Source organism: Aptenodytes forsteri, unplaced genomic scaffold (assembly GCF_000699145.1).
Source record: "Aptenodytes forsteri isolate BGI_AS27 unplaced genomic scaffold, ASM69914v1 Scaffold86, whole genome shotgun sequence".
NCBI lineage: Eukaryota > Metazoa > Chordata > Aves > Sphenisciformes > Spheniscidae > Aptenodytes > Aptenodytes forsteri.
Genome location: NW_008795715.1, coordinates 1,758,921 through 1,817,759, shown reverse-complemented (window position 1 = coordinate 1,817,759; position 58,839 = coordinate 1,758,921). Strand labels below are relative to the sequence as shown.

The following is a 58,839-nucleotide window of genomic DNA, read 5'->3' as shown; positions in this document are numbered from 1 at the left end:
CCTGGAGCACCTCCTCCCCCTCCTTCTTCACTGACCTTGGTGTCTGCAGAGTTGTTTCTCTCCCATATTCTCATTCCTCTCTCCTGCTGCAATTGCTGTGTCTGCAGCAGCTTTTTCCCCTTCTTAAATACGTTATCCCAGAGGTGCTACCACTGTCGCTGGTTGGCTCGGCCTTGGCCAGCGGTGGGTCTGTCTTGGAGCCGGCTGGCATTGGCTCCCTCGGACATTGGGGAAGCTTCTAGCAGCTTCTCACAGAAGCCATCCCTGTAGCCCCCCGCACCCCAAAGCCTTGCCACACAAATCCAATACAGTGCTAAAGCTGGTGATCGTGTGTTCAAACCTAACCCAGCCTGACGTTCATAAAAATGGCACAGTTATTGCACTGTCAACAAATACTCTCAAACAGTAATGACAGTGCCCTAAAGCACTAAATTTCCTTCTAATGTTCCTTGAGATGATGACAATGACTCGTAAAAGCTAGAAGCTTCCAGTTTCTTTGGCCGGGTGGGATGTCCTGCTGATGCTCTGAGGGTCGCGCACTTGGGTGAGACTTTGTGTCCCATCAACCCAAAGGATGAACAAGTGGGTGGTGTCTGGGCTAGGCTGAGGAAAAGAGGCAAGGGACTAGCAGAGACCAAGAATAGAAGTATATATAGAACTAGATCTATATCATCATATAGCAGTGGGATGAGTTCTGGATTTTGCAAGCAAAAGGCATATTCCTCTCTTCATAATTTTTGCATAGACTTTTTTTTTTTAATTTTCATTTTATGGCATTTCTGGAGACAGCAGTGCAGGAATACACAGTCTTGTCACTGAGGAGAGGGCGGCAGGCTGCCACATCCTTTCCCCAGTTTTCTACCAGGATAGCACTGGGCAGATTCCCCAGCGATGAGACAAGTACAGTGATGCACACGTGTCTGTTGGGTGGTTTAAGTTCTCAGTAGCTCTGCTGGAGCATGACTAACAGGTGAGCCGAAGAGAAAGGTGCAAGAGAGGTACTGCACGAACACTGAATAAAGGAGAGTCTCCTTGCCAAAAAATGTGCAGCCTGATGAGACGGGGAGAGGGCAGGCAGTGAGGAGCAGCGTAACCCAATCCCGTACCCTTCCCACTGACTCTCTTCAAGGAGGCCCATCCAGTGCCCTTGAACCACTATGGACAATAGTGTCACCTGTAGACGTTTCTCCGTATGAATTTATGAACGTGAAGCATCAGTAGTACATCACCCAAGACAATTCCTTGAGGCAGCCGGTCACATCAGGCAGTCTCTCTACTGTCACAAATCAAGTTATTACATGCCGCATCCAACGTGACTCCGGTGTTACTCACCATGTTTACTTTCCATCCAGCTCACTGCTTCTGCAGCGCAGAACCAGTCATGCCAGCTAACAAATGCCATCTAAACGGTGTGGAATGGACTTCTTATGTGCTAGATATGTTAGGTCATGTAAGTCCTTCCCAAGGGGTATAATTAGAGATTGCCCCACCCGCCTTACACACGTTGAGCTTGACAAGGCTTGTTGGGCTGCGAACCCCCCAGTAGCACAAGTAAACAGCTTGCAATGAAGTCTGCCCAGAGGGCTGGCTGTTCCATCGCTGCAGTGCATCGCCCGGTGCCAAATTCATGGGCTGGAGACGCCTGCCCGTGGGTTTTCACGTAACAGTCATGGCAGCCAGCTGGGCGATGCTCTCCGCTCACAGCCCATTCCCATTTGCTCGCTGCTTACACGTTGCAACCAACACGGGCTTGGAGGTGACTTGTAGGGCTCTGCTATGAAATGTTACTAGAGGGAAAATACCCTTCTCTTTGCACAACTAGTTTGGCCATGAATATTTTCTGTTAAAAAAATCAGTCTCTCCGAACTGAAGACATTTTGCTTTTTCCATTGCTGCAGCTTCCTCCCATTTTCCAGTAGCATAAAAAATAGAAATTGATTTTTTTTTTTTTTTTTTAGAGTCTTATTTTGTGAAAAGACAAAAAAAATTGCAAAGAGGTAAATGCATCTGGCAACCTTCACTTAATTTTTTTTTTTTTTTTTTAGAGTCTTATTTTGTGAAAAGACAAAAAAAATTGCAAAGAGGTAAATGCATCTGGCAAAACCTTCACTTATTAGGAAAAAAAAAAGTCATCCAGCTTGGAAGGACATTTCCAAGAGAATATGAGAAAATGTAACATCAGCTCTATTTGAAAAGGAATTGCCATCTTTAATTGACAAGTGGCAGAGAGAAAAACCGTTGTTCTTATTTAAATACAGCCGAAACCTGCAGCTTACAAACTTCCTGTTGATCTCAGGCTTGTGGTCCCTGTTTCTTTTTGCTTTTCATCTTCAAATCTGTTTTTTTTTTCCCTTTTATTGTCATGCCTGACTCCTTTTCTCTCTCATGTAGGAGGTCAGCTTTTCAAAACTGATCTTACATCCAGAGTCAGTGTCCTTGCATCAAACTATCCCAGCATCATTGGGGTATTTCAGCGCACAGAGGCTGCTGTTCATGAGCTGTTTATGCATCTTTCTCTGAAGTATCTGGTCCAGGCCACACAGGCACCTGGGCTGATGCGAGCTGGAATTACCCACGTTTCTAGGTCAAACATCTCAGAAGAACTCTGATCCTCCAGGCAGAAACCCCACAGCCTTCAAAAGGAGAGGAGGATGCCTCCAGTTAAGCTCTCAGGGAGGAAGAAAAAAAAAAAAATCCCGTTTTCCTTTTAAACTCTGCCCTTCCAAAAAAATAAAATAAAACAAAACCCAAGGCGCATGAAGGTATGAAACAGAGCAGGATGTTAAATACGCAACCTACGTCAGCAAGGAGCTTGCTCTTAATCAACCATCCACCTGAAATACCTGGGGGCAAGGAAGGAGGCTGTGGGAACATGTTGCAACAGACTGAAGCCATCTCAGAGGAGAGCTGCCACACAAACGGCGAGCCGGAAGGGTGGCTTCAGAAGCCACTTGTTAAACGTCTCCTGTTTGATCCCCGCGTAACAGCACACCAGAAGCGGGATGAAAATGTTAATTCCAAGAAAGTCCCCGTCCTCACTCCAGCAGGTTTATTATCCTAATTGACTTACGGTGCTCGGTTCTGAATTGGAAATGTAATCAGCAACAGTAATTTTCCACTTAATGACATACTTTATAATAAATAATTAAAAAAAAAATCATAACTACCAGTGGTATTAGATCACTGGCGCTCAGGAACTAGCCTTAGTTTAAAGTATGGTATGGAAAAGAGGGGTTTTTTTGATGATGCATCCTTAAAACCGTGTCTGTGTTACTTTTTTTGCTGTAATTAAATTATTGCTTATAAGAACTTTCGCTTGGTCAAAAAAAGAAAAAAAAACAATTATAATAATTCCATTTCAGTGTTTTCCATAAGCTCCTAGCCAAGTTGGCCAATACCTAAGGCAGAGAGCAGGGAAAAAAAAGGTATGTATTGTATACTCACTTAAAACTTGGCTAGAAATGACCTTTTATTGTCTAATTTTTTTTTCCATGCCCAACTTGGCTACTTGAGGCAAACTCATTGCCAAGTTTCTATAGTGTGTTATTTTCCTATGTGTTATGTGTTCAAAAACATTTTAAAAAGCTTCCCTCCAAGTGTCGTACAAAGGTTTTGCATGGACAAGGGCAGAGGAGCCTGGGTTTGATAGCATTGCCAGTGAAGATGCTGGTGTTAAAAACCTAGATATGTTTTGCTTGCCCTTTTTTTTTTTTTTTTTGCCTTCCCCCCCAACCCGGTTCCCCATGCAGCCCAACATGGCAAGATCTCCAAATGGGCTGTGCTAACAAATGCAGCTGAAGACAGCCATGTGATGTTAATATAAACCTCCTCTGTCAGCTTGGAGAGGCACCAGGAAATCGCCCCAGGAATGCTTTTTGCAGCGCCTGTCTCTGCTCGGTGCCACGCGGTGGCATTTGTCAGGCGCACTCAGCCGCGGCTCTCCGGAGGGCGCAGGACCTTTTTCCTCCGTCTGGGTCACTGTAACATGTATCGTGTTGTGTCTGAGCACATCCATGACTTTTTAATTTAAAAAACAAAAAAAAGGAAGTGATTCTGGGTTATAAAAACCAACCCCAAAACCAGTTCCTGTCATTCTGGCTCATCCATAAGGATCCGGCCATCGCATAAGGGATACTTGAGTCACGATAAAATAAGAACTGCAGCTCTCTCCACATTTCAAGGGTAATTTCTCTTTGAGTCCCTCATTAAAAACACCACATGGGAATAAATATAAAGACCAGGGTCTCAGGCATATTCTTATTTGGGATCATTTTGTTTTAGAAAGGAAGAAAGATGATTTTAAAGTTTGATGTTATTTTTTTGTGGTCGTGCAGTTTAAGTTTGCATTTCACTGCATTTGCCTCAGAGACATGTTTAATTTCTTTCTTTTTTTATATTTAAGTTCATTTTCTGTTTTTTATGAATGTTTTTTTTGTGGTGAGCTGCTATGGTGTTACCAACGCATCTGAAATATTACAGGCAGAAAGACAGCCACTTGAAAGCAATAATGAGGGCAAGTCTGTCCTAATTTCCATTTCCTATATATATTTTGTCCTATATAAAGTTGTACAAAAGCTTTTAGACATCCTGATCCTGCAACTGCTTATAAACATTTAATTTTATATTTTGTCCTATATAAAGTTGTACAAAGGGTAAAGCTTTTAGACATCCTGATCCTGCAACTGCTTATAAACATATTTAAGTTTATTATCCAGCAGCACAAGCTGAATACGTCTATAATACAGAGGTATAAGCTCTAGCTTTTGAACGTAATTTAGAAATCCAGCTACAGAAAAGGAAATAAAAGTGCAATTTTCAAATGTTGTACAAGTTTTCTCTCTGCAACTTGTGATACCAAACATCCTTTAAAACCCTACCCCAAACGCTTTAGGAGCAAAAGTCCCACTAACTGAGATAGGAGCCTAAATCAGTGAAATGTGGCAGAAGGTGATTATATTCCTAATGGGTCCTTTTCCACTTTATGGATCATCCTATTTTCACATGCTTATTTTTCACTCTGATGTAGGTAGACTCACTCTTCATTAGCATATTGGTAAGCGAGAGCATATATAGCTCTGCTATGTGCACTGGTGGCATTTGTTCGGTTACTTAAATGTAGGTCAAATCAGAGCGGACTTGGAAGAAAACTGATGGAGGCAAAATTGAGAGAGGAGAGGTCGTGTGCAGCACGATGCACACAGATGGCTGCTTATCGCTAGGACCATGTGGCAGAATCCAAACTCATCTGACAGTCTGTTTTCACGATAGAAAACTCTTTCAGGGACTGCTGAACCTCTGAAAGTATCTGGGTGCATTCTGCATGATGTTCACACTTCGCTGACCTTGCAGAAGCCTTGGAGTAGTTGCAGTTTCAAATCTAGTTTTGCAAACTAAGAGGTTTAGTGCAATGCTTGTGGTGGGATGGAGATCCAGCCAAATATTTTGGTGTCTGCCAGGTCTCTCAACCCAGACTCAGCAGGTTTCTGTAGGTTTCCAGAGAGCAGATGGACATTTTGTAGGTCGCACCTTGCCTGGCATCTCTGCAGGGGTGAAAGTGACTCAACAGAAGCTCTTCTCTGTGGATCAGTCCTTACCTTTCTCCTGCTCAAAGACTATGCAGAAAGCAAGAATCAAGCGACTGAAGGATTTATGTTGGAACTAGATCCCCATGGATCAGAACACGAATAACACCTTCATCCCCTCCCAAATCTTCCAGGCCTGACCTTTCACAATCTCCATTTCCTGACCAATGACTCCAAAGAAAATAGAGCTGCTAGTTGGTATTTAATGGAAATCTGCACAAAACTTGTCAAAATACACCACCATGCCTGTCAGATGCCTGGGACAAGACCTCTACAGTAGTTTCCAGAAACCCAGTGCAATTACTTACATTTTAAATTATCTTTAATTGTTGCATGTGAGCTACAGAAACATTTTTCCCCACTCTGAAGCAAGACCTCGCTATTAAGAGTCACCCCATAATTGCAGCTTTAATAGGGGGACCGCAGCAGGTCAGCCGTGAAGGTTAGCGCAGAGCGCAGCAAGGCGAGAGCGGCTGCTGAACGCCAGTAAGTGGAAGTGACACATCACAATAGTCCCATCAATTATGTAGGGGCAGTTTGGAGTGTAAACTTTTTAGTGAATCTAATTACCTCGCCAGATGTTTTAATCCAATCTCCTTGCCCCTCCTCTGCCATCAAATAGTACGTTGTTTTTTGAGTTCCTGATATGAAAAAGTCACCTTAACTATAGAATCTAGAATAAACTTGAGGTTTTTTTTGCAGGAACTGAGCATCCTTTTGCTAGCTGAGAGATTATTCAGGTTCATGTGTGACTCAGTACTTGTGGGATTGCACTGAATCGGAATGAACGCACTCATGAAAAATAAGGGTGTCATGAAGGGTGCAAGACTGATGAAAAATAGATGAGATGGTGTAAATGTGCTCAAAAGCTGAATGACAACTTGTTAGCCTGGCAATGCCGAATTTAAGCAGGCCCTGTCAATAGCATTAGAGATGCTGCACCAGATTTTCCAAGGCTGTTTGCAAATTGACCTAATGTTCCTGTCGACACAAAACCTTGAAAGCGCAGCTAAAAGCAGCATTGCTGAACTCTCCTGATTTGCTCACAGATTGCATGAAAGAATTTCGTGTGAGCATGAAAGAAAATACTTGCCTATGCATCCAGGAGAGGGGAAAATAGTGAATTAACTGTGCACACAGATGCATGATCTTACCTTCCAGAAACGTAGAGCAGGGAAGGAACCTACCAGCATCGGGAGGAGTTTCCTCGTTGTTCAGTTTTTTGGTTTGGTGGGAAATCTGGGTATGTGCATGCCACACATTGGCCAGTCTTCAGCCTGGACTGCAGTGCATGAAAAATCTCCGTCTATGACAACTTAAAACCCTAACATGAAAAAAAAACCCAACCCACATCAGAGGAGTCTCAAACTGTTCTTTGTCAGAACTCCAGCTGAACAATTTGATGGTCTTTATTTTCACCAGCTTATCACATTAATAGTTGCTTTCCTTCCCTTCTCGCCCCGTCCTGTTCCCCAGTGAGAGAACATTCAGACTTGTACCAGGCACAACGTTAGTCGCATGCTCTTGGGATGGAAACATGCAGAGCAAACAATGAAACAGGGCTGTTTATAAAGCCTTCAACACATTAGGCAGTGGAGAAGAGCCCAAGTTTCCACGTAAAGGCCTGAATGGACAAGAATGACGTGAAACACATGGAAAATATGGAAAATGTGGAATAAGTAATAAAATTATAAATAAAACAAATACAATAAATTGGGAATGCAGTTTTACTCATAATGATTTGTGTTCCTAGTAACCCAAGACTCCCTTACCTTTGGAAAATTGCATGTTTTTCCAATGGGGGAGCTGACTGCAGGTGACAGGCCTGACGGGTTGTGCGGTGGGTTGGATCATTTAATGGATCAAGCGTTCAGCAGGGAATCAGGGCTCCAGCAGCCTTGCATAAGCCCTTTCTCTGACAATGACTTGCATCATGATCTCAGCAAAAACCACTTAATCAAGTGGCAGTTAGTGTTAGTGCAGGAATTTTGGCGAGAAATGAATCTTGGCTTGTTCTGGGTAGAGAGTTTTGCCTGGCGGAGTCACCAGATGTGTTGCGTTGGGTTTGCTTTGTTCCCTGGGTTTTCTTGGTTATTAGTGACAGCACTTCATGTGCTTCCCTCCGTGAGTGTGCCAGAGATACCCCGTGGGTATACTGGTGGGATGGGGACTCCAGTTTCTCATTGACATGAAATTTGGCAGGTACTTCTGGATCTCATACCGCAGGGTCGCCTGCAAAATCTCTGCTTTCGTAGAACACTCGTACAGATGCTCTCTTTAACAACTTCAGTATCTTTTCAGCTCCAGAAAGGAATGCTCAAGAGCTGACTCTGAAAAAAAATAAAGTGCTTGTCTGCTTTAACCACTGCTGATGCTCTATCGTTAGATTAACAATAGCTAGAGTTATAGAATAAGCTTATCAAATACATGAAATAATGGCTTGTACTTGTAACTAGTCAAAGGTCTGTTGGAGCCCAGGGGCCAGCACGGTTAAGGGCACCTGTAGCAAAAGCCAATAGGACAGAAAGAGCGATGGAGCTGGACTCGGCTGCCTCTGACCCTTTGTCCCAATTAATTAGGTACCAATTTATGTGTAGTCTCTTGGGAATGGCTTTGGCACAAGCCAAGAATAAGGCTTAAATTCATGACTCAGCCGGAAGAATTTATATCCAAGTAGACCATCTAAAAGGGCAGCAGAAGCCCAGAGGAGTGAAGCAACTTGCCCAAAGTCATTATGAGAACCAAAGCGTGCACACAAAGCAAGTCAGGGCCCTGCTCTAGCAGACGCAGTGCCATTGGTCTGAGATGATTAAATGCTGAGTTATATGAGACTGTCCCTTTGCTGTATGTCAACAGCTTGGAAAAGTTTCCTTTGATACCACTGTGATGATGATTCGGTTTGCTGTGCTAGCAATAAAAGAAAAAAAAAAAAGGGGGAGGGGGGCGTATGAGCAGCATATGAATTGCAGCTATTCTTCAAGGTGAAAGATCTGAATTTCCATTTCCCTGTGCCATTAGGACTGATATGGGTCTCTGACTGGCCACTATATGGTGAAAAAGTCCCTCCGTGTGCCAGTATTGAAAACTGTTTGTGCATTAGTTGGAGTCTTTGCCAGTGAAATAATATCGTCCCCTTTGTTTATTATATTGAAACTCGATAAAAGAAAGCGTCAGAGGGGGGAAAAAAAATAAGTTTGCGGTGTGAAATGAATGTTCTCGTCTGGGCTCCAGGATGCAGCCGTGAGTAACGTCTGTGGCATCACCCGGCGTCCTACTGCAAAAACAAGTCATTGTGCTGCAGCTGTAATCTGGGGGTTCGCTGGGAGAGGGACAGTTTCATTGTGCTGCAGCTGTAATCTGGGGGTTCGCTGGGAGAGGGACAGTTCGTGCTTTGCCAAGGGACCCCCACACTCCATCAGTTATGGGGACTGTCCCCTTTCAGGGGCATTGCCTCCTGGGGTGATGACGATGGTATAGACTCTCTAAGTAATTCAAGTCCAGATCTAGATGCTCCACACTGTTATTCCCCAACAAGGCAGACCCATGCAAGCTTGTTTTGAGGCCCAGCATTGTTTCGGCGCCCCAGTATTCGGAATAGATTGCACCCCCCCACTCCCCACCCCCATTCTTTTGCTGAAAAAGCAACTGCGTATTGGAGCTATTTCTGGATCCAAAGCTGGCTTTGCTGCATTGCAAATTAGCCCATTTTCTGTTCAGAAAAGGCCCCAACCAAGTGAAGTGTCCTTTTCAAATGAGAAAGGTAGATCTGGGTGTTGTTGTCAATGTGCTTGCAAGTTGATGGAACCATTTTATAATATAGTGGCAAGAAATTACTTTAAATTACAAAATCAAAGCAAAGCCAAAACAAAGCCAAACACCCCCCCCGTGCAAGCCCACAAGGTCCCTGTACAAAAAAGGATATAAAAATCTCACATGGCTGAAGTGCGAGATCCCAAAAGTATTGAGCAACATCAGTTTGTAAGGGGGAGGAAAAGTATTAGTCAGATTGTAGATGCTTTGGGCCGGTCCTCACAATTCTATTTCACATCTGTAAGTGTTACCACTGAGGGCTCTTACTCTATGACAGGGGACCTAGGTGTTAATGCAATAGAAACTGCAGTAATAGCAACAACAACAACAACAACAGCAGCAGCAGAAATATTGGCATCCGTCTCGCCCAGCTCAGCGCACACATCACTGGGCTATCAGACTATATTGATTTTTACCTGGACAGCTATAACGTGCGAATGCATGGATGGATACAATAAAGCAGAAAGGCAACGGCAGCACAATACGGCATGGCTGGATTTCACTTTCCAGAGCCTGAGGTGACACAGCTCTGGGAGGGACCAGCCAGTCCCTGAGAAAGCTCTTGTATTTCTTTGGGTCCAGGACCAGTCCAGCACCTTCAATATTACCAGCACAGTCTTTCAAGAAATTGTTTTTCCAGAAGAAAGCCATTGGCTAAATGAATGAAAATAATAAAAGTTTATTTGAAAATGAGGATCCTGCATGTTTGGTTTTTAGATTTTAAAACTAGAGGGTTTTTCAGATGACAGTTTCTGGTATCTGTGTAACAAGAGCATTAGAAGCAGCTCAGGTTTAAGTGAAATTTGACATTCACATGACTCCAAAAGCTGCAGTTTTACAAAACAAGAAAACGAACATCCCTCTGCCCCAGCTTACATCATGGCAGTTTGAAATATAGAAATAATATTGCTTTCCTGAAATGCTGCAACTAGTCAAGCAGTCCCTTCTCTCCTATACTGCTCTGTAGAATAGGTGTCTATCCTTTCCCTCTTGAGATGAAGGCTGTGATAAAAGGATATGCCATCAATTTAATATAAAAAATAAGGAATACTAAAGAGAAAGAGCCCCTTCTGGCATTCGAGAGCTGGGCATCCTAAGGGTTAAAGGAAGAAATAATCTCCCTTTTAAGGGTGTGTGGGTGTGCATGCACAAGAGTCCAGGCTAGCATTTTGTCTTCACCAGCAAGCAACACACACACACACGTGTGTACACACACACTCACGTGTACACACACACACACACGTGCTCAGCATGATCCAAGTCACTCTGATTTCAGGAGACTTATTAGCTTTACAGTGTTAATGGAAACCAGTCTCCAATACGGGGTGGAGCGGTGAGGTGAACCGGCAGGCCGGGAGGGGGAATTTGCTCTCCGAGGTGTGAGTACTAAAAGCGGCAGCAACTTCTGACAGTTCCTAAGAACAGCCTTGTTGTGGCTCGCTTGGTTTCTGGGCAGAGACGCCTGTGAACAAAGCTAGAGAGCAGCCGCTAATGCTGCTGGAGGACCTTCCCTCTCGCGGCAGATGTCCTGGAGAGCGGCATTAAAAAGATCAGCTCACTGGCTTTTGCATGGAGAGGAAAGACAAACACGTTTCCACCCAGCCTTTGAAATGGGTTCACAGGGGGGTGTTCTTCTCCTAATGTACAGCCCCTTAACGTACAGTCCAAGATGCTACTCGGCGTGTTGGGGAAGCAATGGCTGCTCTGCAAAGAGAGCCCAGAGAGGACAGGTTAAGAGCTCTCTAGCTCGCTCTGCCTCCTAACCCGGGCAACCCCTGTGATTTTCCATGTTGGCATGTGTGACCTGGGATTGCTCCCCACCCTTTGCACCTGCGGCTGCTGCCAAGTCCCTCCGGGCAAACGCGCATCCCCGCTGTCTGCTTCCCTCTGCGGCTTTGGGTGCTGCAGCAGAGCTGCCCGAGCACGGCGAAACCAGGAGACTTGCCCCGGAGCGGTTGTTTAACGCCCCGTGCATTAATTGGGGGCAGTTATGGGGTAATGCTATGTGGCAAAATGCTCATCTGATATGCGGCGAGGTCTTTATGCTTTTAAGCCTTTTCTCTTTGCTCTGACACTCTCGCAATTAATAGGACCCCTGAGGTGTTGCCAGTGCCGTGTGCTGGCTAGTCCTTAACCACCACTAAAAGCTAAACCACCAGCCTAACTCCAGTAATCACAGAGAGATTTATAGTACTTATGCACATGAGACAAGGGGGTGTCCGGCATCATAAACAAAACAGAGAAGGGCATCATCCCTGCTTGCAGCTCTCCAGCGCACACGAGCAGCCGTGTATCCCAAAACCGCTGCTCCAGAGCTGAGCTCTGCAGACCCTGGCCTCCAGAAACACCTCCTGCCGCCGAGTCCCCTCCTTTGCCAGCATCCCCGGAAGGACGGCTCCAGCTTCTGGTAGGAGATCTCCAGCAGGGAATTAGCAGCCGGGGAATTGCCCTCCGCCGCAGCTGTGTGGGAGCTTGCGTAATGTTCTAGCACTATCAGTCACATCGCTCATATTTACTTCTTTTGGCCTGATTCTCTGCCTGCCGAATAAATTTGCAGCTGCAGAGGCTGAGCTCTAGTAGAAAGCTGAAGGATTTACTTCCAGCTATTGAAAGGTTTATAGCTGAGAAATGTGAAGTCGCACAGATTCTGCTGCTGGAGATACGTCCTCCTCCTTTTCCTCCCCCAGATGCTGCTGGGTTAAGGGGAATATTGCATCATGGACCACATTCAGCTGCTCCTCTCATCTGCAGAGACAAATTCCACTTTAATCATTGTTTGAAGGCAGTAATTCAGAGGCAGAACTTGTTGCTGGTGCTGGGAGCAGAGAGTGGTTTATCACTGTGTGCACGGCAGAGACACCTCATGGGCACTGTTTGAAGATGAGTTGGGATGAAAAATTCCTCCACGTGTTATTCCCAGCCGTCCCTGTTGTCTCTGCTCCGTTAACTCTGGGACTGGCCCAAACATCTTCACTACGAATGCGTGTGTCTGGGGGAAGGCTCACCACCACCCACTGCAGCGAGGCACTCTGGAGTGCTTTTATTTGACTAAAAAGGGTCATTCTGTACAACTTTCAAATTCACAAAAGGTAAATTATGAATGTGTTTGTCTGTGCTTGATTTATTATCAATAGGGAGAGACTGTGCTTTTGTGGGTGGCTGAACCAAACAGGACCAGGCCCTTGGATGAGATACTGCCTTCCCTGTGCCGTGGTATTTAGCACTGGGTACTTGTATTACTGCAACTGCTACAGACCCTGGTTCATTGAATTGCCTTGTTCGGCTCGATGCTACTCTGAAAAAAACCCCAACCACAAAAACCAGAGCAAGACAGTGGCACAGACAGCACAGAAACAGAATATAAAAAGTAGAGAGCTGGGGAGGGAAAAGGCATCCGAAGAGCAAAGCAGTTTGCCAAAAGAGAGGAAGAATATGTGGCTGAGCAGAACGAAGAACTCGGGTATCTTCACCCAAATCAGCCTCAGCATCACCACCTGCGAAGAAATGCCCCATAGTTTTGTCTATCTGGGAGACGTTAGGCAGGATGAAACGTACGTTTCTTACTCCTCAGTCTGTGTGCCTTCAGCTCTGTAGGGTTCCCGGTGTTGCTTTGTACCTGGGAAACCACAAGACAACTTCTAGTTTTAACCCCCACGGTTCAATGACATATGGCAGAGATTCACAATAACAGAAGTGAAATCCCTGAGACTGCTTGTCCCAAAATGCCCTCTTCACTGTCCTCCCCGCTGTCCCCTCCTGGCTATGGGACCCGGGGGTCCGGGGTCACTTGGAGCAAGCAGGGCTTGGAGGGTAGCTGCTCCCTTGGTTTCCTTTAAACCATGCTCAAGCCCAATGCCGTTGGATGCTCTCTCCATCCTTCAGGACGCCAGCCCTCACTCAAGCTGTCTTTATTTAAGCAGTTGGTGCTTCACAGATTACTTCCAGGCCCCTCGAGGGTAGAAAGTCTTTTACCTCCTCTGGCCCTGAGACTATTCCAACAGCTGTAACTATTTCATTTTTAATTTACTCGATACAACTTGTCTCTGCTTAATCCATCAGGACAACTTTGAGGGTTCCTGACCCATAAATCCAGAGTGGGGAGGGTGGTGGGGTTTGGCGGGGAGGGAAAAGAAGGGGGGAAAATAAAGGAAAAGAAAAAAATGCAAAGGATTTTGAAAAATTGTATCTAAATCATAGCCAAATGTATTTTCCTAGCTTACTGCAAAGTGCAAGACTAGACCCAGCAAAACAGCCAGGTCTCACCTTGGGGGTGAGGCAAGACCTTTGCTTTTGTCATGGTGACATACTCCACTACACTTAACTTCTTCAACAGCTTAAACCTCCTAAATTTGTCCGGAATGGACTTTAACTGTTTTTTCCTGCTAACAAGTTCCTTTTGTTTAACACAAACACTAAAGAGGAAAAACTGCTTTGCATCTTCTTTACATAAATATAAACAAATAGGTTTTACGTCATGAACTTTTAAAGGCAAAACATCCCCTCCTTCAGGTGCCACTTTCCCTCCATTGCCCTCCATCAAAGGCTCTGTGCTCTTTTTCGGGTGGGTGGTAGGACTGCTCTAAATCAATCAGTTGACATTAGGCTAATGTCTAATTAGCTATGGGTGGGCATGTGCTTTGATTATAGGAAGAACCTCGGGCAATGACTTGTGTTTTTAAGGCCCACTTCTACACGTATCAATCATCTTTTGACATGCAGAGCAGGAGGGAAGAAAAATAAGCTGCAATTAAAAAAAAAAGAATTCTAAAGAAAGAATTCTGAAATATTAATGTGTACATGAGGGTGTATAACCATATGGCTACACTGCAGTTACGGCTGAAATGCAGAACACACTCTTGTGCCTTGGCATTAATAACGAGAGTTTCTCTGGCTTAGGAAGAAGTCCAAGAAATAAATTTTTCCTTTACCATCCTCTGTGATTTTAAGCAAGGAGAGAGGTTTCCTTTTTAGGGAGAGAAAGGTGAGATGCCTCATCCCAGGGAGACTTGATACTACTAAGGCTATTTTAAGCAGAGCTAAACAGACATCTCCCGTCGGTGTAACTCCTTCTTTGGGAGATGTAAAATCACGCTGCATTACCTAGTCTGCTGCTGCTGTGTCTCATGGCCATGAGAAGCCATGGGTCTCTCTTTCTCCTGCTCTTTTCCAATAGCCTGGCTCTCATGAGACTGAGTTTCCTCTTGGGCTGCTGGGCATTTCCCCCCCCCCCCAAATCAGGTCTTATTTTGCCATTTCTCCGCTTTTTTCATTGCACATGACAATTTACCAAGGCTTTGCCATGTGTGTGTTCTCCACGTGTTTGCTGCTCTCTATAACTAGCTCCATCTTGCTTTCTTTGCAGTCACCCTTTGCCTCCAGAGGCTACCCAGGTGTGGACAGCAATGCTTGCGAAGACAAAACTGATGCTAAGTAAGTACATTTCAATTTGGAGAATTTTTCTGCCTCAAAAAAAAGAAAAAAGAAAAAAAAAAAACCCTCTTCAAAACCCAACGTCTCCATTTCTCACTTTAATTGTTTGACTTCAGTCTGTGTAACAATGCTTCAGTTTATTGGGAAAGACAAGAGGGATTTTTTTAGAATTACATGTAGATATAGAAACCATATAGGAAAGGTTCTAATTATAACTATTAAACGTGGAGAATAAAGGGATACAGTATTTCTGGCTAGCTCGGCGGTTAGGAGTTATGCAATACTTTCTGTGCTTTAAAATGTGTGGCAAACGATGTGATTCTTTTAAAGGAAGAATTATTTTTATTTTATTAAACTCGCCTTCAACATTGTTCTGCTTTGCTTGATTGACTTTGCCTCTTTCCTGAAACTTTCTATGCAGAACAGATGGGGAAGAGGTTTTTGGGAGACATGCCAGAGGTGTACTTTAAATAATAATAATAATGCTAGCAATGCTAATAATAATGAAAGTCCTCTGATGTGCAGACTCTGATTGCTTTACTCCTGGCTCCTCCTGTAATTTTCTGAGACCACATTTTAAAATTGCTGGGTGACAATTATCCAGGGATTAGGGATTAGCATGGTGGTTTGACTGCTTGTCAAAGCCTTAAAATAATACACAGATTAAAATAATTCAATTTTCTCATCAATTATGAATCAGATGATGTTAAAGCCCCTGTAAACTCTAATGGAAAAAACCTACACCAGGTAATGAGAAGGGACAGATTTTCTGAATGATCTCATGATATCTGTCTCAATCTTAGTTTGGTCTGATTTCTGCAGAGAGATTTAGTAATATCTATAGCAGTCAATTAAATTTCAGAAGCTCATTAGGCTGGCAATCTCATGTAGTATGCACATATACTGGGAATTTAGAGATAAATGTAATAACTACATATAATAGAGCTGATCACTCAAAGCAAGCAGCTTGCTCCCCTTCCAAAGAAAACCCCAGCCACCTTTGAAAAGGAATGATTAAACAAATGAAACAAATCAAAGTTTTCCACTGAAACTTACTCATCAAACCTTGAACTCCTCCCCTCCTTGTGGCAACTGAAAGCAGCCGGAGACTGGGACTGGAGGAAGAGGAGTAGCTGGGGAAGGTAGTGCTCAGCTCAGATCTATTCTGAGGAAGAAAACAAACACATGTGTTTTCCCAAGGGGAAAAAAACCACGTCAAGAGGCAAGCACCAGGGCCTAAATGCTCCTAGCATTAAAAAAGGAAAAGATGCTGAAAACACAGATAGACAGGTACCCGAATCATGTGCAGGACGCAGGGACATCACTCTTTATTAAATCCTAGAAAATAATTCGGTAAAGAAGCACAAGTGAGCAGTGCTCACCCTTTTACCCCTGCTCCAGCTGTGGCTTCGCTTCCCGATTTACCCCTCGGGGGGGGGGGTTGCTGTCTTGGACTCTAGAAAGTACCCACTGATCTTGAGGAACTGCATGTGTAAATCCCTGAAAGCTTGAGCCCACCAGTGTGGTACAAGCTGGGCTCCACGTGAGCTTGACCCACCCGAATTCAGCTGGTGCATCTGTAAATCTTGCCCTAAGCTGAGAGCTAACCAGACTGCCCTGTACCACTAATGGTGCTGGAGAAGCGACATCTGTGCGTAACGTCGGCTGGCTCAGAAGATGACCTTGGTTTCTTGAGGGACTAACTACACGTTGAAGGCAGAGAGAATTAAAACAACAACAACAACAAGAGCACTATGTTTTCAGAGAAGCTGTGATGCAGGGAAAGGGTTCAAATTCTATGTTAATATCCCTCAGTGTAACAGTAATATTACAGAACATCAGTAACATTTATATTATATCATATCATATCCATATCGTGTATAGAAGAATGTAAATATAGTCCCAAGAATGAAGAAGAGACTGATCAGGAATACCAGAAACAGAGGACTGCTTTTTCTTTTGATATGTTGCAAAGGAAGATTTTTTTTTTTTTGAAAAAAAGTACCATCATGCTGCTTTAAGCAGTTACTTTGTCCTGCAGCTTGTCTGCAGGGAGAACTGCTGCCCAGCGGTTAGCGTTTGGAAATGAGAGCGAAGACACCTGGATTATGTTAATGGTACCGCCACTGACTTATGGCTGACAGCTCTAAACTGGGAGGACAGCTCTTCTAAGTGCTTGTTGTCAGAGGCTGAGTTACTATGAAAGAGGTTTTCCAACAAGGATTTAAACCAAACAGAGAACAGAGAGGCTTTATCAGATGACAATAAAATCCAGAGGGATGAGCTGGCGGCAGAGTCCAGCTCTCGCACGTCGTGCATGTCCTCACCTATGGAGGACACGGAGGAGGTCGAGGTGACGACCACCCTATGGTAACGACCACCCTATGGGCATCTGGGAGAGAGCGAGGGCATCTTGTGGAGGCAGAGCAGAGAAACCAGAGACACCCGTGAGTCCTCGCAGCCACGCGAGTGGCCCTGGATCTGCTTTGCGTGTTGATTCACAGCTTGGAAGAAGGTCCCAAACCACAAATCCTGCAGCGAACCGCTGTACCAAGCTCATTTACTCAGACTTCATGCAGGGAGTTAGGCTTTTTGTCCATTATTCTATTTATTACCAGACGTGAAAATAATAACTCCTTCAGCTGAGGCTACACAACCACAATCACTCAATTCAGTCCACGGCGTAGACGTCCTCCTGGACTCCCTTCTGACTTCAAACTTTCACTGGACAGTTTCTGAGAACAGCTTTTCCTGTCTTTGCTCAGCTAGGAAACTCCATCCCATCCTGGCAGACAACGATCTGGATGCATTTTCTCACATTATAGGCCTGCTCTGTGAGACTACAGCAATAAATATGCCTGGGGATGATGCCGTCAGCATGTACAGAGCTCCAGTTGGTGCAAAACATGCATTTTTTTCAGCAGTTCAGGTGTTGGGAGGCACCACATAGCTTCTGTGAATTCCCCGTGAGTTGCAAAGCCTCTTTGAGGACATTGGTCCTCATCTGCAGAGCATTTCACAGTAAGAGGGTGTCTGAAATGCCGGCAAGCTGAAGCGACCTTGCAGAGCTCAATGCTGAAACCTCTGCTGCACCACACGTGTCCCCTTGGCAAGGGGACAGGAGAACCAGCAACAAGGTGGATATTTGCTGCAAAGCTCAGCACACTCCTGGGAGACCTCCAGGCTGCATAGGTGACTAAATGTAACGAAGGACACAGCTCTGAGCAGGGTAATAGACCAGACACATCTCGGTGTGTCTGAGTCTTAGATAGATGTCAATAAGAATAGACCAGACTAACCTGGCTCGCTGGCTACTTAACTGCTGGATGGAGCTTTACTAAAGCCTGCTTGTCTCTGAAAGTATGCTGTCATGCCAATAGTTAATCTCCCAGGTACAAAGTTGGTATTCAAAAACGCTGGAGCATCATTGGGTTGCAAAATCTCAAAAAAAAAAATGGTTGAGAAGCTTTGGTACAGGAGTGACTGGATATTTCAGAGATGACCACAGAGGCAGATTGTGGTATGGCTCTACTCGGTGGGCTCGAGCTTCCAGATGCAGTTTAACGCATCCCCATCACCAAGAAAACCACTAATGCTGAAGTATTTAAAAAAAAAAAGGCGGCCCGTGTTTCATTGCTGCATAGATTTCCTCTCAAGTTGCTAATTAGGAATCCTACAGAATCAAGCAAAATGCATTTATGGTTTTAAATGTGTCACGACTTTGAATTGCACTACAGAAAGTCCAGGTTGCAGTTTTATTTCTCTTCCCAGATCTCATGTTGCTCATTAATTAGTGCTAGTTGCAGGAGATTAGATGACTTTTTAATGTTTCCTATGTAAAAAGCACATAAAGTGAGGTTTTTGTTTTTGTTTTTTCCCTTTGCAAATGGAAAAGGAAAAGTAAAGAGACCTTTTTCATTTATACACAGCTATTTTTTAATTTTCTTTTGAAAAATGTTGCCAGTACCCAGAAGTGTCAAATTCTAACACGCAGGGGGAATAATGTTGTTTTTTAGCTGGTAATAGTCTGTGTTTTTGTGGCTGACTATTGGGAAATTTTTAACATATTTCTTCATCCTGTACTTTCAGGAGATGAGATGACTTTTTAATGTCCCAGGGTAGAAAACCCGTAAAGAAAGTGCATCTGATTCTCAATAATTTTGAGGATATCTTTTACTTAGAAAGCAGAAGCAATTATATAATTGGGACTGTTTGTATATATGTCTTCATGTTCATTTAACAACCAGAAACCTGATGATACAGGTTTTTGCAAGGAATTCAACTACTTGCATACTTTGCTTAGGATTTCAGTGGTGTGTTGTCAAAGCCTGCGACTTAAAGGTGTGCAAGGGGACAGAGCAGCCCTGCGGCAGACTGGCTTGGAGACTGTCCCATGCGCTGCACCTGCTATTTTCCATGATTTTCAGAGCGTTTGCAGCATTGGGTCATTTAGGAAGACCATTGGCTTTGCTGGAGGTTGGGGATGTTTCGACACTGCCCAGCTGAACCTTTCTAGCAAAGAAAACTCGGAACGTGTTGGTCCCTGCACCTTCATACGGAGCTGGAAAATAACCAGTGAACTAAAGAATATCACATGGCATACCCTTGAGGCAGCTTCTTTTTGGTAAAGGTAGTGTGGAAGATATATTTTGACTATGGCAGGGGGTAGGCATCCAAAAGACACAGCTGAACGCTGCAGAGCACCATGCGGGCACCCCTAACACTGTCCCGGCTGCTCCGCTCAGGGCGTTTGGTGCCCAGTTGTGCCATATAGCGATGCCACCTTTAGTTGTAACTGAAGGGCGAAAGCTCATTAGATCGTGCCCAGAGCTGCACTGCTCTGAGATTTGGAGCTAGCTGGGGGTGGAGAGGGGGGGTCTGCTCTGTGCTTTGAGAACCTGACTCCCAGACCACACGGGTTTGACTTTGTGCAGCCAGGAATTCAGACTGAATTCCTAGAGCTTGTGAGCTCTTGTGCCGGTGCTTTCCATCAACACTGCAGCGTCTCATCCTCAGCTGTGATGGCGGGGTCTGATTCTGCTTACTCTTAACCCAGCAAAGCCCAGGAAAACCTCAATAACTCCATTGAGGTTTCTGCTTCGGGCACTGCTGTGAGAAGAGAATTAAACCATGGCAATGTGAGCTAGAGGCAACCCTGTGAGCCAGAGATTCTCTTTCTAAGCAGTGATGCTAGCCCTTGCTTGGACCAGCACACAGGCTTGGATGCTTATGGCAATGCCCTCGTTCTTATGGCTCGTCTCACTGAGCATCTCACATGTGCATATTTAGCCTGGTAAGGGCTGTATCGCAGCCTGTGAGATAAAAGGGGCTGAGGAAGCTGAAGGTCCTGAACACCCTACAGGATTTCATCCCTTGTTTTCAGACCGCTGGGTCATCTTCTCAAAACCAAGAGCACCATGCAAGCCCTGGGACACACAGCACCCCTGCGTGCCTTCCCCTCCTTCTCTGCACGGGCAACAACCCTTCCCAGCAAGACTGGGACGACCCATGCTGCTGCAGCTTTCGCCTGCTGCTCTGTGACATCTTTCAACATTTACTTTATGTGACTAAGGACACAAGTCCAGGCCTATTTCTTGATCCCACTGTGCCCATGAAACAAGCCTCTCTGGGCAGTTTCCTTCTGGGAGTAAACTGTCATTTTTCACCACATAAAATTTTATAAGTTTCAAGCGAATGGAAAATGGATTTTATTATTTTATTTTTTTTTTATATCTTTTTTTTTTTTTGCCCTGAATGTTTTATGGCTGCAAAAACAGAATTTGTGGTTTGAACTGTTAAGGTTTGATGCAGAGGGCTATGGAACCTTTTATGTAACCCGCTGGCCTGAATAATTATCAAAATATTTTGCTTTCCACTCTTTCTAAGCCTCTGCATCAGAAAAAAATAGTGTATGCAACCTTTTGACCACAAAATAATAATACTAAGAAAGCCCCCTTCAGAAGCCGTGCTCACGGAGCTGCCGCAGCGCCTGCTCCGGGGAAGGCCGGTAGCTCACGGCTGCGGCCGCAGCACCAGAGCTTATCGGTCCAGGGTTTATCGGTCCTTGGATGGGGAGAGGGGACCTGGGGGGAGCTAGCCTGGGGGATGCGGGAATAGACCTCACCTTGAGAAGGACTTTCATGGAAAGCGGCTGATTTCAGAGGATGAAGAAACTGTTCCTTGCTGAGATTAACGAGATGCACGGGAGAGCCACATCTGGCTCAGCTGAAGAGACGAACGCTGCTGACATCAGGGACAACTTTCAGTTTTTCAAAGCATAACTTCATTTGCCCTGAACCTCTCTGAGAAGCACCTTGGATCTAGTTCATCTCCTCTGCCCTTCATTGGAATACTATTTCTGTTATTATTATTAGCCTGACAGGAGTATTTAAAATCCGTCACGCAAGGTGTGGTAAAAGCCAATATCTGCGGTTACAAAGCCTATATGGACAGATGGGTTATGCACACACTTACACAGTGCCCGAGATGGGGACAGTCCCCAGATCCAGTGCCCAGTACAGAGAACAATTTTAGTAATCAAATTAACAAATATCAGTGAGGAGGAATTTGTCTCCGTGCTCCAGGGCAGGGTCGATGCCGAGAGCCCCATCCTGGTAGGATGCAATGCCCTTTCTGCCCTGATCCTGCCGCTCCTCTGTGCCAAGCTCACACAGATCTGCGTAGCAGAGAAATTGTAACGCTTTTCTAGCGGACATAGCATGAAGTGTGAACAACTCCCCCATCTCTAGTGTTTGGCTGTTATTTTACTCCCAGAATGACTATAGTCTCTTAAAGAAAAGGCATTGCACTTCCACTGCTCCCTGCAACAGTGCTTTTTACTGTTTTATATTTACTTATATTTCTATATGTTTAAATATAGAATTTTAAACGCTTTTAGAGTGAAAGTGTGTGTTATGTATTTTTACATAGCAAGTAGGGAATCGTTATTTCCAATCTGACCCACTAATTTAATCTTTAAATGGAAAATTAGGGGTTTGATTGCATTAATGTTTTTATTACGTCTTTCCTTTCCTAGAAAATATGTTGTATTTTTTTCTTCCAAATTTCTTCAAATCTCTCAGCTTTTGGACAACATATTTTGATTGCTGAAAATCCAAAAGAATTGTTACAACAATTTTTTTTTTTAAAGTGAAAACAGTCAGCAAGGATGATGACATTCTTTCTGATCAGCTCACACAGAGATACAGCAGTCACTTTTCCTAAAACCTAAAGATGCCAAAGGCTATTTTAAAAACTCTGCCTGAGTTCAATTCCTTTTGATGCAGTTTCAACCATAAAAAATAAGGGATGCTCTACTGTCCTGGTAACAGCTCTCGCAAGGGACAGCCCAGCCGTGCTGGCAGCAGGAGGATGCCCCATCCTCAGCACGGCTGATGTGCTGCAAGTCTTTTGGTTCAACCCCACAAGCAACATTCATGGCATTTTGGACAAGAATTAATCAGGAACGGCTTAGTTATTGCTGATTTTACCTTGGGGCAAGGGAAATGGGCTGGATGACCTCTGAGGGTCACTCCCCAACCTACAGTTCAGGATTTTTCATGCCTCCAAGGGAGTGGAGGCTTTTACCCCTGGCCTCTGCAGCCCCTCCCTGCATCCTCTCCTCCTGGCTACCTGCTGCACAGGGCAGGGAAATACAATCTCGTTCTTCTTGTGATAGCTCTCAGAAACACATGCAGTCTCATTAGGTCTGGAATGAAACATCCTTTCCAACATGGAGATACCTGCTCTCTGACATTTGCAGCATTACCTTTTTTTTTTTTTTTTTTTTTTTTTTTTTTTTTTTTTTTTTTTTTTTTTTTTTTTTTTTTTTTTTTTTTTTTTTTTTTTTTTTTTTTTTTTTTTTTTTTTTTTTTTTTTTTTTTTTTTTTTTTTTTTTTTTTTTTTTTTTTTTTTTTTTTTTTTTTTTTTTTTTTTTTTTTTTTTTTTTTTTTTTTTTTTTTTTTTTTTTTTTTTTTTTTTTTTTTTTTTTTTTTTTTTTTTTTTTTTTTTTTTTTTTTTTTTTTTTTTTTTTTTTTTTTTTTTTTTTTTTTTTTTTTTTTTTTTTTTTTTTTTTTTTTTTTTTTTTTTTTTTTTTTTTTTTTTTTTTTTTTTTTTTTTTTTTTTTTTTTTTTTTTTTTTTTTTTTTTTTTTTTTTTTTTTTTTTTTTTGAGGTGGTTAGGTGCTGGCACTCTTTGTTTCCACTTTTGCCTTTAAAGCAAAATAAACCCAAGGAAAGCAGTTTCTCTTTTTCTGTTGAGCACTCCCACAGTGAAAGGTGGGCTGAGGACAACCAAGACTGTGGAGGTTACTGAAACCTTTCCACACATGTTGAGCAGATGTCTGTTCCGCACTGAGGGTTTCCTCCCAGGACATGACTTGCTCTCCCCATTCGCCTGGTCCCACACACTCTGCCACGAGGCATCTTCCAGAGCAAATTTTCACAGCCCCTCAGTGCCACCCTCCCTTTCCATGTGCTGAAAGTGGGGAAATACGGGAGATTTTGTGGTGGGTTGCCCTTAGTATGTCCTACCTGGAGTAGGATGGGAAGAGCTCAACCTTTCCTTGGTGTAAATCAGTGCAATTCAGCCAAATTCATGGGACTGCAGCAGTTCGGATGAGGAGACAGTTCAAAGCCTAGATTCCACCCTTGCACCCAGGGTCAGACTTTGGTCCTTCTTCTGCATTACAGCACTAATTAGACAGGGTTGTTAAGGAAAGGCGATGGCAGGGGAAGAACTGGAAATTTGTCACTGATCTCATTCTTGTGAGCACCCAGAGCAGGATAAGTATGGACAGAAATCCCAATTAGATGACTAATTTAGCTCCTTGAGCAGATTTTAGCCTTTGGCCCTGGAGCCAGAAGCAGCACATATTGCTTCTGGGTTTGCCATGCTTGGCTGATTATTGGTTAATTGAGGCTTTTCAGTGAAAGGCCTGGAAACGCTGGCTAACCTGGAAGAATGTGTCTTATGCCCTGGAGTCATCCTTGCTGGCTCTGCCTCCCTCCCACTTCTCCCAGCAGTTAAACCAAGCTGAAAAACAGCTGGGGGAAAGGCCTGAGGCCACGGCCAGGCAGAGGAACAGGGATCCCAGGGGAGGAAGAGGGACTTCAAAAGGCTGGTGTCAGTGGGATGCTCCCTTCTCTTCTGCTCACTGTGCCTGAAACCATCCGGCTGGGCACAGCCAGAAAGCCCTACTCAATTACCCAGAGTTTAATAAGAGCACTAAATGAAGCCACTGATTCCCCCAGTGTAGGTCCATCCATGCTGGAGCTGCGATGCCTGCCAGGGTTTCCAAAGCCCCATGGCCCCAGAAGCACACACAGGCAAGCGATGCTGCATGCAGGAAGGAGCTGGGAGGGTGGCATTCCCGCTTTTGCCGTTTGGCATCTGGTGGGACCAGCTCCCACACATTCACACAGCCCCTAAAAACCAGCTTCCAAATGAAAACTTGTGCCTATCCTCCCTCTTTTTTCTCTGCAGGTCAAAAATCCACAGTTGCTATCCTGAAGTGTTTTGTGAGGTTTTGCTGAATCCTATGAAGAAAGTCTCTTCCTCTCCTTTCTGTAGGAAATCTTCTACAGAAATGGCTGGTTACAATTTACTGGAGTTCAGGTACAAAACACTGTGCCTTCCCTTCCTTTGCCTCCTAAATCAGTCAAATGCTAAAAGTATTTCTTGCTGCAGTGGCAGAAATGCATTACACATTGGGCAATGTCCAGAATAAGAGCATTTTCCTCCTTTACAGCACTAATTGAGAGGTTTATAGGCATACAAAAAATATTCCATAGCTCCTAGGGCTTCCTATAGTGTTGCACATCTTGAAGGTCTATTTTCTGAAAACATTGAATCATGCCGTGACTCACTGCAAAATGGGGACTGGGGTGCAGAAGCAAGGGAAGAGGGCAGGTCTCCTCTCCCAGACTAGTTCACCCATGACCAAGTGGGGCTTTGCCTCAAGGGGATCCAGCAAAGTTTTTTGTACTTCTCTACCAGACCTGATGAAAGCCTTCACTCCCAGCCCCAGATGTGCTCAGTCCCAAGTGTCCCCCAAACGCGGCTCCCTTGAACATCTGCACATGTGCCATATTCCTCTACACACATGACTAGTGATTTCAAACAGTGGCTTGCTTTTTTTTTTTTTAAACTCAAAAGTGGCCAGCTGTATTCATTGGTAATGTCAACCTTGAGCAATGCTACATGTTTGGAGGGAAGTTGAAAAATGCCAACTTTTGAGAAAACAAATTCAGTGTAAGCGATATTTTTCACAAGAGAGCAATGAATCCTCTGAGCTTGCACACCTGATGCTCTTCAATAGTCTGCACCTTTGTGAGCCTTGGACCTGGAATTCAGATTTTGGGACCATTATGAATAATCATGAAGACCAGAATACGTCTTATTTTTATGGGGAAAGCCAAAAATCTTTCCACTATTGCTTACCTTCAGAGCAGGGACTTCCAATCATAACATCACATGCTGGGAAGCTTGCAATCAATAACAAGTGCTGGAAATAAGGGTGCTCCTCCCTCTTCTTCACTGTGGTTCCATGTGAATCCCTGTGTGCCTAACAACTTTTAGCAGGTATCTTGTAACAAAGTAGTCTTACAAAAAGCCTCCGCGCCACAGGCTCACAGTGTAATTTTTTAGCCTGATTAGTGGTTTTTTTTTTTCCACCAGTGTAACTGGATTTCATCCCTACACAGCACTGCCCAGTTAGAAGTGGGTTGCAAAAATACCTACTTTTGCCAAGATATCCTAAACACCATTTTTATAGGTAGAATATGCAATCCAGACCCTCAGCTGGTGGAATTTGGCATTGCTCCACCAGAGCCAGTGCAGGGACACTGATTTACACCAGTGCGGGAGCCAGCCCATGAATTTTCTCAGCCTATTTGGTTATCTCAATCTTACTCCATCATAGCGTTTGGGTTTGTTTCAACCCCACTGTAGGAACAGAGCTGGTTTGGAGCATTGACAGCGATTAATCTGCCTCTCCATAGGACCCTATCGTCATTTCAGGGACTCTGAGGATACTTTTGATCCCTATTTGTAAAGGGACAACCCCAAACTGCTAGAACTAGAAATCCCTGCCTCATTCTTCTGCATCTTTCCCGAACCTGCTGCTCTCCCTCCTCCGCAGGCAATAGGGAAAAGGATGAAGATAGGTAAAAAAACCCCTTTCCTTTTTATGGAGAGACTTTACAGTACTTCAGGAAATAATGATCTCAGTAAAACCCAGACCTCACTGAATTGATGGACAGCCTCAGAAACAGGCAGGAAGGTGCCAGAGTCAGAATCCTAGAGAGAATAAGGCCTTCAATTACTGCAGTGATATAATTAATTAATTTATGACTGTAGCCAGACAGCAGCGACAGCAATATTGACTGACTTCACTGCAATCTACATTGCTGACTAATGTTCATATCAACACCTACAGCAACCAACCAGCCACCAGCCCCTTTGCTGGCTGAGATTTAGCTTGATTTCTCCAGAGAGAACCTTTCCAGATCATTTGAACTAATTGAGGTAATGGAGAAATTGTTCTCATGCCAAAACACTTTCTTTTTTTCCCCTCCCCCTCTTCTTTTGGTAAGATGATAGTATTTAGAAAGCTTCTGGCTACCACTTAAAGGAGCAGGGCAGTGTCTTTAGGAGCAGCTCAGAGCCATGGTGCTGCACTTCATCCTCGTCAGGGTGCTGGCAGCCAAACTGCACCCCAACATCTGCTAAAGCAACTGGCAAGTGGAAACACCCCTTTAGTAGGAGCACGTTGCACACTAATTGCAGCGATTATCAGCAGCCAGCATTTACAACCTCTCTGGACACAGGGGCCGAAGGCGGCAGCAATGTGGTTTCAATCAGGGCTGTCAGAGGAGGGGGTTCGTGCTGCCCTTTGCCTCCCACCTTGCGCAGAGGCTCTGCTTAAGACAGGGGCTCACACCAACTGGGCTGAGGGATGCTCTTCAGGTGCATCTTTGGGCACCTAAACACCATTTAATTCTTGTCCTTAATCAGTGCCTCATTTTACCAAGCTGGTTCCCCTTAGACTCAGCTGCTTACTACAGCTCGGTGGCTATGTTTGCTGGGGTTATCACTAACATGGCACACTTAACCAGGGCAGTCTGAAGTTCCCTGAGGCTTCCCACATTGCCGCAATCTTTGTCACCAGTTGTATAACCCTCAACACATCAAGAACAGATTGTTCTGGGACAGCACATTGAATGGAAGCTTAAAGATACATCTGTGACTAGAATTGCTGCTGCACAAAAACTACCCAGGTAGGTCCTACAGAAGTTTGGATCTCAGTAGGACGGCACTTTTGGAAAACATGTTGCCTCTTGCAAGTTGGGTAATACAGGAATCATTGCCAGGCAATCTGGATTGATCAAGGTTAACAGACAGATCGCTCCCAGCAGCAACCTCAGCCCTTGGAGAAACACTCCGTAAGCAAGCTTCCTGCGTGTCCAAGCCAGACTGCTCAGATGCTGGGGGAGAGGCGAGGAAAATCTAGAAGAAAATCAGGGAGCGGGCAGTGCTGGGGCAGCAAACTCTTTGGAGCAGATCCCCCAGTCCAGCCAGGCAGCAGCATGAAGGGCTTTCTAGAAAATACAGCTGGGAGTTCAAAGGAGGGAAATCTTTTCCCGCCTGTAAGGAGACTTCAGGCTGAAGTCTCCAGGAGAAATGCTGGGATGGAAAGCAAAGCCAATGGTGGGGATCTACCCCAGGCTGCTCTAGGCAGCACTGTCCTTGAAGTCTTTTGCCTTCAAGATGTGTGGGCTTGTGGAGTTAGAGGACAGAAATGCAACACTGGGTGGGCCAGTCCAGGTTTTAGTTTTTTGCTACAGCAGATATAAAATGCTTATTTTCATGTTTCATAACTTTTTCTTAAAGCACATTTTTGATTTGTGTCCAAAGACATAGCAACCCCCCAGATGAAGCCTGCTGCCTGTGTGTGTTTGTACATGCATGGACGGTTGAGAGAGAGATTAATCCTAATCTCTGCTGAGCCAGCTTCCCCCAGCCCATGTTCTCTTGTAACCTGTCTGCTCACCAGGTACTTTATTAGAAATTGCACCGACTGTAGTGGACAATATTTGGAGAGGAGAGAAAAAAAAGTCAGCTGAATGCCATCAGTTCTACTCGTTTGCTCCAAGTGAATGTTAATTACACAGGACTACCACAACTAGCATTAATCATACCAGAGTGTCTAGAGGCCTCTAGTGTCCAGAAGCTACAAGAACTAGACCAGCACCTCCACACAGGCAGAGACACTCCTGTTCTAGAGCCACGCTGAAATAACCAGGACAAGCAGGATGGGGTGGGGGGGCTGAGAGAGGCAGAGCTATCAGCAGGAGCCTGAGTGAAACTCATTGCTTTGCTACGATAGATGGCTTACCCAGAAAAAAAAAAAAATCCATGGATAGGTGCTTTTTCAGTACTTACACACAAAATAAATCATTCAATACACACAACACTAGAATTCCACAATTACTTGTTCATGCCAGCATGAGCCAGCTGTGCTCCATTCCTGCATTAGTGATCTGTGCAACTCACTTTATCAAGCAATGACCAAAAGTACTTGCAACCAGAACAGCTTGTGCAGCGACAGTATATGCAAAACCCCACTAAAACAGCACATGCTTGGTGTTATCTACTAACATATGAGTGGAGAGAAATCCTTACTTTGGTCATAGAGGAGTCCCCAGACAGATTTCCCCAGGTGGAGGCCTTTGACACTAAAAAGAACTGGATGTCTGCTGTTAGAGAGAACAGTACTGAAGGCGGAGCCATCCCAGGACAAATGCTTCCACCTGGGGAACAGGGAGGAATTGGGAAATGGGATTTTTTGGTTCCCCATGCAAATACCCTGGCTGTCAAAAATATCTGTTACAGGAGATAGGGGCAGCAGAGGTCCCCTCTCCTCCCACCTGCCCATCCCAACAAATTGTGCTCCCCTTCTCCATTGGTCCCACTTTACACATGGAAATGCAAATAATCAGAGGCCACTTTCTAAGGAGCAGAAAAGGCTCCTGCCTTGCCAGTAAGTCAGAATAATGTGAATTTAAAAGAGAAGGTGGGGGAGGGGGGGTTCTAACAACTTATTGTTTTCCAGAACTGCTTCAATTAGCAAACATCCCATAAGGGGAGAGAGAGGGAGAAAGAAAAGAAATTTCATGCACTGACACAGTCCCAGTCAGTGGCAAACGCTCCCAGCTCCTGCACGGGAAAACTTTCATCTCCCCTCACTCACTCTTGGCATTACATCACGCCAAGTGCATCCTGGGCAATATTGTTATGCTAATAAAGCAGCCCATGAGACTGGATTCTCCTGCGCTGGGAGAGACATTCCCACCAGGTCCTGGCACTCCAGCTTATTCAAACCAGGCTGAATTGCCCCCAGAGAATAAAAGATGCAGGCTTAATTAACTACTGCTCTCCATTCCCAATCCCGCCTCGATTGTTGTGCTGGCTGTTCTGGTTGCTAAAGAGGCAGTGCCAGGATGCCTGATACCGGGGCTGGCCTATGGACCAGGGCTGCTGGACCACAGCGAAGCTGAGGCTCTCCTTGTTTTATTTATTGCTATTGTGGTGCTGCGGGTGTTGCTTTTCCGTGCCAGTGGCTTGCAATGCTCAAATCAATCATGGAAAAACTCAGGACCCTTGTGCCAGTTTTATTCCCCCTTCCTTGTTTTCACTATTAGGTGCCTGTCTTTTCCGGTTTGGATCTCTTCAAGAGCTTTTATGACTCTAGACAAAGAAGAGCCAGCTTTTACATCCAACAGCATCTTTAATAGATTTCACTAGCTGCCTATGCTACTGCTTTTGAAAAAAAGCTGCATGCTTTAAGGCACAAAAGCAGAGAAGTACCATCTGGCCTTCCCTGACCCTCTCCCCAGCCCTCCTAGAAAGGAAAAGCAAGCAGGAGCCTGGCAGGCGATGCAGACAAGCGACTGAACAGCACAGCCAGGACAGCCCTGAGGTTTGGGAGGGAGGGAGGAGTCGCATGCTTTCAAGACAGCAAGCCGGGCATGGGGAAAGCCAGCCTGGGCTGAGACCCTCTGGGCAAAGTCCCTTCCAGCAGGGTCCTCCTGGGGAACAGTCCTGGAGGGGGGACGGAGCTGAGGCTTATGTGCATCTCCCGATTTCTTCAGGAAGGGCTGGAAGGGAGGGAACGGAGGGGGAGCAGCTGCTGAGATGTGGTGCTTTTTTGAGGCTTATGTGCATCTCCCGATTTCTTCAGGAAGGGAGGGAATGGAGGGGGAGCAGCTGCTGAGATGTGCTTTTTCTGCTGGTCAAGCAGGTGAGGGTTTAGCACTAGGGAGCAAGGCAAGGAATAAATAGGAAGACTGCTTCCACCCTGAGCAGACAGTCAGTCTAAGGAAGCACAACAGGGCAGTCTTCTGACATACGTAACTGCAACTTCACTCCTGTTTGCTGACTGTCCCCCCAAGCAGTCCCCACTTTTTCCCCGTGGCAGACTCCATCCTGAGAGCAGAGGGAAAGTTCTCAGCCACAGCCTGTCTGTGCTGGACACAAGGGACTCTCACCATTTGACATAACGCATAAGAAACTGAGCTGCTAGTAGAGAGGACTTTGCCCACACTGTGAGCCCAGCAGCCCTAGCAAAGAGGATTTCCTTGCTGCAGAACTGTGCAATGCTCGCAGCAGCTTGTGTTTCAGAGCTGCTCGTCATCAGACTCCAAGCTTGCTTGCATCTGCCTGCAAACCCACACGTAGACATACCCTCAATTCAGAGGCTACAAGTAAGGAAGGAGACTAACAGGGATATTGGCTATGTGGGAGTAAAGAGAGTTCACAGCAGGGTGAGGGTCCTGGGATTGGAAGTTGTCACATCCTGGGGGGATGAACCTCTCACATCTGCACAGCTGGGGCCCTGCCCCTCCAGTTACTCAGCAATTAATGCTGGAGAGGGCACTTAATGGTGCTGTATATTAGCTTATCTCAAATGGCAGATCAAGGAGGAGACCACTTTAACCACAGAGCTGGTTTATCTCTTAGGGAGAAGTGGAGTATTTCTTTCTCTGTCCCCTACCCCTGTGATTTATACTGACCTGACATTTGCATTTACACCAGTAAACCAGGTTCTGACAAGAATCTCATTAAATGTTGCAATAAATCAGTTCCTCTGGCCAGCATCTTTTTACTGCCTTTGGAAATGATAGATGTATACCTGTTCTGGGACTTAGGCACATGCATGTACACACACAGATGCACACACTTATGCACATACAAACACACACTTTTAAAGAAAACTTGGCTCAACATCCTGAGAGGCTTTCCAGGGATGAAATACTAGTCGTGCTCAACAGGAGGGGAAAAACGCAAGTTAAGAGTTATAGACAAGGGAGAAGAGAGGCACTCAATATGAAATGAGATGGGTCACCTGCCAGAGGGATCCAGGGATCTCTTCCAGACCACAGAAGCTCCGGAGGCAGTGGGCTATTGCACCCACCGTGCTCAAATTGCGTGAAAGTTGGGACAGGGCAGGAGCCAGATGGTATATGGGTATGTATATTTATAAGAAAAGCTAGAATTAAACCTTTTGGAGATTACATTCAGAAAGTACACAGATGTTAAAATGAGAAAGAAAAGCCAGTTAAAGTTGGTCAAAGTACAAAATTAAAAGAAAATAAACAGTTTAGAAGCAGCAGCTACAGCCCTCACAGGAGAATAACTCCATTTTCAAATCCTTGCAGATGCTATTTCAAAGACTAAGCGTGAAAGAGCCTGATTAAGGGAAAATGATTGTTATGGGTAAAAGAACAGAAACACACACAAAAAACTCCTCACCACTTACCAACTGTGGCCTAATACTAAGGACTTCCTCTAGTTCAAGTAGATACATGGTAGGTATTTGAAGTGAGGTGGATGTACCCATAGGCCCAGTCCCTCAGGAGCACAGCAAGTCAACATTTCTATCCAAAAGCCTCTATAAAACCACAGTTGCTACGCGTGGCTTTATTTATACACACTAGCATTTCCTGCAAGGCACTGGCTTACCTGGATTTAGGTATCAAGTGAATAACTGCCACCTTTATCCCCTTGAGGAGAAAGTGCTACAACATTAATTTCACCTGTGAAATTAAGCCGTTCAGCTGGAACGAGCATTTTCAAGGGCTCCTGACCCTGGTAATGAAGGCTCTAATCCCACTCTCAATTGTAAATTGCTATAGATTGAGCCTTTGCCTGATACCAACATTTGGCTCATGGTTTTCCTTTACAAAAGCTGTTGGATAGTGAAAGACAAGAATGGGCATTAATTCTGTCTATACATCAAGCTTTCAAGTCTAGGAGGATGTAGGTTCTCCACCTAGAAGATTACCAAAGACAATGGGGACAAGAAACCTCCCTGCAGGGCCTAAGACATGGATGGCTCAAGTCCCACATGCCTATAGCTTTTCACTTGCCAATCACATGATGCCTCCTGACTAAATGAAAAGGTCATTTCCCCATTTTGCCATAACAATGTCATCTAAAAATAAACTCTTGCCTTAAAAAATATCTCCATTGGCCTTAAAAAGAGAGAGAGGGGGAAAAAGAGGGAAAAAAAAAAGAGAGGGAGAGGAGAAGAAAAAAAAGAAAAGTCATAAGTTGTGCTGTTCTTCTTGCCAACATCCACAATCCTTCTTCCAAATAACCTCTCATTTACATGCATGTTTATTTAGTTTTCATGGCTGTCTGGAAGTCAGAACTTTTTTCCCCCTTCTTGTCTAAGACAAAGATGCAGAGAGGTAGAGAAATGTAACCTTCATTAGTCAAACACATCACCACAACCAACCACCATGGTCGGTTTTCTGACTGACCAAACAACCAACTCACACGTGCTGAGCGTTTATGTACAGGGAAGGTGTTTTAAAAATGAGCTGATAAAAAAAACAAAACAAAGAAAGAGGGATATGCATGAGAAACAGCCCTTCCAGCTCCCTCCTAACATCCGTAGCAATGTTTCTGAGCTTTTTTAACCTGGCCTTGCTTTGTGGAAGGTGATCTTTCCCCTGAAAAGCTCTGCATTGGTTTCATTAGATTTCCTTGAATAAGTTATTTTATTTGTCTTTACTAATTATATTGCGATTGTGCTAAATATCTCAGGGAGTCATTGGAGCTAGATCATACATTAACATAGGGTGTGGAAGTATTCTAAAGACACATGCAAAACTCATGCTTCTTGATAGAAAAGGCCTCAGATAGTATTTAGAAGGACAAACTGCCTTCTTTGAGGATCCAGAAAGCCTAAAACACAGAATATCATTTACTTTCGAGGCCAACAAAATCTGCACTGGAGTGTGAAATGGAGTAGGTGTAATTAAATATTGAATAGCCTATTGATGTTCTTTCCTGGTATTTAAATCACACCCCATGTGGCTCTCATTATCCAAACACTCATACACATGCTTCACTTTGACCATGCAAATACACTGAAGTGGAAGTAAGAGAAATATGTCCATGCATAGGAAAAGCTACAGTGCCATCTTCATGGGATCAGATCATGTCTCTAACTTGCTGCACCCTGTTTCCTTTTCCTGGAAGAAGGTGCTGATTTATGTGGTCTAAGAGATGATCTCCTAATGCCTTTTATTAATTTTTTCAGTGAAGGTGCAAAAATCTTCAAAATTACATGGGTGACAGGGGCTGGACATGGTCGTTGCTGGTACGTGACACCTGTAGGACAGCTCACTGATGGAAACGGGTCAGTGTGCTCTGCAAAGCCTTCGTGGTCCTTCCAAAGGCACTCACTGTGATGAGCTACTGGGAAGAAAGAGTGGAGCAATGTGTTTCTATCCACAGCCGTTACCTTTAAGCTTCCATAATTCTTCTTTTGGACCACCTGATGGACTGAAACTGTCAAGCGCAGTCAGAAACTATCGTTGTAATCCTGGGGTATCAAATCTGGGCCTTGGTTTGTCCTTTAACACTGGCCTAGGCATAAAGAGGGCAGACTTGACTGTTTTGGGATGCCAAATACACAGGCAATTTCTGGACTTTTTAGGAAACCTGTTCCTTCAACGTCTTTAAGCTCATCTGGCTGTGTCAGCCTGGGCAGTCAAGAAGTATTTTGGTTATCGCTACCTACCTCTTTAAGGATTTTCTATGTAAAAGTTTATTTTTCTTTGGATGGCTAAAACTGTATAATTTCCCTGATGTGGGTGAAGCTCTACTAATATAAAAACACTTATATTCGTATGGCTTATTCCTGTATGAGAAAAGGGAATGAGCTTAGATGGTATAAGGCACCCTTATGCTGTCCACACTACAGGATATGCTGCTATAACTGTAAGGGTAAAATATCACAGCCTTAGCCAACATAATTACACCAGTACAAAAGATACTGTGTGTAGACCAGAGCTACATGTGCCACTTCCTAATACTTTCATATGCCACTTTTGGCCACTGTTGTACCTGAATTAAAACACTTCGTTCAGTCAGGTCCTTGTCAGATCCCAAGCAGCAGGGAAAAAAACTGGCCAATTTACCTGGGTCAACAGATATTTCTGACATGGAAAGGCAGAGCCAGGGCAGTTGGCCCAGGGCAGTCCCTTCGTCAGAGAAAAGCGTCTCCCTCTCATTTTGCTGGTTGTTGAATTTATGATCTAGGACTCTGCTCAAGAGAGAGGTTGAGAGTAGAAAGGGAGAGGTGTCACAGGGCAAAAAAGCCAACCCATCTGAAAATTTGGATCATTTTTTTTGTTTCTGGGGCTAGTTCTTCTCTGCCTGACACGTTGCATGTCAACCACCATGTCAGCCATCACGGAAAAGAGAGTTTTTCTTTGAATAAACGTTAGAGAGCCACCGCAATGTGGAAAAGGCCATGAAAGAAGGGAAGAGGAAGAAGACATGCCTGCTCTGCTCCTCCACGGGTGGCAAATTCAGAATGGCTGGCACTGCTGAAGGGCTTTGTCTTTCTGGGAGAGGACGAAGGGCAACTTAGCATGAGTCTCTGCAAACCTGGGGCTCCATCAGACTCCCCGTGTGCTTTTGGGCTATGCAGAATTTCTTGGGATGTCTCTCCCTGTGCCGTAGTTCAACCTCTTCGAAATGGAGACAGTAGTTAAGTGAATTGCTTGGATTTTGGCCAAACAGGCCGGAATACACTGAACTCATCTAATCACGGAAGTTAAGTAGCCTTAGGCCCCTACAGTGCTTGGATGAAAGGCCAGGCCAAGCCAAGGGGTCATGGTGGAACATTAAACCAAATAAATCAAACCAGCTGGGAGACTCCATTTGCTCTCAGTGTTACTTTTGAGCTGACGGATGGGGAGAAAAAAGAAAGGAGGAGTTCATTCGCTCGCTCTCTGGAAACGACAGCTGCTCACCCATCTGAGGGGGAGAAAGAGCACGAAGATCAACTGCTGCTATCAATCAGTCAGTCCCAGGGTGGGGAGAAGGCTGGAAAAACCATATCGGAGACTGAGAGATGGAAAAAGAGGAGTTTAGGGAACGGTGGTGTGTTGTGTCCATAGCTGCAGTGAGATGTGGAGGTTGGGGACTGCCCAGCTGGTTTGCATGGCTTATTGCTGAGCTGCTTGGGGCATCCTGGAGCTGCCCTGCAGGGCAGGACTTCCCAGGTTGCCAACGCCTTCCTCAGTCTTTCCTGTAGCACCAAGCGTAACGTGATGCTACAAATGCTGAGCGTTCGAGAGCTGTCAGCCAAGCTGTAATGGAAGGACCTGAACGACACTCTCCAAAGACAGCCTCTGGAAGTGTGTAAACCACTCAGGGAAGCATCAGGAAAGAAAAGGCCTAGCTTGGTATGCATCAGAGTGAAATAAAAGAGTCTGAGTGTCTGAGGGCAAGAGCAGAGCAGAAACAACTGCTAAACTGGATTTCATCCCCATGGGACTGTTCAGTCAATCTCTTGTATTAGCAGAGAAGCTGGTTCTGGTAACATGCTCCTGCTGTAGGATGCTCTTATTCCCACAGAGACTTCCATACCGTGTGTATGAAGAAGGGCTTGAATACAACCCTGAGCAAGACCCCATCCAGGAAGGACTCATGGAGGACAGTTGAATAGAACTGAGTTATAATTTCAGTAGGATGCGATATGGAATATGATATATTTATGAATACCAGAAAAAGTGAAACCCTAGAAAAACAAGCCCATTGGAAATGGTTCTGAAGAACCGGACAATGCTTTCGTTGGGAGGGTCAGGTACTGTTTGCATCATAAAAAATAATCCTGAAAGGACTGTAGTGGAACTGAACCATGTGAGCTGGTAGAGCAGTAACAGCAGGAAATGTTGAGATAGTTCCTTTTCCCAGTCCCAGTTTGTCTTGTTATTTGACTAGGAGCTGCTGAAATTATTCTTTGAAGATGTGCCTTAGGAACAGCTTATTTTTGTTCAATCTGAATGAGACAAAGCCATTGAAATCATAGTGCAAAGAAGAGCCCTGTATTATCAGGGCAAAGACATCAGTGCCTCTGAAAGACCTTCAGCTTAAAGTGCCTTGTTGCATTTTGCCTTTAACTCCTCTATATAATGGCAGTAGTAACTTGATGTTGAAAGGCACTTGTGGCTGAGAGAGAAAGCCAGGGTGCTTCATTCTGTCAGACTCATTCAGATTCAGTATATTTTCACCATCACAGAGCTGTGGCCAAGTTACTCAACTAGGTAGACCTAAGGGCTGACCTAGCTTGGAAGCTCTTTATGCATACAACCATCCTTGTTTCTTTTGTCATGGCCTTTTCGCTTTCTCTTGAAGCTCTTTCCCTGTAAGTCCTATCTTCCTGTATGTTCCCTATATTCACCTCCACTGTGCATTTTTTATACTTCTTTGCATGATGTCCTTCAAACTTGGAATGGTCCCTCCGATTTCCATTGCTTCTGCCTCCCTGCCTCCTGCATCTCTATGCACTTTCTCCTATTGTGCCTCTTAAAAGAGCTGAGAAAAATACCGGGTAGCGCATGTTTACCTCTCCACGGGAGTATCACTGAGCTTGCACAGGGAACGGTAGCTGTGCTTCACTTAAGCTTTCAGATGTCATAGCATGTAAACCCACTGGGAATGTACTCACATTGCAAGCGTGCATCAAACCCTGAACTAGCACATCTTTGCAGTCAGATGGTAGTACTGGTAGTACTTCTTTCAATCTCTCCTAAATTTTGCTGAGTGCATTTTTGGGGTTAAATTATCACTATATGCATAAAAGAGAATTGCCATCATCACCACTGCACTGCACAAAGCACGTCCCACAGTGTACAAAGGAGGGGAAAATATTAATTTCTGTGTTAGCATGCACGTCAAAAATTATGTTAGGCCCACCAGGAAAAAGCGAGTCTAGTCCATGTGGAGGCATAGATACAGAAAAGTAACCCAGACTTAGAATTTGGTAAGTTATTCCTGTGTCAGATTTGCAAATTATTTCAATTTCTATGTTAAATACCTGATTGTTTGATCACACATAGGAGCAGAGAAAAGTATGAACGCAGCATTTGCCTTGCCTACTACTGTGAGGATCTCGAGTACAGAGTAATTAGACTTGGACTCCCCAAGTGTGGAATTAACAGTATGTTTGGGTTAAACTCTTAAGACAAATCATAGCTGGGACATGTCTCAGCTTCCCTCTGCCCCCACAGTGTAACCAGCCTCTGTGTTTGAGAATATTTTGGTCTCCAGTTCTGTTATTCTATCACTTCTTATTATTAGAAGTTTTTCTCATATCCCGATTGGTAGAAAATGTCATCATCGATTGCCAAGAATAACCTAATATTGTTTAAAAACATTATTGCTGGGGCTGACCCAGGGCATGTCGTGCTGTGAGTGGAGTAGACTTGGAATCACAAACTCCTTTCAGCTTATGGAAGCAACAAGGGCCGATGTGTTTCATGTGCTTTCTGAGGGCAAGCTGGAGAAGAAGGTTACACCCGCTTCACATTGGCACTTCCTGCCAGTCAGCAAAGCAGCAGTGTCCTGCGATCGCTGTGAACGCAGATGTTCATCTTTCCCTAGGTGAGAACAGAAGGGCGAAAGAGAAAGTACAAACCCGAGGGCGACGGAGGTATTCACACTTCTGTTTCGCCTCATGTGTCATTGTCTCCATCACGAGCGGTTCTTGCAGAGGGCTGGCAAACTCCTTTTCAAAGAAAATAAAAGCATCTCACAACATTTGCGTAAAACTTGAACCACATCTTTAGGGATTTTGAGAAGTACTGGATCATATTAGAAAAGTTTTGCCATTATATTTCCCCCTCATCTCCAGTTACTTCCTGCTCTTTGCATAGCTCTGGACTAGCCTTGTGCTTTCTAAGATAGGAAACATCAGAACTGTTATTGCTGTTTAACTTCAACAAGACTTGTACCAACTGTTTCTGACGGGGCCATCCGATGCTAGGTGCTAACCCCCATGAATTCAACCCCTTCCTGGTCATTTTTCATTGTGACCAAGGATGACACAGGACGGGACAAAAGCGCTGTAATTATTTGTGTTTTATATGCTGGACTGGAGGCATAGAGAGATGCAGTGGCTTGCCCAAGTACCCAGTAAATCAGTGGCAGAGCCAGAAGTCTTAAGAACGAGCCTTGTATTCGAACCAAAATACCCTCCTACTGCCAGTGCAAGAGGGTAGCAAGATGTGTAAACCATTTGGAGGGTAAGGGGGATACAATACGCTTGGGCTAAAGGTGAAGTTGCTGTCTCCAAACTCCTGCTATTTGACCCTGCAGAGAGGCTGGACTTCCTCCATGGACTATTGAGTGACCCCAACACAGTACTGCTCTTAGCTCCTTAGTTTACATAAGAGCAGCTCTCTCCCACCCTTCCCATGCCCCATTATAGCTATTGAAAATGTTATGCGTAAACAAACTACCATGAGACAATTTATTTCACCATTTCCAGTAATCTCTTTTTTTTTTTCTTCTTCATATCTGTGGTCCAGTTTTAAAGAATCCAACATGCATTTGGAAAGTTGAATATTCTGTGATTCATCCATGACTATGGCAGATTAATGTGCTGTTATAGTGAGAAGACATAAATAATTAGGTGCTTGTTGATTTATTTGTTGCCATTAGTATTTGTTCACAATTCAGGCTTTTTTTTTCTTTTAGTGTCTGTGAATTGTTCACAACCAACTCTGGTTTTGTTACAATAGTCATTTTTTTAATAGATGTTTGACCAAGAAACTGGAAGAAACATCTCCAGATTGCACAGGATCTGTACGATTTGATCATTGGCTGTTTCCTATTCTCAGCGTGTGGTGATCACCTGATTCACAGGGCACTATTTCTGCTTCTGGTTTGGATGGTTACTACTTCTTGGAACAAAATTTTGTTATTATTGTTTTCATATGTCTTTGAAATGTGTTTATGGTCCTCACAAAAAACCAAATAAAGGCAAAAAATCTTACTGCAATAAGGAAATAATGGCTATGAGGGGAAAGAAAAGGAAAATAAGACAATGTGGTTACTCAGTGTGTTTTCACCTCACCTTGACTTTGCCATTTCACCCTTTGTCTAATTTAGCTTGCCTTTTAGGTTCAGCCTTTTCCATTAACCAGTTTGTAGTTAACCCCTTGCACAGTGAATTTCCCCGCTCTGTTGGCTACCCGGCTGTTTTCACTGTACAAATGGCAAACATCAGCGGCAAGCGGTGAGTCACAGAGGTGGATTTCACCACAGCTGAATAATGGGCACGGTAGAAACCTGACTCTTGCATTTGAATAATCCTATAGTTTGGGGTTTCAGAATATTTTCGTGATTAAAACAATTACTTTAACAGACGATTGTGGTGTTAATCAGCATATTCATTGTTCTCTTCATTAGTTTGGCCATGTAAATTATGTTGTATGCAACCAAATTCACACCTGGTTTGTCATCTGAGTATAATAATTTTTTTTAACTCTTACTGAAGTTTTATTTAACATATGTCAGGATACAAAGATTTTGGAGCCAGTGATTTTGCATCATTTAAGAAAACATGGCTGATGAAGACAGCATTAACTCCTACAAATAAATTACAGGATAGTAATAGCTACAGCAAATCATTTGTCATCTGAGATGATGGTGAGACAGGAAAGAGCAAAAAAGAGTGTCAGGCCAAGGCTCGGAATTACAAAACATATGCTCATAGTAAGAGCAGTTTGGGGTAACAGGATAATATCCCCCAGGGTACGCACAAGAATTCATCACTGCAGAGATCCAGCAAAAAGTGATTACACAGAGCATTACTGAGCTGCTCTGGAAAGCGCAGAGCTCAGACGGGATGGCCCACGGGACCTTTTTCTACTCTACTGTTTACGATTCCATTAGCTGAGGTTGCCAATGCCAGTCTGCAGTGATTTCGTTCAAGATCTTGCCATTTGCAGACTGAAACGTATATCAAAAGGAACAAATTTGTATGCATGCATAGCTTATAAACAGGAATTCTCTGAATTTGCTGCTTTCCTGACCTGAGATTTAGCACTGTGGTAGGCCACTCATACACCTTCCCATCTTCAGGGACTCACTGCCAAAGCTGCCACTGGAGAAGACATGTTTAACTGTCTGAAAGAAAGGATACAGCCACATCACTCTTCAAATTCCCCCTGCCAACTGTTCCATGGTCAAACGATGCTATGGAAAAAGAGCCCTTTGCCAGCCCTAGAGGGAAACTTTAATGCTTCTTGCCAGGTGGATGGAAAGAGAATCATGTAGCCAGCATGAACATTATATTTCTGATAGCGATAGAACAAATTCTCGTACGTATTAATTTTTTGCATTTCCTATTGATCAAAATTCCTTGCCCAAATTCTCTCCCTTGATGTTGAACATGCCAGTCGGATGCTTGGTGCCAAGACCAATGCATTGACTCAAACAAAATAATTTTATGTCGTGTTCTTCGTAGCAGCAGAAAGAGGGAGAATAGTGGGGAAAACTCCCAGCTAAATTAAATAGACTTAAGTGAAAAGACAAATCGTAAAGCAAACTGGAAGAAAATGGAAAGACCCGCACTGTGTGGATGAAACCGCTTGGAAGAGAGTTGCAGAGAGTGAAGGCCGATGGTAGGCATCGTTTTTTGTTTAGGATCTGATCTCAGCTGGAAGGGAACTAATCCTGAGTTACTCCATTGGCTTCAGCGGGTTTCAGCATGGCGTGACTGTGAACACACTCAGCTATAAATGCTTGGTGGATTAAACAAAAGCTGGAATTGAAGACCAAAGGCCACTAGTTGCTTAGATGCTACTGTGATTACTGGCGGATAATGTCTCTGAGAAACTGTAATCTCTGAAGACCAATTTTTAATGAGCTCGGTTGTAAGTTTGGATTATTCCAGGTTATTTCTTGTGTTCAGTGGATCAGCCCTAGTAACAAGGCTAATATTCTATCATATTCTCAATTTAGACTGCTGTGTGACAAATGCTGGACCATACGTATGCTTAATCTTTTCCAGTGTCTGGAAAAAGTTTGACTTTCCTTATGTTCAACACAGTAACCTTAGTGTATGTGGCTTGTTTTTCTCTAGTAATGGACTGAGTGAAACTAAAACTCCCCAGCTACGTGCTGTTCCTTTAGCAAAGGGCCTGGGGTTGATTGTGTCCACGTTCAGGGGGACACAAATCCTTGCTCAGGATAACTGCAGAACAGAGATCTCTGGTTTTCAGGCATGCCTAAGCTAGGGAAGGAGGGGAGGGGTAGATCCCAGTGCTGTAAGTGAAATAATGCTGGTTTTGCTCACTGTTGTCAATGTTTTGTCTCTGCTTTTGCAAGGAGTATAATTCCCATGATTTATACACAATGGCTGTCCCAGTTTGAATGATAATTAAACTAACTGGGCAGGCTACTTGAGCTGTACTCAAGCCATGCAAATGGCACCAGCTGATCCGGAGCTCTGTTTGGGCACCCTCGAGCTTCCCCGAGCTGCACTGACCTTGTCCCCGTGAGCAGCCTAAGCAGGCAGATGTCTAACAACCACTGGCCTTGCACCAAATAGGAATAATAGAAACTGGGCAGTTTTTATAAGAAAACCTTTCTGAAGCCATGGTAGTATCCTGGCAAGCCAAAAATGCAACACAACATAATCCACAAACAGGCTCCTTGAATCAAAAGAAAACAGGGGCAGATAACAGCATGGGGCTACTTCCTTCAGTGCAAATTGATAATGAAACATTCAAAACAATGCTGCCGTCTCCCTTTAAGCTGATGGATTGCATTTGATTTCTGAAAATGCTGAGAGTAGCATTCTTTGAACAAATATACCGGTGAATATTATTTTCTTTCCCAATGGGAACAAAGTGTCCCATCTAAGTCTCAATCGGTGGCAGGGAAAGGAAATCACCCAACACTTTCCCAAGCTCTGTTTTTATTTTGTATTTGAAAACAGAAGTTTCAACCACTGTGAAATTATTTTGCAGAGTTTTGCTTATTGTCAAGCTCTGTTTAATCACTCTGTGCTTTCAGTATTGCACAGCAAGTATCAGACCTGGTTGTTTATCCTGTAGCTTCAAGACTAAAGATTCATATAAGCCTGGAGTCCTAAGCACTTGCATTGTATAGCGTCTAATCAGTACTTTCATTCTCAGAAATTCACCTCAATACAGTTAAGGAGAAGTGAAAACATGGCTAAAAATGTGTGCAAGTATTTAACTCTTCTGAAGCAGCTAATGCCATTAAGCTTAACAGAATAAATGTGTTAAATTCAGGACAATCTCTATGCTGAGGAAATTGAAGCCATTATTTAAATAGGCCAAAATAGTCATGAGACAGATTCTGCAGAAGATAAAAGGAGAAATATCTCCTATCAGCACTTTAATCCATTGCTTCCAGAGTGCTACTGTGCACTCTTGACCTGGGAAAGGAATGAATCCTGAAGGGGAATAGCAATCATTGCAGTGAAATTGGAGTTCACAACTGGAAGGTGCTAATTTTGCTTAATCTCATTCAACCCACTTTAGAAAGTAACAAAATATTGAAAATAACACTTTTATTTCATAAAAAGGATTGGCAGCTCTGAAGCTGAGAACCCCTGTGGCTCCATTACCAGCACAAGAAAAAGTGTGCGGATCAGATAAGGGAATTATCTGATAAGCGTGAGCTCAAGAAATGGCTGAATTTTCCCCATGCACCTCGTGGTTTCCCATGTGCCTAAAAACTTGAAAATCAATGTGAATCCTGAAGAGCATGATGGTGTGAGAGTTTGCCTTTTGCAGACTCCTGTCCATAGACAAAGCACTCAAGGTAAAGGTAAAAACAGCTTGTGTGATTCAGGAAACTCATCTCTGATGTTGCTCTAATAAAAACATTAGTCCTTGGAGTAGTCCTTATCTCTTGCTTGGTATGTTCTTTAGGGCAGAGAGTGGGTATTTCCATAACGTAGGTTAGTGAAAGAACTTGGAACAAAACAAAGCAAAGTCATCAGTAGCTGATGATTCTCCTAATTTTTTGCTGATGTTGAATGTTAGAAAAACAAGACCGTTTCCTCTTCCATTTTTCACTCGAAGCCTGAGGTTGCCCGCTGGCAGCCCACAGTTGGGGGCTTTGAGTGAAAGCTGTAGGCTGAGTGTTAATTTTCATGCTAGTCAGTCCCTCCTGTGCCAGAGGATAAACAGTCTGTTTGACCATCCCGTTCATCACCCAGCTGCAAGGAGGGTAACACGCACCTGCGCGGAGCAGCCCCGGCCACTCTCCAGCTCTGCAGGCAAATGGCTCTTGGCTGCTGCTTCCTCAGACAAGAGCAATGCCTCGAGCTTTTCCAATTTTCACTCAGTCTCTATCCAGCTGCTCGTGTCTAGCCACAGATAAGCACTTAATAGGGAGAGGAAATGAACAGCGATGGAGCCGTCTTGGAATGAAGGCAGAAGACAGTTGTTTAACAAAGAGCTTTCTGAAACACACCAGCTTAAGGGATCTGCCCGCCGCTATCTTCTTCGTTGCCCTAACTAGAAAGTGATCTGATTACAGGGTAGCTGTCTGGCTGGGTTCCCTCCAGCTGACCACAAAGCAGCTGGCAGAAGAAAACGGCTTTAAACAACTCTTGTTGTCAGGCCACAAACAAGATGTTTGTTACACAGGATGTAAACCTCAAACCAAATGAATTAAACGGCGACGACAATGCTCCTGCCACACTGCTAAGGCATTCCCCTTTGCTCGCAGTGAGCAACTGGGCACGGAAAGGCAAGGAAAGCACTGGTTTCCAGCTCAGCAGCAGCGTCATGCACAGCGAAACAATTTAACAGCACTCTTAAGGATATTAAAACTACACTGAACATCAACCAATAACTCTTCAACTGCTAATTCATTTCCTTTTTGGTGTCCTACAACTCAAAAAACTGTGGTGTGCTGACATCTTCATCCTTGATGCTTAACCCCCCCCAAAAAGTCCCCCCCTTAAAGGTATTTCGTCCTTACCAGCCAGATCTGCTTTATGCAGCTTTTACTCAAATAATATCTTTGATTTATAGACACACAAAAATCATATAAAAGAAGTCTACCTGTGGCAGTTCTTGAAAGACTTTTTACAAATCCAGCACAAGCAACAATGATCATTTTTACTGCAGAGACAGATCTTAATAAAAATACCAAAATCTAGCTGTTCAGTAATTTTTATTCTCGTTTTAACATCCATATTATGGTAATACATCTTTATTTTAAAGCTGGTCTTTGTTAAGGAAAAGTTAGCTCTAAAGGTTAGATCCAAAGGAAATGAAAAGCAAGCCCTTCTCTGGAAATCCACCCAGAAGGAGACAGTCCACTTTTGTTTAGCGGCATTTATAACACAGCTGCAGCTACATCTCGGTTTAAACCAGTTTTCTGCGACATCTTAACAATTGCTTGTATATCCTGACCAGACTGTGGCAAGAGAAACAAGGTTGTCAGTGTGTGCGGTGCAGGCATGTGCGTGCGTGCAAAGGTCTCCAAAGTGCTGGAGACCGGAGCGGGCAGTACATGTAGGCTCTGACCTGTCCAAGCCATGCCTCAGTCCACTGCAAGCCTGATTCATTGCATACCGTGAAGTGACCCATGGTATACCGCTTGCTTGCATTGGCTTGGCTGAAGAAACCACAATGCCTGCCTTACCCAATACGCCTACAGGAGAGGCAAAAAACCTCGGTAAATTCTTCTTACCACATATACCCCCAGATCTTCCCTCATTTGGACCTTTTCTAGGGGCCTCTGTATCAGGGCAGACTCCTCTAGAGCAAATGAACAATATCCTTTTAGAAAAAAAAGATAGGAAAAATCTACATCAGGTCTGGAAACTTTACTGACATGAGCACCAGAGACGTGACCGGTTCCTTGGGTGGTTGGCTGAGTATCAGCTGGTTAATTCCAGTTCTGTAGTTCCCTATTCCCTTGCTTCAAAGCAATCCAAACTCCAGGCTGTCAGAACAGCTTCCACTACAGGGAGCTCAGAAGTTAGATGGCAGCATGGAGCAAAGCAAAGCATCTGTCCGGAGGCACTTGCACACCTAACCCAGGCCCATAATAAAATGTTCTGAGGAGCTAAAGAACGACAGACCCAAACACACAAAGATATGTAACCACTTTTCTCCAGCTGAAGGACAGGTAACATGAGCTCAACAATGGATTACTGCAAGAACATCTCAGAGAAGACGGTTATTGCAGACATAGAGTCCCACAGTTTGCATCTTTCATATCAGCAAGACCAGCGTGGAAGTTTAACCGGAAAAGTGTCTCTGGCTTGACTTAGCATCCCCAACTCTGACTGTGCCAGTCATTAGGCAGCACCGAGGTTTACTAATAGATAAAAATTGAAAAAAAATGGGCCAAATTGACTAATTAGTCTTCTCATCAGAGTTCTTCTTTGATCCAATATTGAGACATCCTTACCAACTCTTTGTAAGGAAGAGAGACCTCCATCTGCCTTCCCTGGCTAGTTCTAGGGCATTCAACCTCTCGGATGAACTGCTGTGTTTGCATGTTTTGCTTCTTTGATCCCAAAGTCCATGGCTGCCCAAATATGCACTTCCATGCAGAGGAATGGCATTCCCCATCCAAGGCAGCTCAGTGGGAAAACAAACAGTGAGGGAGCAAAACAAACCTATAGCATCAAAAAACATCAATCACCAAAGGTGTCAACTGCAGAGGCATTTGTACTCACACCATCAAAGCCAAGCAATTGTTTTCCATCCAGCTAAGTTGGAAGGGTTATTGTTTTACTATATAATTTAAGCAAATGTCGTTGTGAGACAGGGCTACTATGACGTAGATTTATCTTTTAAACATCTTGAGAATCCCACAACTTTGCTGCTAAATATTTACAGAAGATAAGAAAACAGGCACAGAATATACAACCGCTTCTGGTGAGGGAGGTGGAGTTGGTTAACATCTCTGTGTTGGAGCACAAGGAACTTGCAGGTGTATACATAAGTTTAAAAAAAAGCAGAGACAGGTCTCTTCGATATTGTAACTGCACAGGGAGATGCTCAGATTCTGGAAGAATAACTCTCCAGTAACGAAGCTGATTCAGAGATTAGAATCTGCTTTTAAAGCACTGCTGTCACACGGAAAGAAGCTAAACTCAAGTACACTCCTCAGCGGTGGGCTGAGACGCAGAGGTGGCAGTGGGAATTCACTGCTCTGCTATTTCAAAACACGAGGCTGTTGCTTTTGCCATCCAGGTGGTCAGTAAAGCTCAGAGGATCAGTTCAGACAGGCTGATTGTGCAGCTGGACCCGGGGGGACGCTACCTGAGCAGAGCAGCCCACCACAGCCGGGGCTCAAGAGGGAGCTGTGGCTGCCGCACTGCTAGCAGACAGCTCAAGTGACCACTATTAAACAGTAAGAAATCTTGAAGACATTCATTTAAAAATCAGTATGCTGAACCCTTGATATCTGCCTCTTGAATGAGATGGTACCTGCTCCGCAACAACGCTTTCTTCAGGGGCTCAGATCCGGGGCTAGCTTCCATTGCAGGTCATGCCAAGGCTTGTAAAGACTTTTTGTCTGGGGTACTGTTTGCTTAAATGCTGCTGAGGGATTTCAAATCAGTGGCCTTGCAGAATAAAATGGGGAGAGAGAAAGTAAGTTCTACGCTGAGCAGCCAATAGGCCACAGGCTGGAGGGGATGATGAAAGATGGGAAAGCAGTTTTACTGAGTGCTCAGTGGGGAGGAAAAAAACCCAAACCCCACCCCTATTTCCCTATCCTTACTGGGTTCCCTAGCTCCCATCACTGTTGGGCCAGGTCCAATATTCTTAGATTTATTTATGATTCCCTGAGGTAAAAACTGAAAATGGGTGATTAAGGACATGCAGCCATCTTCTGAAAGCAGCGGGGTGATTCAGAGACCTGCTGGAGGCCACGTCCCATGTCCCAGGTCACCTCCTCAGCCATCAAGATCCATGTTACTTCAGGTAAGGGACAGGGTGAGGAAGGTTTCCTTTCACTATGGTTACATTTGAGATTGAAGAAATAATTTCTTCAGGAACGTTTCATTCTTCATTTTAGAGGAATGGCTAAAATGCAGTAGTCTCCAGTAGTTGGCTTCAGTTCATACTTTCTTCCCGTTGCTTCGTAACGGGAGACTGGGAGTTATCACCCTTCCAAACACTTTTGCTTTTGATCAACACAATTTCCTCCTGTTGGGATTTCCTCACTTGTAAAATACTGTTTAAAGACTTAATCGTGCCATGAAAGTATTGCAAGGCCATTAGGGTGGAAGGAGCATAATCAATGCAAAATCCTATCAGTTCTATTATTCAGGATATGATTGCCAAAGCTGTTCTTATCTGATCACATTATAGCAGACAACGCTTTTCTTAGAAGCACAACTCCTAGTGAGGATGGAAATACATCATATTCGGACCATCCTGCTTCATCCTGAGCTCCCGGCCCTGTGAGTGCTTTGCAGTCCCACAAGGACCTGCATCATTTTGCCCTGTGGAGCAAGGAGGGATGAGGAGCTCCCACCTGCTGAACTGTGAACAAGGGGATGTCCCCTGCTATCAGCCAATGCCCGCGACAAAAACATTTCTAGATTACACTCAAGGGAGAGGCTAGGAAGGAAGGGATATTGTTTGTTTCTCTTACATCTCCCTCCTGCACTAGAAATTTTAAATTGGTTTATATGAGTTGCCGGCTAAGCTAAACATTTTAACTTGTCAATCAACCTGTGTTTGTTGACCTAAGATTGGCAGATATGGGAGACAGTTATTAGGAAAAAAAATGAGCACAGTGGAAAAATCTTTTCTTGGGCTTTGTTTCAGCTATATCATCTTGGCGTCAACTCTGAGTCTTTTTTTCTTACTCAGTTAAATAATGCTATAAAAATAAACACACACAATCAATTCATCTCCTTAAAGGAGACACGTGTGTGTTTAATAACGTTTAACTTGTTTACTGCAAGGAACTCACAACTCCTCACTTTATTTCACTGATTAAACCCTTCTTTGGAGCCAGTGAAAGTTAAGGAGGTTTGACATCTGCATTTTGCTGTGTCTTTAGCATGCTCCAGAGTAAAACACTTTTTCTTTGGGGGAAGGGAGCAGGCAGCTACTGCCGGGAGCTCTTTGCAATTGCTTTGCAGGAGTTTCGTGTAAATCTGCCCTTCCATTTTACTCCAGGAAGGTTTGACATAAGTTTCAGGAATAAGCAGATTAAAGCAGGGAAGTGAAACCTCAATATTTGCATTCTTCTTTCCAGATCAGCTGCTGACTTGAAGTCCATAGGATCTGCTGGTACTCAGTATTAGTGAAAGTCAGGCAACAAAGCAGACAGCTTCACATCAGTATCAAGCATTGCCAGAGATTTGTCAGCCATGCAGTGCATTTGCTGGCAACTCAACACATATTTCTCAAAGTTGCTCACAAACCTCTGCAAGGGTTGACTAAGCAAGCATGGGCGACCACGCATGATGGTCCGCCGCAAATGCTGAGGCCACATTACAGAATGCAGAGAAGTTCCCCTCACCCTGATTATTCTGTCTTCCAGCACGACGGTTTCTTGTGGTTCAATCTCATATTACAGAAGAGAATGGGAATAAAGCTCAGGGAAAGTGGTGGTAACCACAACAGGCTGACTCCACCTGGGTGAGGGTGTGGAAAGACAGCGGGTATCATCATTTTTTTGGGATTGCACAGAAACGCTGGGGATTTGCAATTCTCCAAAATACAACATTGCTGGTCCTCAGTTTTTGAAGCAAAAGGATGGGACAGAACCCCCAAAGCAGTGTAAAACTGATGTAAGTAAGAGCACAACATTCCCAACAGCCCTTTCCTCCTTAAAAATGAATTTAAGCTACCCTTTGCAGTTTATTTAAACCCTGGGCCACCAGCAGAGCTGGTGTAGACCAGTGTGGTTCTCTTGAAGTCAACAAGGTTTATATCAGCTGAAGATTCCCTCCCTCGATCCTTGATTTCCAAATATTATTTCTTCTTCTGGCAGGCATTAAACTTGCATCATAGCTGGATGAAAATTGACTTTAAGGTCTCAGACAGGCAATTCCCACAGGCCAGAGGTGTCATAAATGTGGTTGGATATTTAGCAAAGGGCCACCGCTGGCAGCAGGCTTAGAAACGCCTTTCATACTTGGACACATACTGTGCATAAGTAGAAGATGACTCTACAGTTCGTGGTAACCTACCTCCACTGCATTCCTTCCACGAGATTTAGCAGCAGGTCAATTCTTAAAAATCTAATACTACTGGTAAAGAGAACGGGTCTGATACACCTCTGCCATCAAACCTCTGTCATAGGTACCTGTGCAAAATATTTCCAGCTGGGAATGGCTGTGTATTAAAGATCACTGATGTTATTGTAAACGATTGCAGCAGATATCAGGGGCTGGAGGGTTAGGCTCAAGGTTTTGGTGTCAAGGAGAATGCCTGAAGGTCACCTCATAGGGAGTGGTGATGTGTCAAAATAAAATAAAGAGAAAGAAAGAGTGATCAAGTCTGCTTTTTGCAAATGGGCATTTCTAGCTTCCTAGCTGACATCTAAGGCAGTGAGAAAGGGTGAGTGGTCAGTTGTTATCCCCATCCACTGTAGGAAGGGCAGGGTGTCAGCCTCTTCTAAGCCTCTGCTAAGGCAGAGAAGATGCAGGTTATGTGTGAGGATTTAAACTCCAAAATAATGGGCTGTGTGTTGCAGCAGCAAGGTCTCCTCCTTGGGAGGTTTATGTGAGCTAATTAGGGTCATAAACATTTAGGGTCTTATTGAGCTCCAGCCACTGGCTGAGGCAGGAGGCAGATGCCTTTTCTGCACCACTTTCCTCATTTATAAGATGGGAACAACAGCACTTAGGGCAAACCTGTCCCACCGACCATAAGAGATGCATCACCCCAGGGGATGGGACACTCATTTGTATTTGGTGCATGCTGGACCAAGGAAAGGGGTGTTCTCAGTTTGCTTCTGTATCACACGTGCATCCTGGAGCCGTATCCGGAGGCGGTGGGTAAAGGCACCTCCTTGGCCACTGGAATTTGGCCAGGAATATGAAAAAGAACACCTCCTCCCTCCAGGTGTTTGTCCTGCTAAGGTTTAATTACTGGAACATGTTCACTATAGAGGCTGCTGAGACCCTCAGCTAACAGAGGAAGACACCTATTCCTTTAAAGCTGTCCATGGTAGAGAGCATATTCTTCCTATTATCCCAATACTGCATGGGTTTCCAGCTGGTGTTCAGGTGTTTATGCGGATCTATAAAATCCCACATAGTTTGGCTTCTGAAATCTCAGGCATGTTCTGCAGACAATGTTGCTTTCACATAACTGCAGCTATGCCTTTAAACTTGTATAATTAACTACGGGATGCACACACACACACTCGTATAGTAGCTTAAACCTGTATTTTGCTGGCTTGATCTGCACCAAAAGAGCTCTGAGGCACAACTGAAATAGAGCTACAACATGCTATCAGCCTCGCTGGTGTCTGTTGAAATTGTTGCTCTTATTCCTCCCCAATTACAGATAATGTTACTGAGCTTAGACTTCAATGAAAGTGTAAACGAGCGAACACAGCTGAATATACTACTCTTGAAGTAATATTTGTGCATGTGCCCAAAGGCTTAGGGACAAGCACATTTTAGATATTATAAAGATAAAATAATATAGGCCTTGAAAAAAACATTTGAAAAGTTTATGGGAAGTATGTGCTATTTCACATGGGGCATAATACTGCAATCAGCAGTGAGATAAGATTTTTTCAAAGAATAGTGTTCAAGAGCGTTTCAGACATACATCTACCCTGACTTAAATATTCGTCCAAGGCACTGAAATTTTGGTCCAGAGAGACAAGAGCTGGCTGATTTCATATCAGACAAATGATTTCTGTATAGGTCTGAGCTGAATTAGACGCAGGTAAAAATGTGGCTGAAATATCCAGCCAAGAACACCTTTTGATGCACCACCAGGAACTGTTTTTGGTTCTTCCTTAATCAAAGTGCTACAATTTGAGAAGATCAGATGTTTGCTTCACTTCAGGATGCTTCTGCCAAGACAGGGGATGAGAGAAAGGAAAAGGCAAATTACAGTACAGTCCCAGCAAGGAAAGGAGACCAAGGGAAAAGCATTTCAGTGGAACTACCTTAAGTTGTGATGAACTCCAACAAGCATCCCCCTTTCCGCTCAAATAGCCAAAGGACCAGAGGTGCTGTAATTACCCTGCAAACCCGTATGTCATTTGCTGGACCACAATATTTTTCTTGCTCACTGTGCTCTCTTTCTTAAAGACAAATTTGCTCTGTTGATGAAGACATGAATTATCCTGGTAGAGGCTTTCCAAAAAAACATTTTATTTTAAAATGGCCGGGGAAAAACCTAAACGATGCCAATGCAACCTATTTATTTTGTTTTAGAGAGGTGGTGTCCCTCCTCTTTATGCCACTGACATTTAACAGCAATATATATATTAGGAGCCTGATGAAAGCCTCCATGTGTGAGGAGGAAGGTCACAAGGGAGATGAGTTTGCAGTCATTAGCCCTGGCCACAATTGCGAATCTACCTCAGAGGTTAACACACCTTGTTACAGTGGGTTTTCAGAAGATGGACTGTAGGATTAAGTAACCCCTGGGTGGTCCTTCAGGGTCAGATGAAGGGATATTTCCACTAACTATATGTCAGGAGGGCTGGTTTTAAAAGGGCTTCAGTTTCCACCGATTCCCCCCGCCCTTTCCCACCGGCAGCCAGGGTGCCAGCACCAAGGCTGCTCGCCCTGTCGGCAGGCTCTCACCCGCTGCCTCTGCCACCGGGTGACTGCAGAGACAGGTTACAGCCCCGCGGGACTCAGCACCACCCGGAACAGCCCTCGAGGGGCTTACTGCATGTCCAAACCCCTCCGGTGCTCTGCAGCTCTGTGCTGAGCTGAGCACAACCAGGACGGCAGTAGCCTTCGAGGAGCTGAGAGAGTGGGAAGAGAGGAGATGAATGGGGGCTGGAAACTGTCCCAATTAAGAGGGATGGCAGCCCTCTGCGTAAAAAGCAAGAGAATAAGAAAAGGAAGAGAGATAGATACTGCATTTGTCTGTGCACATGCGAGAGAGTGGGGAGCAAGGGCAAGAGCCATGCGGTGTCTCTACCTTGGGTCAGCTCAGGCTATCACTGCAGCTTCCCCTGCGGTGGCTTTTCACCCATGCGGCAGCCAGAAAGCCTGCTTCCCTGCCAGATACGCACCACGTCTGCTGGGATTTAACCCTTACAAGAAAGCTCTCCTCCTCCTGGCATCTCCCACTGCAGGTCAGAGCAGGGCGGGTTTGGGCCAGGAAACCAGCAGCAGCAGGGGAGGGAAAGGGGGTGCCTGTGGGCTCTGATGTCTCCTCCAACAATAAGAGACCTCTTTCAGCTTTGTATCTTGGAGACAAGAGGTTTCAGGCCCTCTCCGGAGGGGAGAGCCTTCCAAGCCGTCGCAGGATGCTGCTTCCTGTCTCCTCCTCGCTCATTGGAGCTTTGCTCTTTCTTTTCTGGGAAGCAAAGCATCAGCAGAGCTCCCCGCTCAGCCTCCCTTGAGAGAACAAACAAACACCCTGAGAAAGCATCTGCAGTGCACTCACGTGTGTGCACGGCAGACGTGCACAGCTGAGTGCTGGCAAGGGCTGGATCTGCCTCCTCGCTCCCATGAGCCAGCGAGTCATGCAGCTGCGTCTGCTGCAGAAACCTCAAGCCTGCAGCAAGGGGGAGCCCTTCTTATCGAGGAGGGTAAAAGGAATGGGAGAGGAGCTCCGGACTTGGGACACAATGTCCTGCAAAGCCAGGATGGTGAGTGTGGAACAGGGCAGGGTCTGCCTTGCTGTGCTCTTCTTCCCACTGGTGAAATGCCACTGCTACCGCTAAGCTCTGGAAGTGCTATGAAGAAAATTGCAGCCACTGTTGTGTCCACAGGGAGCTAGATGGGTGCTCCATGGTTTGCTTCACCTTTAGCACTGCTTGCACAAGGGACTTGTTTTCAGTCATGGGAGGAGGAACCATCTCTGGAAGTGAGAAGACAGTTAAGCCCTCCCCGTGGCTTTACCTCCCGTGCTTGTCACTGCAGGCTGTGTGTTTGTCCCATGCTGGCAAATGGTTGTGTGGCTTTTTGCAAAGGGTTGGAGTATGCTGACTTGGCAGCTCCCCTCGGTTCCCTGGAGTACTCGATCATTGAGCAGATCACAGGCAAATATTTAGACACCAGTGTACACAAATGGGCATTCTCTCAGCTCTTTCACACAGGGATACAATATTTAATCAAGCCCTGGGCAGAAAACAGTAGCTCTGAATTGAAGAATCATTATATAAAAGACTCTGCTGGCTTCTGGCTATGGAAAGGAAAGTGGGTGCTGTATCATGCAAACATTTCCAGCCTATTTCTGGGTGTAGGTCTTTTGGGGCTTCCTTATTTTCTGTCTCCCCTAAAACTTCCCACGTCACCACTTTAGTTATGCAAAAACTCAGCCAACATAACTGTAATGGTCTCTTCTAGTCTTAAGAGCAAGACTCTTCTCCATTTTTTTAAAAAAACCCTATGAAGTCTGAAGGGTCCTGAATGGGAGAGGATGCCTGTTGTCGTGTTAGTGTCTTATTGAAGTGATAACTGTAATTGAGACAAAGTCTCCTGTAATAGTTCTTATTGTTCTGCAAATGTTATAGGCACAAAACAAATGAAAAAATGGGATTATTACTGCTGAGAGCCAAGCAGCGACATTCTTGGACTCAGGACAAATATTGGCTGATATAGTCAGCCCTAACTTCAGCCAAACGAGCAGGCAAGACCTGCAGACTGTTGAGAACTAAAAAAAGAGTTGAAATAGAGGTAGGACTTGCCCCTATCCTTTACTCAAACAACATAAACAGTTTGTCATCAAGGACTGGGATTTTTGGTAACGCATACACAGCTTGTCCTGATCAAGAATACAATGGCTTTGGGAGTCCTACAGAGCCTGTTCCCTTGCCGGGTCTCTGCACCCCTGGCAGATGTTTTCATGTTGCTGCTGGAAATGTAGCACACAGCTTCAGCTGCCCCAGCCAGTCAGTAAAAGTGTCTCCTCTGGGATACAGAGCAGAAGGTTGAAGGCTTCTGGGCCTGTAACCATACAAAACCAGTCTACTTGGGAGACGGTAAGATGTACAACTGTACTTTGGTTTGAAACAACTTGGTCTGTTCTTTGCATTGCATGCCACCGAAGGAGAGCTGTCTCCAGGAGGTCCTTGGTCTGTCTTGGCTCAGTGATGTGACGTTTGCTTATGCAGCAATCTGTTTCTAAGTGGTGTATCCCCAGCTGGGTCGCTTGACCGGAGTGCTTCATTTCTGAAGGTACGGGCTGAAAGCACCTCAGTCCTCCACACCTATTGCAGAGGCATCTGCTTCATGTCCTGCTACATGTTGCAGCTTTTTTGTCTTTTATTTTCCTACAGCAGACAGGGCAAAGCCTAATGCTCAGTAAATCACTGGTGAAGCAGCTTGTTTACAGGCAGCACCAGCTCATGTGTGACCCGAAGAGCTGGTCTGATTCAGCCGTGCTTGGAAAAAACAAGCAGGGCAGACGTCAGGTGGGAGCATGGTCCATCCGGATGCTCCCCTTTGGCAGGAGTGGATGAAGATCAAATAAACTTGGCATGGGATCAGGTGGAGAGGCCATAAATCTCCAGGGTTTCTTAGAAACTGTCCTTCTCTGTTTGCTTTCTTCGTTTGTCTTCTTGATCCCTCTTTCCCAATGTTTGATTTAAAGGAGCAGCTCGAAAAGTCCCACCTCAGCCTCGGTGCTCAACTGGCACAAAGAGGAAACTCAAGCTGCTGGCAGCAAAAAGCATTCCCAGCGATGAGCATATTTTCCAATCTACAGAGCTCTCTGCTTGTACCTGCCCATGCTTAACGTCAGACAACCTTGATTTACAGCAGCAGACTCTCTGATGAAGTTACCTTGGGAAACAACTGGTGGCTCAGGTCCCCTCCCTCGAGCTAACAGACCCTTTGCAGTCTCTTGGATGAACACTGGGACGCTGTGAGTTCACATGCAGGTCCAGGAGCAGCGACGTCAGGGCTGAGGATCATGCTTAGGCTCATCCTGGAGCTGGAGGGAGTTTGTGTGAGCCCGTTTGCATGATGCAGCCAGGAGGATATAGTCTCGCTGCAGGGCATGTTCTCCGGGCTGCAGGACAGCACTGCCTGATATCAATTTTGCAAATGAATCTGCCAGTCAATGCCAAAATTACTCACCAATAGATGGACTCTATTGAGTAACATCAAGTTAATGCTAATTGGCATCTAATAACAGTGACTCATACCGTCTTTAGATTGCTCTTAAACCATACAGAACCAAGAAGTGTGGTTTTTTTAAACCCCAAACTGATTTTTGCCACTGAAACTTGCATCATGGACAGATGTGTAATATATTGAGGTCATGTTTTTCCTCTAAAATTACTTATCAGCTGCTTGCTTTCAGTCCATGTTTTACGGGCACACTAGGCTTCCCTCCACCTTCCCTTAATCACAGCAAGCCTATAGGATACACGGACATAACACAACGGGGCTGCCCAGATGTGCAGAAACCCATTACTCAGCAGTACACCTAGGGAGAAAACAGGGCTGTCAATTTTCAACAAATAGAAATTCTCCTTTCTAAAAGCTGAGCAGGGAGGAAAGGGATGTACGCAGCTTGCTTTGTGAGGGGGAGGGAGAAAACTCGCTGATCCCAGATAATTGTTAGTGTGTGATAGCCTGAAGCAGAGATGGTGCGGAAGCAGCCGGAGCCCGTAAAACCTCTCTGAATGTGACAACAGAAAGTGTGTTAAACTCTGTGACCTAGGAGTACCCAAACCAGGCTTTTTTCTGCATACTTTCACAGATTGATTTTTGCGTGTGTTAATTTTGCAGAAGACAAAATCCGGCTGAAGGACACGGCAGAAATAGAAAAAACTGTCATTATTCCCACTGCCATTCCTGCATGTTGCTTTGTCTTGACACAGGGAGGATCCAGACTTTCTGGACAAATGGTGTAAACAAGCTATTTTACTGAGAAATTACAACAGGATTTAACCTGACATTATTTTCTAAACTTACTGGCAATTTGTTAGTATAATTAAAAAACTTTCCGTGTTACTATAAGCCCTGGTGGAAGCTCTGCACAAGATACGGAAATTTACTACCTGGTATGGTGTTCGCTGTCTATCTTACAGCAAATGTAAGACCAGCCCTTTAAGAAGAGAAGGAATCTGCTTGAAAGAGCCCTCTTCTTAGTACACCATATTCAGAAACTAGTTCCTTGAAAGGAAAACCCCAAATTGCTCTTAGATTTTATTTTTCCTCTTAGATAAAGATATGTCCAGGAAATTATTTCAGAAAGGGACTATTAAATAATAAAAATATTTGGGAAATTACACAGTGCAGCCCCTTATATCCTGAGCTGCAAAAAGCTGCTTCCAAGAACATTTCTCTTTCGCAGCTATCTCAAACCACCTGCAGTTTGCAATATGCTTTCTATTTCCTTTCAAAGGCTTTGTTTAATACAAATGCTCACCGTATACACATGCACACAGCTCAGGGTTTCTCTGCCTCACCACTTCTTGAGAAAGCACTTTGCCTCTGAAAATATTTCAGCTGAGAGGGTTTCATTCAGGACTGACTTCACAGCGTGTTTCCGCTTATGAATCTGTAAAAAATTGGAATGAAATGAAATCCAGCCCTTATTTTCTTATCATTTATCATAGTCACTGATGTAACGTTACGGTCAGTTATGTAGTATGATGTTTGTCTAACTCACTTTTTCCTGCTCAGAGATCTGGGTAACTTGGTGCAGTGAGATCCGCTATTGCCAATGGCTAATTACTGAGTATTCCTGCGAATACTCAATGTCTCATGGCAGCGATGGCTGGGGTCTCCCGAGAGCCTGGGCAGTGCTGGGCAGTGCAGGGTTCCCTAGCCCTAAAGAAAGCCAGCTGAGATGGCCCCTGGGATCCAGAAAGGAGAACTCAGCCAAAAAAAGAAAGAACATCTGAAATGTAAAGGAATTTACATCTGAGCAGTGTTTTGAATGTCTGGGCATGAACCCACCATTAAGTGCAGAGCTACAAAGGAAGAAAAGTTAAGGACAATTCTGGTGAAGAGCCAGAGGGACTCGTGGAGTGAAGTCCTGTAGCTTTAGACACTCGGTGAAGGCACCTCAGAAGAGTGGGCTGAAGGCTGAGCAGGGGATGTATGGTAGGTCTGGTCTCCATCTCTCCCACCCCTCAGAAATGAACTGCTGGAAAGACCATGCAGCTGGAAAGCTGGTTTGCCTCTTCCAAATTTTGGGGGCTGTTTCCAGACTTCTAACTGACCATTCCCCTGGCCAGGACAGTAGCTCACACTGCTTAGCTGCTCCCTCTTCTGATCACAGAGGGATTCATCCTTCCACAATTTCAAACATGGGTTATGACCAAAGTCCTGTGGGACCACCGCATACTTCTGCCAGACGAGCAAGGAGACTTCTTCCACCTGGTCTGCTCGTGGGTTGTAAGCTCTTGTTGTGTAGGAGAAGACAGGGACATGCCAAGGACCCAGTTTACCTCATTGCTTTATCTCTGCTGGCAGCAGGACTCTCCCAAACACCTACTTCTGACCCTAACCAGAGTGAGGACTTCTAGTATCTTGCCTAGACAGATACCTACCTTAATCTCACTTCAATTTGAAACAAATCTGCCCACAACATAGATGCTTTTGGGCTTTTTTAAGGTCAGACTATCCATATCCATTCCTCTGAATTTTCTACCCAAGTCTGCCATCTCACTAGACCTAACAAAAAAATACAACTTTATTTTGGCTGCAGAGCTTTCCTGCCCTTTGGGGATGGGGAGAGAAATTGTACTATGTAGCCATTGTTTCTGACAGTTCATTTACTCGAATGAAACAATCCATTCATCACCAGGAGTCCATCAAACAGAAACTGTCTTCAGCTTTGGCTTGCATAATAAATATACAGTATTTCAGCACTATGGATTTACATTCAACAGTGTGTATCCAATACAACACGCATTTGCCTTAGATCCCTGGGTAATATATTCATAGCATTGCTGGTTTTGCTACCGTACCAGCCTTTGAGTAGTTGTTCATTCAGCTCGAAGCCGCCCTCTCTTAGCCTGTTAGCCATACAATATCCCTTTTATCAGAACCAATTGCACTCTCCTGTTCCATTAAAAAATGTTAGAGAAAATTGATAGCAACTTTTTTTTTCCCTCTCAAACAGAATTTCATCCGATATCATTTTAATTTTCACCTCCCTTGCACAGGTGAGACAGGCTCCATCTTATTTGTAGCTTGCTAAATGTTAGGAGTCTAGTTTAAACAGTTACCTATGGTTGTTCCATAGGCAGTGGGGAGAGTGAGGGATCTCCAGAGAGTGCCTCAGCCTGTCTGTGTTAAATGGCTGAAGTCAGCCAAGGTGAAATATTGTTACATGAAAGGAATGAAGGAAAAGGAATTCAAACAGATAGGTGTTTTTCTGGTTTTTCTATTTTTTTTTTTTTAACAGTGAAAATTCATTCCTATTTGCAAGGTTAAACTGCCTAACATTTGAATATTTTGATGAGAGGAAGAATTAAACAATATAATGTGAAATGAAAAAAAATAAAATTATCAGGGAAGAATCTTGGGATGCACTGCTGAAAAAGAAACCTAAAAACAA

The 58,839-nt window shown here is 44.3% G+C and overlaps 1 long non-coding RNA gene across 1 annotated transcript; it reads left to right on the top strand.

Moving 5' to 3' along the window:
* The first annotated feature begins 14,751 nt into the window (after nt 1-14,751).
* LOC103902439 lies at nt 14,752-39,169 on the top strand. Its single transcript, XR_657779.1, has 3 exons — nt 14,752-14,822; nt 24,305-24,436; nt 38,944-39,169. It is a non-coding gene; the product is annotated as an uncharacterized LOC103902439 (long non-coding RNA).
* The last annotated feature ends 19,670 nt before the right edge of the window (nt 39,170-58,839 follow it).